The sequence below is a fragment of the Phodopus roborovskii genome, unplaced genomic scaffold (assembly GCF_943737965.1).
Source record: "Phodopus roborovskii unplaced genomic scaffold, PHOROB, whole genome shotgun sequence".
Classification (NCBI taxonomy): Eukaryota; Metazoa; Chordata; class Mammalia; order Rodentia; family Cricetidae; genus Phodopus; species Phodopus roborovskii.
The window spans coordinates 4,913,625-4,973,830 of NW_026125397.1; the positions used below are offsets into that span (position 1 = coordinate 4,913,625).

At 42.8% G+C, this 60,206-nt stretch overlaps 1 protein-coding gene across 1 annotated transcript; it reads left to right on the forward strand.

Moving 5' to 3' along the window:
• The first annotated feature begins 7,787 nt into the window (after positions 1–7,787).
• Slc2a12 (solute carrier family 2 member 12) lies at positions 7,788–57,317 on the forward strand. The gene is made up of 5 exons (XM_051175305.1): positions 7,788–8,095; positions 25,640–26,977; positions 45,044–45,166; positions 49,420–49,552; positions 57,164–57,317. Exons 1-5 carry the CDS (start codon positions 7,981–7,983, stop codon positions 57,315–57,317), a joined length of 1,863 nt encoding a protein of 620 aa, XP_051031262.1. The 5' UTR covers positions 7,788–7,980.
• The last annotated feature ends 2,889 nt before the right edge of the window (positions 57,318–60,206 follow it).

Sequence of the window (60,206 nt, forward strand, 5' to 3'; positions counted from 1 at the left end):
TGCCTTAGGGATTTTAGTTTTTGGTCTTGTCCATTAGTCTCCTTATGTCTGTGTGGGTATGTCTTTTCTTAGTTTAGGAAAGTTATTCTGTATGGTCTTGTTAAAGATTTGGTCTATGGCATTGACTTGGGGTTCTTCTCCTTCATCTATTCCTGTTATTTGAAGGTTTGGTCTTTTCATGTTGTCCTACATTTCCAATATGTTCCTTCCCCCACCCCACCCCTCTCTCTCATGCAGGAGTGTGTGTGTTTGTGTTAATCTTTCACATTCCTTGCTTATTTGGTTGAGGTCCTCTACTGCAGCTTTGAGTCACAGTTGTCCATCCTTTGCTTGATTCATTATGTCTGTAAGGCTTTTCTTTGCGTTTTACAGCTGGGTTATTGAGTTTTTCAATTCCACCTCAATTTCAGCTTGAGTTTTCTTTAATGCTTCTATCTCCTGACTGAATTCCATTTCCAAGTCTTAGATTGCCTTAATCATTTCAACCAGTCTTATAGTTCTGTTTTCTTGGGCATCATTTGGTCACTTATTCCCTTAATTTCACTAAGCCATTTCTTTGTGTCTTTTTTTTAAACTTCTTTAATCCCTTGATTATATATATATTATAATATATATAAATAATATGTTAAATATATATTTATATATATATTTAAATTCAGTGTCCTGGAGTTCAGTTTGGCCAGTGGTTTTCAACCTTTCTAATTCTGTGACCCTTTAATACAGTTCCTCATGTTGTGGTGACTTTCCTTATTTTTGTTGCTACTGTTGCTACTTTATAACTGCAATTTTGCTACTGTTATGAATCACAATGTAAATATCTGTGTTTTCTGATGGTCTTAGGCAGCCCCTGGGTAAGAGACCCACAGTGTGAGAACTACTGATTTAGGCAATTCTCATTGGAAAACATTTTTATAGGATTGGTAAATTTGGGAGGAGAGATACTGGCTTGATCAACCTTTTATGTTGTTTTTTATATCGTTTGCATTGTGAGATGAGATCTGGTCTTGTGGACTTCTTTTGTTAGTTCTGCATCTGTTAGGGACACAGAAGACTGGGGCAGAGTAAAGGATGAATGGGTGGGTTGGGCCTAGTGACTGGAAATGGCTTAGGAGGAATGAAGTCAGGTGGACAGAGGGGCCTGGGCTGGCGTGTAGGTTGTGCATCCTAGTCCAAGCCTGGAGTGTAGGAGTAGATCTGGCTGGTAGACGAGTTGGATGTGGCATGGGAGAGGCCTGTGTATAGGTTGGTTTAAGGGTGGGTATGGGTGGCCTGGTATGGCTGGAGTACTAGATTTGGAACCCAGGCTGGATCTGGTGGGCTAGGGAGAATGCAAGGAGAAAGGAAGTGCAGGGCTGGCTGGGTGGAGCAGTTGGATGTGGTGGCAAAGCTCAGTATTTTTATGTGGGTCCTAGGGTTGGAACTCAGGTCCTCCGGGCTGCAAAGTGTGTGCTTTAGGGCCTATGCTATCTTCTAAGTGCTCACCTTTCTTTTGTTATAGCTGTGTTGGCTGTGACTCTTGTGATAGGTGAAAAATTAATGACGAAGAAAAAGTGAGTGAACAGAGTGAGAAGCCTTCCTTCCATCCCGTGCTTAGGACACAGGCTTTCCACACAGGTCCTTTCAAAGCGAAGACACCACAGGGTCTAGGACGAGTCTGGGCCAAGATTAAGATATCCACAAGCTTAAAGTTTATTGAGGTAATTAATTGGTCTTCTTTTCATTTTATTTTTTATTCGTGTATTTTAAATTTAATTTAATTTAGAGACAAGGCTTCTCATGTAGCCCTGGTTGTCATGAAACTTATTGTATAGACTAGGCTGGCCTTAAACTCAGAGATCTGCCAGCCTCTGCTGCCTGAGTGCTAAAATTCAAAATGTGTACCCCCCTCTCTCCCCACGCCAATGAGTTGATTTTAAGAAATTAACCTTGTCGGGGTGATGGTGATGCATGCCTTTAATCCCAACACTCAGGCCGTGGCAGGTGGATCTCTGTGAGTTTGAGGCCACCCTGGTCTACAGGACTAGTTCCAGGGATGTCAGAGCTGTTACACAGAGAAACCTGGTCTAGAAAAAAACAAAACCAACAAAAAATAAGAACTTAACCTTGAAATGTCTTATTTCATTAAGCTTTCTGGCCCTAAATTTACTCCAGCTGTTCAGATTATTTAAATTTGGAAAATACTGTTTTTTCTGTTCAGTACCCTCTTCCTTACCTGGCAAACAAGAGAGGTGTAATGAGAAAGGCCAAGACTTTCCAGCCGATAAACATTGCCAATTGTTACATGTGACTTAACAAATGTTCCTGACATTACTCTAAAATAGGAAGATTAACCTAAGGAAAAGGTAATTGGATAATACTCTCTATCCAAGCAATGTGAGAATTAATTTGAAAAAAAAAAGCTAACAAAAATGAAAGTTGTGTTCATTTTATGTAGCTAAGTACTACAGACAGAGACCAAACTAATAGAGAAGATGCTGGTATAATTTAAAAGGGTATTATAATATGAACAGCCTCATTAGTAGCCTAAATGTACCCTCATGCACATTACAAAACAACTGACTCTTCATCAAGATATTTTTGCTGCTTTGTTTAAAAAAAAAAATGCTTTATAAGTACATTTGCTGTCTTCAGTGGGCTATAGAAGCCCTTAGCATACATGACTTTTCTTCAGATCTACACTCATTATATATTCAATAATATAGCAACATTAAGTAAACTGTGTGTGTATGTGTATGTACGTGTATATGTATATGTATGTGTGTATATGTGTGTATGTATATATGTATGTGTGTGTGCATGTGTGTGTATGTGTGTGTATATGTATGTGTGTATGTATATATATGTGTATATGTGTATATGTACGTGTGTGTGCATGTGCATTTGTGTGTATTGCTGAGAGTCTCATTTCAGTCCTCTATGAATGATAAACAAGCATCTACCATCTACCACTAGGCTGTATTTCTATCTTACAATTTTTAAGACAGATTTTTAAATAATTTACTTACTTTTATTTTATGTGCATTGGCGTTTTATCTCCATGTATATCTGCATGAGGGTACTGATCCCCTAGAACTGGAGTTATAGACAGTTTTTTTGAGCTGCCATGTGGTTGCTGGAAATTGAACCCAGGTTTTCTGGAAGAGCAGCCAGTGAGCCATCTCTCCAGTTCCTTAAAACATTATTTTTTACACATGATTTGCCAGTCTAACCTATTTTATTTTAACTTAATTTTCAAAGTTTCCTAGTAGTCTTGAACAATATACATGTATATTTTTGAAGGTTTGTGTGAAAATATTGAGTATGTAATTTTCTACTGATTTTCCTACTTAAAGTGACAATGCCAACATTTTCTTATTGCTTCATTGTCTTATATTTGGTGACTAATATATATCAGTAAATACAGTGATCATATGATGAATTTATCTATGCTCACTATGTAATTTAAGAAACTTTAAACAATGTGTTATGAGTCATAATACTCCAAGCACATGAAAGAAACAGGAAATATTTAGCACCAAGGTGTGGTGGAAGATGCCTATAATTCAAGCACTTAGAAGGCATAGGTAGCAGGATCATCAAAGAACACAATCATTCTGGAAAGTTCCATCACATCTCTTCTGAAGAAATTTCCCACCCTAACTTCTAGACATAACCAATATTCTTGTTTTCCTCATAAAGTATCTTCACCTGTTGTGCATATAGTATTTCAGTCCAGCCAGCTATTCAAGAAGACCGCATTTCAAAACAAACAAACAAACAAAAAACAAGCAAGGAATCTTCTAGAAAGCAAAATTATACAGAAAGCATAAGCAATATCCTTCCAAACCATTATGCTGGGGTAGGTATTAATTGGCATATGACTAAACAAGAACTGAATGTGTATCTGGACATTTTATTTTTCTAAGGATTGTATTTCTCCATATGTGTTTATAGTGTAAAGAGCCCTTTTATGTTGACACCTCCAGAGATGTCCACACAAATACAATGATACACTACAGAGAAACAGCAGGGTATAAAGGCAAGTGTGTGGGTTTGGAATCAAACAGACGTGGACTGCTGTGCCTTGAGATGTTATGTTCTACAAGAAAACTTGTTCTCATAACAGCTCTATTTATTATAGAAAAGATTTGAGAACAGCCAGGTGTCCATAGAAGGAAGTGAATAAATTGGCGTATTCACTCATGTTACATACAGAGAATGAACTGATAGCACACCAGCAGACACGGGTGAATCTCAAATTAAGCACTGTGGACGGTGCTTTGCACCAGAGTCCATACTCTTCCCTTGTGTACATACTCAGAACACGTGAAGTGATTTACTTGGCAAACAAAGAAAGCAAACGAACACCCAGAGGTCGGGGTGGGAATTTGCTCAGAAGTGACACAGGGAACTTTCTAGGATGCTGGTCATGGTCTGTGATATAACCAGGGACTGAACTGTGTGTGCTCTACCAAATGTGGACAATGGCATTCTTAGGCTTTGTGCTCAACATTGTATGTAAAACTTTTGCTGAAAGAAGAAATCTCGAGAGTGTAGACCTGTCATTGATGATACTGCATGGAAGGCATTTACCCTCACTTTAACTGTAACAAAAAGTAATTTATTACAATAGATAGAGGGATTGGTAGATAGATAGGTGGGCAAACAGTGAAATACTATTATAAAATGAAGGATTTCCTGGGTGATTTGAGATTTTCATAATCAGACATTGGAAAATATCTCTTGATCTTGGGCACGTTTGATACTTATTCTGAGTTTTATTTCAGCGCAATGGAGGCAGTAAGATTTCACAAATTAAGGCATCTAGTGTATCATGTTGTCATTTTGTAAGCTACAGTGTTTGAAGATTTAGCAGCATTGCCTGTGAACAGTGATCTGCAATGGAATGTAGCAAAATTATTGGTGATATGAGCAATGGAATGCCTGTCTTCTGGTGGCTGATTATATATTCTCAGAGTCGAAGAATAGCTTTTAACAAGGGCATTAATGACTCAGACTCTTTTGGGGCATCCTGCAGTGGTATTTGCCCTAAAGAGAAAGTAGGGAGTCTGGACAAAGTGTCACAAGCAACACAGGTTTCGAAGTTTCAAAAGAACTTTAGTCACTTAGCCCACTAATAGTTCTAATTAAGATCACTCATTTATGTCACAGATATTTGTTGAGCATGTACAGCATGGCAGATATTCTCCCGGGAGCTAGAAACATGGAGACAGATGAAGGTACAGAACTCTATTGCTTCCTGCCCTCTTGAAGTCCACATTGTAGTAATCATAAGTATTGGGTTTATAGCTGTAGGGGCAGAAGAAGTATGTCATAGCTGCTACAACCATAACAAAAGACTAGGTAACAACCCAAGTAGCCATGGCACATTCTCCTAGAGGAACCTCCAGAAATGAAGCTCTTACAACCCATGGGAAGCCGTTCTCATTCTTGGAATGCAAGGTGGAAATGTGAATGGACCACAGGGTACAACTAGAATGGGAACTCAGCATAACCTGTGTGTTCAGATTCTTGGCCTTCCTGTGTGGCACTCCTGAGAATGCAGTGCAACCCTGCTTCAAGGGGGAACGGAAACGGCGACACAGGCCTTATTGGCTGCTTTGAAGAAGGGCTCTAGCGGCTGTGACTAACCTTAGGTAACCAGAATCCTGATCTCTATCAGTTGCTTTGGGGGGAAAAGGAGGAGTGACAAGGCAGAAGGGCAGAGTAAGGTCAGAGAAACTGCTTCTGAGGGTTGGACACACACAGCCTGCCCTGGTGCTGCACTGTGGAGCCAGCTTTGATGTAAGAGAACAAAGCGAGCGCAGGCCAGGGCTTGAGATAGCCAGTGGCCTTCGCAAGGCCACCAACAGCAAGGCAAGAAAGAGTCAGGTGCCAGGAGGCCATGTGGCCAGTCACGGCGGCGTTTCCTTATTCTTCCTGACTTTCCGTTTATGACCTCGGCATCCCTGAATAGTGCAGTTACAAAGAGCAGAGCAAGGATGGCTGAGCCACTTATGATCATATTATGGCATTCTAGAACTGGCTTTGTCTCGTGCCTACCCAAAGACCACCACAACAAACAATCCAAGACTTCCTGTTAATATAGGCCTGGGTGGGGTGGGGTACGAGGGTTATATCATAAAGCAAAGCATTTCTACAAGTCACCCAAGGCAAGAACATTTGTCCCGTCTCACACTAAGTTCATTACGGGTTCTGGGCAAGAGAATTTGACGAGATGATAAATATGTGTGCATCGTAGATAAATGCTGCCAACCTTGTAACATACTTGGGAAAAATGAGAGCCGTTTCTTCACTATTGGGGCTCTTTGGTGTTGATACAGTAATCGGGGAGGGATTTGAGCTTCTACTCTCTTAGTGAGGCATGAGCTGTATATACAGGGATTGGCTTGTTCTTCCCAGTATGACCAGTAGGCGTAGACTCAATACTAGTTGAGTTATGCAGCTTTGTTTCCATTTGCTCCTGTCTTTCCTAAGGAATAATACAGAAATTACTAGTCATGAGAAAGGATGTGTGCAATGATAACTTGGTTATGACCTAAAGTGTGGGAAATAAACAGAAGCAGGTCATTGTCTGGCCAAGTACAGACCTGCTTTCCCTTGCAGAGGAAAGGCTAAGATGAAAATCTGTGTTTCAGGGCATCTCTTAAGGCCAAGAAGACAGAGTGTTGGACAAGGCTGGGATATTAGGATGCAGGAGAATGAGTCTTCAGAAGACAAGCTCCACTCCTGATAGTGTTGAAGGAAATGAGAACACTGGGTATGTGGGTTGTTGTTCTCAGGCTCCGAACCCAGGGCCTTGTGTGTGGTAGGCCAGTGCTCTACCACTGAGCCACACCCTACTTGAAAGAGCTTAGCCAAGTACCTTGACTTTCATTGTCTCTAACAAACTTTCTTTGGGTAAAGAAACACTCGGGTTCATGCACCTAGCATAATCTCTGTCTTATAAGTACTTCATACATTTTGGTTTTCACTCCAGATGATTTCTAAGGTGATGGGTTTTCAATGGCTGCGATGTGCTAGTACAGAACCGAAGGTAAAATATCCTGTCTGTTTATATAAGTCCACACTCACAAACCAGTAAAACACCCCTCCCACTGGTGCCTGACTGTTTCGTGTTACAACAGCTCAAGTTGTCTCTGACAGAATACGGGGTGAGCCAGAATCCTCCTGCCAGCAAAGCCAGCGAGCAACCTGACAGGAGAGCCACTGTTTGCGCCTCTCTTCAGGTCGGCTGTGCGTTTTTAAAATGTACTACTTTGCTATGAACGCGGGCTAGAAAGTGTCTAACTCCATGCATTTGGAGTCGGGAGCAGGCCTTCATTCCGTCCCACAGGCCTAGAGCGAAAGCTATGCCAGGCATTTACCTAGACTCAAACCCCGTTGAAACAAACATGTTTTACTCTTTGTTTAAACTGGTGAGCATCGTGGCTTTTAGGGTAAAAAGCTTGCTGAAAAGAAAAGAAAAATTAATACACTTTTCCTTCTGGCAAGTCTTTACATAAGGTCTTCCTCTGCGAGATTAACTGATACCATCTGTGGGTATTTGTCCCCCACTCTCGGCTTGCAGACTCGCATTTAAATCTTCATGCTCCTTTTTCTGGGCTTTCTTTTCAAATTGCGGGAACACAAGAGCTAGTCCTAGCTGGTGGCCAAACACTGCCTCTGAGTCCCAAGTCTTTTAACCTCTTGCTTCCAACTCGGATCTGAAGGCAAAACAATCCTGGAGACACGGCCCTCCCCCTGCTCGTGATAGGCTGCTGGGAATAGCAACAGCCTGTGTCACCGAAAAGGGCAAAGCCTTCGGAAATAGAAACAAAGTTGGTTACAAATCACACTGGCTTTGCCCGAAGGTTTCCCCCCCCCAACCCCTCCCACTCTTCTTTAGCATGCTGCCCATGGGGACAGTGACCACTGCTGTCAGAGCGGGAGGTCCGGGTGGTTCGGTGGCGAGGGAGAACCTGTAACTTCTGCGTGGCCATGGTACCTGTTGAAAACACAGAGGGCCCCAATCTGCTGAACCAGAAGGGGAGAGAGGCGGAGACCGATGGCAGCTGTGGAGCCAGCGGCGGCCGGCATCCTGCCTGCGCGGGAGGTAAAGTGAGACGTGGGGCTGGCTCGGGTGACCGCCAGAGGGGAGAGCCGTCCCAGGCAGCCCCCCGGGACTGTGCGTGTGTGGGAGTGCGAGTGCGCGCGCAACACGGGAGCGCGCTGGGTGCTTGGAGAAAGGAACACAGGGTCTGGTGCGACGCGGAGTGAGTTGTACATGTGAGGACTGAAGTCTTCTTGGGACTTTATGTGTTAAAACGTGAGTTACAATCCCGCCACTGCTGCCGTGGGCTCCATCAGTTGGCTTTACATAATGCAACGCATACGTTCTTCTTTCTTGGGAAGGCGGATCAGAGCCTCTTTTGCGAGCTCACACTTTGTCATTTATTGTCACAAACGGACAGTTTGGAACAAGTGGATGTTGTGAGCATCGCTTTTAAAAACCAGCCTTCTAAGCAGACCTCATACAATCATTGGTTATGTGAACAACACAACTTTCTTTAAATGCCTCCTTTTCTTGTCTCTGCATTCCTAGAGACTTGTCTTTCATTGAATACTTTTTCGCCCCCAAAGAGAATGTCAATAGGTTTTATTGCATTATCTGTGCTAGCCTAGATATTTGTCTGTGCTCCCACAATTATAATTCCCAAACACACATACTAGATTTTTTGCTTGCTTGCTTGCTTGCTTCCTGGTGTCTCTTTTTATTCATCCAGTCGTATAAGATACCAAATACGAATGCCCTCTCCTTCCTACGGTTAATATTCCACGTGCTTCAATCATACACTCCATTCCCAAGCTGCCTGGTAGAGTGTCACAAACAGTCACCAATGTCCAGGAACACAGAAGTCATTCATTGCCTTTCATCTGGGAATGGGCCTACACAAGGATGTCTAAGGGGTAGGTTTGCCTCATTTGGGCACGGAATTCACCAAGCCACGCGTGGAAGTCAAGTGATCCCATCTCAGGATCAGAGAAGCTGTCTTCTTTCCTGTCTTGCTCTGGGGCTTAGTCTATTCATCCTTTCCCATGTTGAGTCAAGAATGGATACCTGGGGCCATCTTCGAATGTGGCCTCACTCTTTTCCCAAGGTCTTGTTAGCTGACTTGAAGCTCTGTGAGCAGGCAAAGGGAATCAGATTGGCGGTTAGACAGGTCTTATCTACAAATTCCTGAGAAATGAGCTGCAGGAGACAGCAGAGCTCTGAGCTGGTGCCGACAAGCAAAGGGTCAATTAAATGGAGTCACAGTGTCCTAAAGGAGAGGAAAAGTAACTGGCCAGCCTGGCTTTTGCAACAACCATTAGAAATTGACTGAGTTTTACCACCCATCTGTAATGTCAGTAGGAGGCAGGTGGATCCAGGCCAACCTGGATTACATAGTGAGGCCCTGTCTTCCAAAGCACACACACACACACACACACACACACACACACACACACACACACACACACCTCTAAGGTGGCTTTGGAAGCATAGTGTACCTTTATATCATACATTGTAAACATTCACACTTATCTCCATGGAAGGTAGTGTATAGACACACATCTTGAACATATATACAGATTTCAATGTAAAGAGCTACTGCTCATACCATTGTAAAGAAATAATGAATACCTCAGACACTCTATCAAATTTGATTCCAAATGAACCTTTATTATGTAGAAGGAAAAAAACCCTTAAGTTTTCTCTATCATCTCAGATGAATACAGCTTTGGGTTTTGTTAGATATAGTTTCCATTTAGATGAATATCAACCTTTTAGATTTCCCTAAATTGTCTTAAGTATCTCCTGACACCTGAGAGCAACCTTACACACATATGAATAAATATATTATAGAGCTTTACTGTATGGCTTCAAGAAATCATCTAATATTTTCTTATCTAACTTTGGGATTATATTTTAGTTCATTTTAATCAAGAGGTTGATGTTTATTGAAACATTTGCCAAGCATTCGTTTTGGTGCTTTTGTATTTGATACTTACATAATTTCTTTTACCCAGGAAATTCAGAGTATTTCAAATATGCTTGGTGATTATCAGCATATTTCTGTATTCAAAGCTTTTCTATATTTCTAGGTGGAAAAAAAAAACAAGAGAAAAGGGGAATAAATTATATAATCCAAGTTAAGGTGATTAAACCATGTGAGGTACTGAAATAGCAGGCAGTGAACAAGAACAAAAAGACAGATCACTCTCTGCTCCTCCCACCTGGACCCCCAGCGCTCCTGCACATGGAAAGCATTCTGGCAGGGCTTCCTTGGTCAACCCTTTAATTAAAAAGGTTGCTTGGGGGGAGGGGGTCTCTGGAGAGATGGCTCAGAGGTTAAGACCTCAGGCTGCCTTTCCAGAGGTCCTGAGTTCAATTCCCTCAAATGCATGGTGGCTCACCACCATCTATAATAAGAACTGGTGCCTTCTTCTGCCGTGCAGGCAGAACATTATATGTAATAAAAGGGTGTGTTGTCTTGATGAATGGAAGCTAATGAACTTCATTGTTTTTCCAAGAAGCTATGATTCAAAGTGAATACACGGTCAGTAAAATTTACAGTGTTCATGGACACATTCTGATCGACCTTCTTCAATTTCAAATCCTGGTACCTAGATCTGCTGACAGATGTAAGTGAAGGGAAACAGTCCAGTCAGAGCATCGCTCACAGGGTGGAAGAGGGAAGTTGCCAGAGGCTGGTATGGGACTAATTGAGGAGATTCCCTGGCTAGGAGCTTTGATGTCTGCTCCTTCACACATAGCTCCCATGCTTTCCTTATTTTGACATCCAAAGTCCTGGCCAGAGAGAGTTCTCGAAGTCTCCTTTGCCTCATCATCACTGCTTCCATCTCTCTTCTGCCTAACATGGTCAGAAATCAAGAGCAGTATTGTGTTGTATCAGTTCAGGTTCTAAGCACTGAAGCAAATACTCTGGAACTGACAAACTCAGAACAAGACTCACAGACCCTCTGGAAGTCTTCTGTTCATCCCTCTGACAGTATCAGAGCCTGGGGCATCAAAATACCTCCACTAATCAGAACACCCGAAGGAGCTGACTTTAAAGCTGTGAGTGCTGAGATAGGTAATTTGTGAGGGTAAATAAGACTGTCCTGAGTGCTCCCTCAGGCTTAGACTAATCTGGAACATCTGAGTGCAGCTCCTCTGGCTTTCTTGGGCTGCCCACCTGGGAGTCTTTATGGAGGAAAGTTGTGGGGAGCAAACTCATTTTCAGGGAGGAGAAAGTCGGGACAATAGTTGGGCCTGATGATAGAGATTTGAATTATGAGAAGATAGATTGGAACAATAAGTCTGATACCTTGGGCAAAAATAATGAGTGCCCATGAGCTCACGTGTGCGCGCACACACACACACACACACACACACACACACACACACACACACACACGTGAATTAATATTTTTTTAAATGACAAAACTACTGAATTACTTTAAACCACATATTTAACAAAAGTAAAATGCTTGCAATTTGTGGGCATGCATAAAGAAGTGACAGGATTTGGAGGTATGATTGTAAAGAACTTGAGGCCTTCTCTATGATGATAGACCAATTTGAAAGGTAAACACCTCCCTTTGGGTCCAGCCAGCACCTCTTTAACACTGGACATTTTTAACCTCACTTGGAAATCACCCCGGAATTCTAACTTGGGACTTTAATTAGATGTGAAGCCTGAGAAAATGGTTCCTGGGGACCTCCTAGGAAGGAGATGCTGGGATTTGTTCCACCACAAAGGCACACGTAGAAAGAATAGTGCTCTTGTCCCTTTCTAAGAACACACTGTCACCCAGAGAGAATGCAGAGAGGTTGTCCCTTTGCCACAGACCCTGGACCAACTACAGCAACAGGAGCAGCAAAAGGAGGCTCAGGCTGTGACAGGGAGTTGGCAGACATGGCCATAGCTAGTGCTAAAACAACTAGCCAAGCCTGGGGGCTCACCTGTGCGGGCCGAGATTTCACCGATGTGCACCTGCATTCTGGAACTGGTTTTTATAAGCAGGGTCCCTTCTGATAGGCCAGTGGCCCATCCCAGGTGTTAAATATTTTCAACATTGCCCTGCTCTCTGCCAGATTTACCACAGTAGCTGAAGCAGCAGGTTCCAGGAACGTGCTTGGGGGTACCGGATAGAGCTCTCAGGTAAGCCTGGGATGACATTTCTTATGAACGTTCCAGGGGACACTTCTTAGTGTTCTTGCCCTTTTCCCTAGCTGATAGAAGAAGCTCTCAAAATATCATAGAGCAACCTGAGCAAATAATGTGATATACATAATTTCAAAGGAAGCCACTGATCTTAAAATGCAGCTCTAGGTTGGGGAGATTTTAGTTTTCTGTTAAAAAAAAAAGTAGCCTGGGAAAGATGACTCATAAGGGAGCATTTGCTCACTAAGAGGAACCCAAACACTTTTTAGCCTCCTCATTAAAAAGATCACCAGGATATGATGGCACATGTCTTTAAGCCCAGCACTCAGGAGGCAGAGGCAGGACGATCTCTGTAAGTTCAAGGCCAGCCTAATCCACAGAGCAAGTTCCAGGACAGGCTCCAAAGCAACACAGAGAGCCCCTATCTCAAAAAACCAAAAGAAAAAAAAAAAAAAGAAAGAAAAAGAAAAGAAAAGAAACCAAACAAAAAAAAACTTTTGAGAGCCCCACACAGCCCCACCATCTATGAGCAACAAGCTTCCACAGCTGGGTTGAAGCAGCTGTTTACCCAGAGTGTCTGAGAAAGAACCTGGTTTTATAAGAGCCTGAAGGTGAGCTCACCATGTCAGTTTTTCCTTGTGAGCAGTCTTTGGCAGGGGAGTGCTTTACTAAATGACTTTAAAAGCACCAAGTTTCGGGGGTGAGAAAGGGGAGAGCTGCATAGCTCCTTCAACCTTCCCCAAGGACTCTGCAAAATACCAAATGAGGACAATTTCTCATCTCATAGTTCCTCAAAAAATATCCAATTTCTGTTCCAGTCACAGACACTGAATGCTCTCAAAATACTTCTCAGCTGAAATGGAATCAAATGACCAGCGTCGTAAATCATAAACTTCTGTGAGCTATTTCTATGTCATTCTGGTTTTCCTTTGTACATCACAGCACATTATTTGTACATTTGCTAAATGGCCATGTCTCGGTGACATACTAATTATTTATGTGCTTTGTACAAAGGCATTAAGACTGAACTAACTTATCATACCATTCTAATGCATTTTGTGCAATCCTAGTAGAATGTTAGGGAGAAAAGCGCAGTCATTTTATTGCACTTATAGGAATTTCTTTCTCTTAATAAACACATGCAATTTCACTTCACACCCAGTGGTGATCCTCTTGGAAGTAGTTTTCTCTTGAGAGGCTGGTGAGTCAGCTATTCACATTGCTCCAGGCCTTAGGCAATGTCCACAGAACTTCATATACAATGTTTCCACATTTTTGTGGACCTTGGCATTGGCAGCTATGGGGTGAGCTGATCTGGAAACCTGCTTGAAATAGCATCTTAAGCTTCAGATGTGTAAGACCTCTTAAGAATAAAAGGGAAAAAGTTGTAATTAGGATCAATTTGCACAGCAAGAGAGCATTCCCACGCTAATAAAATATGTCATTTCCAATGTAAACTGTAGAAACTCACAAGGCAAAAAAAAAAAAAAAAAAAAATCATAGAAAAATGGTTTTTGTGATGCATCTCCATTACCCAGGGTTGTGCTTTTTAAAAACAAGGGAATTCACAAATATGTGAAAAGGCATGGTTATTGTGCTGGACATAAATAAGGCATAAGACATCATTTTATTTCCTGTGATATCATAGAAGAAACCGTTTCAAGCCTTTACCTTTTTTTTTTTTTGGACAGTAAATATGGTTTATTTGAATGAAGACCTAGGTGATGTCCACACTTTGTGATTGGATTTGGTGTCAACTGTCTCTTGTGTGATCCTCTCTGTCTGTCTCTGTATCTCTCTCTCTCTCCACCTCCTCCCCTTTCCTCCCTCCCTCCCTCTCTTTCTGTCTTGCTCCTAGATCTCTCTTGCTCTTGTTGGTTGTTGAATAAATCACATGGTTTGGTCCTGTCGTTTCCTATAGTGCAGGTTTGGCTGTGTGCATCTTGGTGAGTTGGTACAGCATATTCACTTCACCCCTGTATTTACTATAAATTACTAGTCCACTCTTTAGCCTCCATCCAGCAGGTATAAATTCCTCACGGTAGGAAAGACACATCACAGGCCCTGGTTACCAGGCTCAGGGGGCCATAAATGCACTCTCTCAATTTCCCATCTGAGGCCTGAAAGAGTTCTTTGTCTTTTGATAGGTGTGGAGTCAACACTTTGTAATTTGTTTTTTCTTTCTTTTATTTTTTTTTGAGATCAGCTTCAGCTCCTGTCTAGTACTCATGGTTCCATTTTACATCCATTCAGGTTGAAAAGATTTCTGTGGAATGAGTATCATGGGCCAAGTCCTTCAATGACAATGTCTCTTCTAATTAGATTTTTAAAATTTATTCATTTTTATTTTATTGGTGTTTTGTCTGCATATATGTCTGTGTGAGGGTGTTGGATCCTGGAGTTACAGACGGTTATGAGCTGCTGTGTGGGTGCTGGGGATTGAACCCAGGCCTTTTGAGAGAGCAGTTAGTGCTCTTAACGGCTAAGCCATCTCTTCAGCTCCCACAATATCCCTTCTAATCTCATAATGACCACTGGAGTAAGATTAACCCCAGTTCCCATAGAGTCAGAAACCAAGCAGTGAACAGCTGACGCTTGACATGTACTTGCTGCCATCTAACAGCCATTCTCCCAGCACTACGGACTGAGTAACATTATTTAATCCCATGACCGAGGTCACAGAGGAACAAAGTGTAAGTCTTGGCTGATCTTGTCAAAGTCTAGCCACTAATTAATAAGGCAGTCTGAGTCCAGCCTGTGCCTTCACTTCTGGGCCCCAGCTACCTGACAGGGAGAGGCAATGTGCCCTGATGCCCATGTCACAGGAAGAGTAGGTGGCATCACAGAGACTCCATAGAATCCCAAATCTTGACCAATCATAAACAACCAGCTCTCTCTCAAGTTCCTGACCTACCCAATCCAGACCTTCAGGTTAAACTCATTTCAGGAATTACTGCATTCTATTTTAGTGAATCTCCATAGTTTCATGTTAATATTTTTTCCCTATGAAATTATAAGTTCTTGGGCTGAGGAAATGAGGATCTGAACTAAATTCCTGGCATCAACATGAAAACACCAGGTACTGTGCATGTACTTGTAATCCCAGCACTAGGAGGTGGAGGTTCCCTGGGATTTGCTAGCCAGCAAGTCTAGCCCAATTGTGGCATCCAGGCCAATGAGATCTGACCTCTAAGGGAATTCCTGAGAATGACAACTGGGGTCATCTTCTGACCTCTACATGCATCTCCCATACCCACCACGTCTCCCCTCCCCCCACAAGCCTGCTCACACAAAGAGGCATAAAAGATGTTATAAATTCATAAAATATATTCTTCTAGCTGTCAGAGCTCGGAGCTGACTGACAGTGCCTGTACAATTCTGTATCATTCATAATTGGTAGGAGTTGTGCCTCTCTATTACAGCATGAATATCAGAGATGCTGTATGTATAGCACAAGGGTCATCAGCAGTGGTATCCTAGGAAACTCAGGGCTCTGGAGTCACCAAGGCCCATGGAGCTGACATAGAGATAAGCTTCATCTACCATCTGAGCCCAAGAGAGGGCTACCCATGGTATACGGTGCACAAGATAAATAAAAAAGGGCTTGTTGGAGTCAACAAAAGAGGATTTGCATGCAGAAATGTAGTGAGCAGTTACTGTATGAGACCCACTGTATGATGTTTCAAGTTAAGAATCTAAGCAGCACAGTACCTCTGCCTACAGGTGTTTACCAGCTCATCTGAGAGATACGAATCTAAGTGACTAGAGACATGCACTGCCTAGATCATACTGCTCATCTATAGACTGCATGACAGTGGTCCTAGGAGGTTGTAGTATACCTTCCAGGATGTCTTTTGGTGTTAGACATACAGATGCTCTTGTGATATATTTGTCTATAGTACTTGGTTCTGTGATGTGCTATGACTATATATTTTCTATGTTTGTTTTCAATGTTCTTAAATATTTAAATAAGAGGGATTATATGTTTGTTGGCTGCTTTATAGCTGTCACGTGGGTCTAAAAGTTATTGTTAAATAATTGTTTAAAAACCCACCAGATCGAAGGCCCTGGTCCAGAGCTCCAAGTCAGAAGCAATAAAGAATGGGGGTCATGTCCCACAAAGCAAGGTAAAGAACAGTGACAGAAGACACAGGCTATGCCGCCCCCCCCCCCACACACACACATCCCTGTAGACATTCTTTTAGGTGTAGCTGAGAGCTGAGGCCAATAGGTTTGTAGAACATTCTAGCTAGAGAAAACAAGTCAGATAGAAAACTGGAGAAAAGCGGATGCCACACTCAGGGAATGCAAGGATTTCTGTGTGATGGGAGCTGTGGGTCTGGAGCAGGGAAAGGAGACAACAGAGGAATCTTGGAGCTGCACACAGGGACGGCAGGGGAACTTGGTGTGCAGCAAGAAAGGAGAAACTCCCAGGAAGCAGCCTGCATCAGTTTGGAAAAGCCCACCAGAGTGACTTCAGCTTCTCCTCCTCTCAGAGGTCACCATGGTTTCAGTATGAAAGTAAAGCTAGGCCCACCCCCCTGCTGGTAAATCCTCCAGGTTCCCTGCCTTTGCTCCTGCCCTCAGGCAGGAAGTCCCTGCAGGACACTTGTGGCTTTTCTGAGTCTTCCTGCCCTGTGGATTGACACCAAATTCTAGCCCCTTTTTCCATTGCCCCTATGCCCATGTCTCCCAATTTTAGCCCTTCTTTACTGACGCCTCCCTGCTTCCCTCTCCTAATTTTTCCTTATCATATGAAGTATCTTGGTCTTTTCTCCTTTTGTCTCTCTGGTCCACCTTCTGTCCACTGGCAGACTTCCCAGTGAGCAGCCCTCTCAATGCCTATGTGACCACCTGGCCCTAAATTTAAAAGAGCTCTCTCTAAAATTACCCCCATTATGGGATTTACAATATTATTTATGCTCTTCCCACCTCGTGGCCCCATTTAAGGGTTTACAAAGCACAAAGGTGTGGTGGTGCACTGTCATAGTCCCAGCCACACGCCGGAGTTCAAGAGTTCAAGGCCAGTCCCAGCTACCTAAGATCCCCTTCTCAAACAAAACAAAACAACAAAAACAACAACAACAACAGAAACAACAAAACAAAAACAAGCAAGTTGACAACAACAAAGCCCACAGAGGGAGATTTTTTAACCACTTTTAAATAGAAAACAACTTCAAATCTTCAGTGATTTCTTTGGTTTTATATTTATTGACTAGGAAATGCAGTGCCAGAGGGCTATTCCTATGTCTGTGAGTTAAACAAATGTCCCTACATTTGAAATTTTGTAAAAGAAAAGTATGTTACTATTAAAACAAAACAAAACAAAACACCGTTAAGTAGCCACTCATGGAAATTCTTTATAAGACGGTATGCACTTTCAAACATCTATGTCTTACCACAGCTCCCACAAGCTAAGAGACATCAGAGGTGGTAATCAGATGGCTGTGGGGTGTTTGTTTGTTTGTTTTAATTCCTCTTAACCATCTGTTGAAAACCTATGTAGACATAGGAACCATGAAAATGGCAGTAGCATTAAAAACCAGAAATAGTTGTGATGCAACCCTGAGGGAAATGAAGGTGCTACACTAATGTCTGAGACCAGGAAGTGACGTGTGAGACACCGTGAGGACCCACGGTGTGTCTCCATTTGGTAGATGTGGGAGGGTCAAAGCCGAGCCGCTTCGTAGGAGCTGACTTGAGGGCCGAGTGTTGTCCTCCACAGCCCAGCTCTTCCGACACTCTTCTGCATTTGTGATTTTCAGGACTTCCACAAGTCCCGCCAGGGCTGGAAAGAGCATCCATGCTTTAAGATAGGCAGAGAGGGGAAGGGGAAGGGAGGAAAGGGGAAGGAAAGGCAGAGGAAAGCAGAGGAAGTCACTAGAGGCACCACACCCGACAGGGACATCTTCATTGAATATGTATGGAATTGAAATAAAGTCCTTGATGTGTTAAAGCCCCAGGTTTTCAGGTCTTGGGGTTCATGAAGTAAAAAGCATCATAATTGGCTTGTGAATTAAAAAAAAAAAAATCTGGTAAATGGCCAGTACATTCCAAATACAACAGAGAAGATTTTTTTTTCCCACTTTTACCAGAAACATAAATTTTAGAAAGCTACTTTTGTTTTCAAAGTAGTTTTTATGACAATGGTTTATTAAATGGCTGTCGTTTAACTATAACTGCATACCCCAGGCAGGCTTGCTTACTTCATTTATTTAGCTTATGTTTTTAGAGGCTGGAAGTCCAAGGCTGCGGATCTCCCTTAGGCTGGCCAGTTGTGGGGAGACAAAAAAAAAAAAAAAAAAAAAAAAAATCAGCATTCCCTGTCAGTCATTGTCTCCTCAGTGTTCCCTGTCATTGTCTCAGTATTCCCTGCCACTGGCAAGGTTCCTTGTCACTAAAGGACAGTCCACTGGAATAACCACCTCCTGAATTACCGAACTGGCATCAAGCCTCCAACATATGGACATTCGGGGACTGACAACATTCAAACCATGGCAATACCTGATGTGGATGAGTGGGCGGAGGAGAAGGCAGAGCTGGTGAGGTCTGAGATGAGAGGCAGCCATCATCAGGCAGGTAGAGAGCAGTGTGACGTGGTGGATGACCGGAAGAAACTATCAAAGGGATAAGTAAAAGAGATAGGTACGAGATGTGGAAGAGAATAAGAACTGTGTAATTAACATGTAAGTACTGTGACAGAAATATCATAGGAGAACTGTTTTCTGAGCAAAAGGACTCAACAACTACCTGGAAATTTAAAAAAAGAAAACAAACAACAAAAGAAAGCAAACATCTAGGTTTAGCCTGATGAAAGCTGTGGCAGGAAGAAAAGGGAAGGGAAGGAGAGAAGAGGGACGGAGGAAGGAGAAAGAAAGGAAGTTATACTTGCAGCCATTAGAAAGGGATAGTAAGTACCACAGAAAGGCCAGATGTAGGCAAGGAATACTCCTCAATCAGTGCCTCTCTCGCCAGTAGAACAGGGAGAATATTTGTTTGAGGGAACTATGCCAGTGAGTGTACCACTAGGTCAAACCTAGGATTGGAAGAATGAAATGTAGGCAAGCCATGTTTCCATCCTCCTCCTGGAAAGGTCAAGCAAGGGTAGCTGTCGAGAGAGGCCAGCTTTCCACTGATCTGGGTTTTGCTGTGTGCTAAAGGGACAATTAGAGGTCCAGGTAAGGAGAAGGCCTGTAGGAGTTAGACAAAAGCTAGTGTCCAATATTTGCCACCACATATATCACAGGACCAAAAAGCAGCATCACGAGGCTTGGGAACTCTATACTACAGCTCTCCATGGATGTGGCCTTAAAAAAAAATTGTGTTTACTCAGCTTCTGGAAGTTATGTGCCACAGTCTTCTGGCTAAGCCAGACTCTCTCCATCATGAGCCAGTTTAGAGACCAAATGCCCATGCTATGTACCCTCTTGCTGTCCGTGTTTCTACATGACTACCTGTCATTGGGTACTATAGGCTCCAGTAACACAGTTAATGTTCGTCAAAGAAGGGAAGTCTGGGAGGTTCTGAAAAAATGGAGCTTTGTGGGCTATACCCTCTAAGATGAGTAAGGTTTCCTGGAACACAGAAGATGAAGGATTCTGGTGGGTTGTGGGAGATGGTGTACTGTGAAGAGCTGCACAAGTCTGGGAAAGAATGTAGACGTTTCTGGAAGTGGTAAATGATGTATATATAGCTGGGGCAGTGAATTTGGTGCTTGGAGAGTGATGTAGAATTTGAAAGCCTGGGCCCCGAAAGGGAGCTGCTAGCATGGAGTGTGAAGGGGCCTGCAGTCACACAGAACAGGCTCATACTCAAGGCCGGTATTGCCGAAGTACAGATACACACACGTCTTTATAGTCCCCACAGTGGTGTGGTACTAACAAGCCAATAAGTGTTCTGAGGATGGTTTGGAAATGCTGGCAGTATGCTATGCAATAGTAAGCATGCATATAATCAAAAAGTCCTGCGTATTAGCAGTGTATGGTACGTCTATGTGAAGGAGAGGATCGAGGAAGAGCATTCTGCAGTGTCTCCACTCACAGTACCAATTATCTTTCCAGGTGCAGGAGATTAAAAGAGACTAGAGAAATGGGGTGAACGGAGCTTGGCCTTCAAGGTAACTTCCAGCCTAAATGTGAGGACGAGGGACCAGGGCCTTTCAGGAGACAGACCCTCTTAAGGTCCTTGCACAGAGGGGTTGGACAAGCCAGCAGAATGCAGCTAAGCAGGGTAATGACAGCACTAAAGAGGGTCTTCCCAGGGGAGGTGGCACTTGAGGTGGCAGTTGAAAGATGAGATGTGATCAAAGGCACCTAGGGCGGAGGAGCAAAAATAGTGAGCACAATGGTAGAGCTGCTTGAGGGGCAACTGCAAGTTTTCCTTGAACAATACACGGAGGAGGGGTCCTTAAATCTGAGAAGCTTTCACAGTTGGTCAAGCTGTATAATTACCTGGCTGCTTGCCAAGGAAACCTGTGCGGGCGTGCTTTTCAGCCCACTGTGGGATTTAGCGAGGCGGCAAAGTATCTATTGTGTGCCCATTGTGTGAATACGCCAGGATTGGCGTCTGGGGAAGCAAGGGGAGAAGAAAGCAGGCAGAAACTCAAATATTGTGGAAAATGGGGCATCTCGCGTTGAGTGTGGGCTACAGTCGTGGTTTCGTGTGACTCACCGTGAGCAGAGACAGTGCCGCTATTGTTGTGGCAGCCAGCACTGCTGTCCCCTGCCCAGTGCCTCCTGTCAACCCGGCTCTGTGTGACCCCCGTGGGTCTTAAAGCTCCTTTGCATATAGTCTCTCAATTGTGATCACATCCTCCTAGCACCCTGCTAAGAATCCTCACTGCATCAAAAGCACCAAGCTTTTTCTTTCCCGATGCAGGTGTGGGCCTTGCAAGGTAGCCAGAAGGCACCTGGACAAGCACGACACAGCAGTCTGTGGGTTCCCAAAACTCCGCCACGAGTTCTCCACCCTTCCCTTATCTCAGCTTAGGAAGCTGAGACTCCCCTGTGGCACTTTTATGGAGAAGAGCAATGAGGAGAAAGGGAAGCGGGAAGCAGGGCCAGGAGAAAATGCTTTGGGATGCTGGAAGCAAGCTTTCAACATGACGTCAGGGAATCGTTTTTGTTGCTGAGGTTTTATTTTATATCAGTTTTGGTGTTCTTCCCCGTTCTAGCCCTGGGAACTCCTCCTCAAACCATCCAGCTGCCTGCAAACACTTTCATTTGTATTTTGACAAACACAAACTGTGTCACCTGCCATCACTACAGACGGCATCTGATTTCGGTCCGTTCATGGCCAGATTTCTTAGAAAAGTTACGTCTACTTCCTGGCATCTATAGGACAACATTTTGTTCCTATCATCATCATTAACCAAAAGTAGACCCAAGAAAAGGCCACTCTGTGTCTCTCTTCATGACTTTTATATATGAGAAAGCAGTTCCAGGAAATGTTCTTTGCTGGAAGTCTTGAGGCACGAGTGGTCATCTTGAAAGCATTCTACACTGACCTAGAATTCAAAACCCCATGGGACAGCCCAAGGGTTGAACTGGAATAGTTGTCATAAGTCCTAGCAGTAAGGTGAGGCTAATAGTTTGGGATGTGCTCCTCAAAGAACACAAGGGGCACAATTCATATTTTAAGCAACTAAGTCCCTAATTCTTACCACTGTTGGTAAGCTGTCTCTGAGGTCATAGAATATCCTACTGCAAGGTTTTATCCTTTTAATGGCAAATGAGCCAGAGATAGATAAAATAGAAAGATAGATACCGAGAGAATAATATGCTGTGATGTACACAGGTTAAAGTAAAATGTTTCAACCATTCATAGAGAAATGCTGTCATTCTTCTCTGAACAATTATACTCTGTTCCAGGTCTCAAGGACATTCACAAACCGGGATGGCTTCCAGACCCTTCACACATATTCCCATTTGTCAGTGTTCTGTGCCCTGGCTAGGAAAGAGGCAAATCTTCTAAGTTCAGAAAGCTACAGCAGGAGCCAGGCCCCTCTTTTGGAAGGAGTAGTTCTTCCCAGACCAAGCCACACAAAGCTACCACCCTGTCCACCCCTGAAGATCTCTGCAAGGCAGAACAATAGAGCAGAAGAGGGGGGGACTTGAGGCCACCACAAGTCCCCTGTGTAGGAAAACAGTCTTTCCCGTCTACCAAGAGGAAAAGAGAGGCAAGGTGGCAGAGACAGCCTGTTCCCTAAGCTGTTTCAGCTGTCAGTTTCACTACATCCTCAACTTGTCCCTGGGTACCTTTGTAACACAGTCTACCTCCAAGGTTCATTCTCGAGAGTTACCAGTCGCATCAAATCTGAACATTAAAGGCCAGTTACCAATTGACAAACACATGCATGCACAAGTCCATAGAGCAAGCATAGCTCAAGTGAGTAATGTTCAAAAGGAAGTACAGGTAATACAATGTGCTTAGGCTGGCAAGATAGCTCCACAGGTAAAAGCACTTGCCACACAAGCCTGGGCGTGTGCACGCGCACGCGCACACACACGCGCGCACACACACACACACACACACACACACACACACACACAGTACCTATCCAGTTATGAGGATTTCACTTAATTCTCTTTGCAGTAGAGGAGTTTGCTGGTGGGAATGTTTAAACCATCTGGGGGAAGGGTGTGTGTGCAAACCGAAGGCAAGGGTGGATCTGTAGGAGACTAAGTATATACGAAAACAAAACAAACATAATAAATTAGAGAAGTGTCTCCAGGTGGTTAAACTTCTTGAAGGCCAAGACCATATTTGTTTTATTTCATGTACTCTCTCTGTACGCATATTTGTATGTATTTTGGCACTGAGAAATGTGCCTGCTGTGTAATGGGGCTTCAGAGTTATTTTCTTGCTAAGTGAATTGCTGACTCAGTTTTAATCTAATGGTTTAATCTTTACAAGTCAGCCTTATTTATTTTACTATTCTCTCAAATACCTTATTCATGGTTTTGTTTATTTATTTATGGACATAACCTTTGGTAGCCCAGGAAGACCTTGAATTCTCTCTGTAGTCAAGGATGCTCTTATCACCTTGCCTACACCTCCAGAGTGCTAAGGTTATAGGCATGTGCACCAAGATTGGTTTTTATTTATGGAGTTCTGGGAAGTGAACTATCCACTGTGAGCATGCTAGGCAAGCATGCTACCAACTGGCTTACACCACCAGCCTCAATTTACTTATTTTAATTGTCCCCTTCACATACGCCACTAAATACCCGGGCTGTCTGTGATGTGATGTGACCAGATCAGCTTAATTTGACTTATTTACATCAGGAAAGCGGAATAGCTTTTTTTTGTTTGTTTACTTATTTTTGTTTTTGTTTTGTTTTGTTTGTTTGAGATAGGGTCCCTCTATGGAGCCCTAACTAAGTAGGCCAGGTTGGCCTTGAACTCACAGAAATCTGCCTGCCTTAGCCTCCCCAGTGCTGGGATTAAAGGCATGCAACACCATGCCCAGGTGGAATAACTTTCTTAAATGGCACCCGGCTCACTTCTAAAACCAGGCAGGGTTAAATGGCCTTACCCTATCAGCCTAAGATAGCTGTGCCCATGCACTTTGCCAGCCTGTCCTGCCCAGTTTTATCAGTTTTCCATATTTGCTCCTAGCCCTTGTATTGGAGGTCTCAAGGGCCCAGTCTAGCCCTGCTTCTTTTCCTGCACTCTGTCTTCCTAAACTCTCACTTATTCCCGAGGGTTTAAACACCACAGTTGCTAATCTGTCTCAGGTGCCTCAGATCTACTGATACTCAGTTTCCCTCTTGGACATTTGTATCTTACAGGGGAAATGAAAAAAAAAAAAAAAAAAAAAAAAAAAAAAACGTTTTAGTAAGTCCAAAGTGAAGCTTCTGATGTTCATGACTCTTGTTGCTACACACAAACAGTTCTGTTCCTGGCCTTTCCTAGAAGGGTATGTGGCACCAGGCAGTCTATATAAATATGCATATGTACATTGAGTATTGTAGAAGTACCCACTTGAACTGTTTAACCAAAGCAACATTTGAGGTACCAACCCGCTTGCTTAGTCAACCTCCAGTTTATGAGAAGTTACAGCCGTGGGCGCTTATTTGGCTTGACAGGAAGTCTTGTATTTGTTTACTTGTCTCCAGTTCTATCTGAGCATTCAAACCTGAGCTAACATCATCTCTTGTCTATGATGTCCTTGGGACCAGTGGCCAGTCTTGGTCCTTGGAGACCTAGTCTCCCTACGGAAGCATTAGCACCTCCCAAAACAAGAAAGATGTGATACGCATGCTTTTTTACTTACTCAGTGGGTGTGTAGCCATTATCCTTGGAACAACAATGAAAGGTGTCCCCCATGAATTCTACCCTACACACAGGGCTCCTCTGTAACTATCTAAACTCTCTGCCTTTCCCTACTGGCAGGCCACACACACTGTATATTGTCCCTCTTACTGTACCTGAGACATGACAAGAGCTTCCCTGTCCTGTCTTAGAAACGGCTGTCACTATATACAAGCCCTGCTACCCATTCTTGTTTGTTCTCTTTTGGTCTTGTCAACATTGCAAAGGTGTGTGTGTGTGTGTGTGTGTGTGTGTGTGTGTGTGTGTGTGTGTGCGCGCGCGCGCACATGTATGCATGCATATATCTGTATATCCATTACTGAAAAGCAATAACTGTTCACTTTCCCCCCCTTTCCCTTATGTTTTACATTAAAAAGAATTCCAATTTCGCTTTGATCCCCTCTGTTACATTCCTCCTTTCTTCTTCCTCTCGTGAGTAGCAGGCATTGTAGGCTGCTTGCCCTGCATCCATTTGTACCTTCCTATTTCTAACACAACCTTGACTTCATTCAAGCATCCATATACCTCCCACTCTCACCCCTGTTTTTTGTTTAAAGACTCCTATGGGCACTGGCCAAGGCCAAGTACAGTCTGACGGTGTCACTGAGGGATGAAGAGACTCAGGGGCTGGTTTCTGTGTGGCTCCACACAGCCACAAACCTACACCTCCTTCTAGAGGCCCCTTCCCTCCTGTCTGCCCTGAAAGGTTTGTCTTTAGAGAACTGGGTTGGGCTTCGACAACCAGGCTATCAGGACATCTAATCCAATGCCGAAGGCCCACACTAGCTGGTAACCTTTTTGTTTAGTCTTTATCATCCGCCAGCTGCTTATCTTGCTCTTGAGTAAAAACATCACCAACATCCTGGCCAGCAGGGAGCCAGATTTCATAAACACCTCTGTGACTCCCCTCCTAAACAACAAAGAAAAAATAATTTTTCCTTCTGTTGTTAATTATCATTTTTTGGACTAGTGTATTATTTTACCATAGTGTATTACTTTACCATGGTTGTGTGTATACATGCCTAAAGTCAACATTTTGAAAGTCTTACCCAAAGGTAAGTCTCCATTCGGATATGGCATGTTTGGAATAACCTCTCTGAGCTGACATCATAGTTTCCCTTTTCTGCTTGCAGGTTGCAGCATGTTTACCTTCCTGACGTCTGTCACTGCAGCCGTCAGCGGCCTCCTGGTGGGCTATGAACTTGGACTCATCTCTGGAGCCCTCCTTCAGATCAGGGCCCTATTAGCCCTGACCTGCCACGAGCAGGAAATGGTTGTGAGCTCCCTCCTCATTGGGGCTTTCCTGGCCTCTCTTACGGGAGGTGTGCTGATAGACAGGTACGGAAGAAGGCTCACCATCATGCTGTCATCCTGCCTCCTAGGACTCGGAAGCTTGGTCTTGATAATGAGTTTATCCTACACAGTTCTCATCATGGGACGCATCGCTGTAGGGGTTTCCATTTCCTTGTCCTCCATTGCCACTTGTGTGTACATTGCAGAGATTGCTCCCCAGCACAGAAGAGGCCTTCTTGTGTCACTGAATGAGCTGATGATTGTCATCGGTATCCTTTTTGCCTATATTTCAAATTATGCATTTGCCAATGTCTCCAATGGTTGGAAGTATATGTTTGGTTTTGTGATTCCCTTGGGGCTTCTGCAAGCAATTGCAATGTACTTTCTTCCTCCCAGTCCCCGGTTCCTGGTGATGAAAGGACAGGAGGAGGCTGCTGGCAAAGTTCTCAGGAAGTTAAGAGTGATCTCAGACACGGAAGAGCTCACTTTGATCAAATCTTCCTTGAAAGACGAGTATCAGTATAGTTTCTGGGACCTGTTTCGCTCCAAGGACAATATGAGGACGCGAATCATGATAGGCCTGACGCTGGTATTTTTTGTACAAACCACTGGCCAGCCAAACATACTATTCTATGCATCAACTGTCTTGAAGTCTGTTGGCTTCCAAAGCAACGAGGCAGCTAGTCTCGCCTCCACTGGGGTTGGAGTGGTCAAGGTGGTTAGCACCATCCCAGCAACCCTCCTTGTGGACCAGGTTGGTAGCAAAACCTTCCTCTGCATTGGCTCCTCTGTGATGGCTGCCTCACTGTTGACGATGGGCATTGTGAATCTCAACATCAACATGAATTTCACCAATATCTGCAGAAGCCATAGTCCTCTTAACCAGTCCCTGGAGGAACCTGTGTTCTATGCAATAGGGAACCTGTCAACTAGCAACAGCAGTCTCAGGGAACATGTTAAAGGAGTCACTCCCCACAGCAGGGGCTCGTTTGTACCCATGGGAAACGGCATGGAGCAGAAAGGGGAGTTGACCATCACATCTTTACCAAATGCTGGACTGAGCCAAACCGAACACCAGATAATCACAGACCCTGCAGTTGTCCCAGCTGCTTACAAATGGCTGTCCTTGGCCAGCTTGCTGGTTTATGTTGCTGCTTTTTCAATTGGTCTAGGACCCAGTAAGTAATTTCTTTTCTTCTTTGGAGACTGCCCTGAAACTTTCTTTGTAGACCAGGCTGGCCTTGAACTGACAAAGATCCGCCCACCTCTGAAAAGGGATTCATTGCTCAAAGGTATTACACTGTTTTATGAGTGCAACTTTATTGAGGTTGCATTGCATTCATGAATCTCTTTATGGGTGAAAGGAAAAACAATTAAGTGTCTGAATTTTCTGAAAGACACAATGATTGGTGCATTCCAGGGTAATTAATAAGAAGCAAATCATTAGATGGGAGGAAGAAGTTCTAATTTCTTTGAGTAGATTTTAATGACTAGAGCAATTTCCTGGGGAATTTCATGCTCTTTCACTAAATGGAAGAACGAAAGTGTGGTTTGTCCCATGCAAGAAACACAAAGCAAGTGGCTAACTTACAGGGGCCTAACGTTCTTTTGTTTTCTAGATTTGGATTGTTCAAACTCAGAGACAGACTTGCTAAGATGGTTCATTTCTGTTCTGTAGTCTTTTGCCTCACAAAAAGTCTCAACCTTTTTGTAGGGGGTTGTGAAGGATCTTTTGTACGTCACTTGGGGGAAATGCTTTGAAGCAGGGTAGTGTTCCTCAAACAGTCCCATCTTGGATTCTCTCATCCTCCAACTCCCACCTCTCTCTTTGCCTTCCTCTCTTTTTCCTCCCTCTTTCCACCCTCTAAAATTCCGCCAGTTAGTAGCATTAATTTTGAAACTATAAGGATCAAGGTGATAAATCTTCTCTAATAAAGGGAACTCTTGACAGTGCCAGACCAAGAGGCACACAGAGGCTTCCCGTTGAAGAAGGGATTCTGTGGAGAAATATTGGTCTCTGGCACCATGTGGAGAAATTTCTAGAAAGAAGGCATGCTCTAGCCATCCAGTGCTAACTCAGTATCTATGTATTCAGATGGTATCTATTAGGGGACTTGATTTTTACTGACCAGGAGCCATGCTGTCATGGACAGATCAGACCTTGTTCTCATCTTCCAAGAGACTAGTTGACTAACCTATGGTACATTCCCGGTGTTGACCCTCTTATCATCAGTTTGCAGAGGTGGCCCACTTGATCTCAGTTCATCAACGCTCTTGAACATGCTTCTATAGCCTCTCCTGCCTTAACCCTACCACCTTATTATTCAAGTTTTATACCTTCTTCTAAAATGCCAGTTTCTAGATAATGATTTTCTTTCAAATTATAGACAGGTAGGAAGGAGGGGATCTGGAGGGCCCTGCACCGAGCCCAGTCAGCTGTGACAACTCAGGACTAAGAAGCTGTAACTAGGCTGGGTAGCACCATAGATAGGTAGATTTCCCATATATGCTGTGAAGGGGCTGATAGAGTAAATAGTACTATGCCCTAGCCTCTGATTAGTCTGTCTCATTCTTGATCCTGATCATTAAGACATAATAAGCTTGTTTTCAGACAGTTGTTCACCCATGGTATACTTCTGGGACTGCTTTGGGTCTTTAAACTAATGACAGCTGGTAAACCATCATTTGTACATTTTTATTTGAAGAAAGGATTCATAGTCTACAGAAGAATAAGGTATGGGTGTTATCATATACTAAAGAACAGCCTGACCTTGTTTGTAATACTGTTCTATATAAGCAAGTACAGTAAGAGTTGTTCATCTGATAAACATTTACATGGTGATCAATCTACTGGCTTTCTTTGCCAAAAATCTTTTGTTCTCTATGTTCATTGTGGAACTAAAAATGTTTCTTTTATGTAGTTACTTTTTTTTTCATTTAATTCTGTGAAATATCAAGGTTTACCTTAGAATCTGGGGGCGGGGGGGGGGGCCTAAAATAGATATGCCCTTGTGGTTTTAACTTGGAGACCCTCTTCAGTTGAAAGAGTTGCTATTGTGGTTACAAAATAATCGTAAGAGAGCCATTGATCTTGAACTTCTGGAATCAACCTAAGTAGGGAGTGGAGGAAGTCCTGAGTGAATGTGTATTTTGACATGAGTAAGGCCTGTCCAGGGCTCAGATACCAATGGCCCATGGTAAATTGGCAAAGCCATTCCCCATATGGGCCAGGCAAAGCTTTCCTCTGGAAGTCTGGGTATGCGTGCATGTTTATGAACTGTGTGTGCCATGCCTAGCAACTGCAGCTTCCTCCTCCCAGCTGTTTACAGCCTGAGAATGCTCACCTGCAGAGACCCCTGCAGAGACGAGCTATCTTGCACCATAGTGTACATAGTAAACACCCCAGGTTCCAGGTCGCCAGTGGTTAGAGAATCCCTGCCCATCTCTGGTCCCAGATTCATTGGGCATGTGACTCTGTGTGTCTTTTCTTCATTTCCCTGCTGCCCCTAGGCAAAGATCAGGGACCCAAGCCACTCAGGACATGGACAAGCCTATTTCCCATCACAGTCTGTTAATACCATGCCACCCCTCAGTAGATTTTGGGACATTTTGAATGCAGCCCATTGTCTACTCCAGCATGCCGCTTGCCATCTCATTGCATTAGAATCAGTTGAATATTCTTTTTGCCTCATGGTGTCTGAGTTTTCCGTCTATGATCTTGTGTCCCTTTGGCCTTTGAGCCAATGGTGAGGCAGTGGCTGACAGGGCAGACAGCATACAACCTTCGTTGACACAAAGAGAAAAAAGGGAGGAAGCAAGGATCCTAAGATCTCCTTCAAGGGCACACACTAAGGCTTAATGGCTTTCCTTCCAATAGGCCCTGCCTCCTAAGAGGGTCTACTTCCTCATAGTGCCATAGGCTAGAAGCAAGCTCTTATCATATGCATTTAGGGTACTCTCCAAACTCAGACACAGAAGTCAGTTATTTTTAGCCCAGTCCTCTCCTTGAAGAGACATTAGAAATAAGAGCAAATAAAAATAGTATATCATCCTTTCATTGGGCCGGTAATGCAGCCACTGTAACACCATCCACCCCTGCCCCCAAGGGACATAATCTCTCTCTTCTGAATTTCTGCTATAGGTAGGTAAATGTGTGCTTTTTCTAAGGCAATTTATGCCAGAAAAAAGGAGAATAATGATTTTTCTTTTAAAAATGTCTTTGATACACATTTACTTTGATAACTGAACTTAAGAAAACATTGAAGTGCATCAGTTAGAATTCAAGTTCAGCTGATTAAAAAAAAAAAAAGACCAAAACAACAAAAGATTAAAGAAGCTAGACCTTTCTTTCTTCCTTTCTTTCTTTCTTTCTTTCTTTCTTTCTTTCTTTCTTTCCTTCCTTCCTTCCTTCCTTCCTTTTTTCTCTTTCTTTAGATCTTTCTTTCTTTCCCTATCTATCTATCTATCTATCTATCTATCTATCTATCTATCTATCTCTTCTTAACTCTGGAGCTGTGTAGTTCTAGGTGCTGTGGCTATGCCCCGGGTCAGGCTCTGGGAGCCTACAGCTTCCCCAAATCTTACATTAGGTTATGTATTAATATTGATCTTATATTAGGTTATGCTTTAATATTGGCTCTTCCTTTGTCATGTGACTGTTTAAATACCGAGATGCATTTAACAGTGTCACTATCCTTTACTAGTAAGTAGTGATCCCTTCAGAATAATCAAAGCATACACAGTACAGCCAATTAAGGGAATGTCAGGCAGAGAAGGGCCTGGGTTATCCATGGCCATGTAAGTAATTGCAGTAGCGTGTCATCACTCTGAGTGATAAACAGATGGGGATTTTTTTTATTACACCCTACCACTGTGTGTTTGTGTTTGTGTGTGTGTGTGTGTGTGTGTGTGTGTGTAATGTGTGTGCATGTATTCACATGTGCTCTTTCATTCTTGTGTGTGAGGCTGGTCCAGCATGCATGCAGAGGTTAGAGGACAGCCTTAGATGGCAGCCTCACCTTCTATTTTGCTTGAAACAGAATCTCTTGGTTATTTTTGTGGTTGCATATTGCAAGATATCTGATCCATGAGCATCTGGGAATTGTCTTCTTGCTCCACCTTGCATCTTATCATATGAACACTGGGATTGTAGATGCCTTATCCACTGAGCATCTCCCCAGCCTGTAATGAATGTCTTATGGGGATCAGACGTCACACAACTGGGAGAAGCTGAAGAAGCAAAGGTTAGGGAGAGGAAAAGGAAAAGCCTTGGCAATCAGGGCCCCAGACAGAAGCTGCTAGAGACATCTTTGGAAGCCTGTGGCCTCTGTATTTAATCATGGCCTGGAATATCGAGAAGTGTAAGTTAGATTGGCAGAAGCAAACTCACCTGAACCTGCCCTAACAGAATAGGAATGTGTGGGAGAGAACTGCAGCCTGCTCCCATGTCTTCCCACATCAGCTCTGAGGACACTGGCCAGAGAAATGGTGTTTCTCCAGTGCTTGGCCTTGACCTTGGAGAAATTCTAAAAGCAGATCTGGCCAAATGTTCTGATTCCTACTACCTGTAAGGGGATCCAGTGGTCAAGCTACAGTGATATTGAGGGCCTTACACTAACCAGCAAGCCTGGCTTGGGGTCTTTGGACTTCTAAACTCATACAGATTCGTCTTTCTGAAAACTATCATTCAGGACTGCATGGGAAGGGGATTCTGGGAAATGTAGTCCCATCTTGGCTAAAGTGCTGCAGCAGGGAGCCACCATAATATATAATCCATGGAGTAAAAGAGAATAGATGTGATATGGAAAAATGTATTTCAAAAGGTCAAGGATCTCGAATTTAACCTTTTGGTTTGAGAGACATTTTAAGAAATAATCAAAGCATTTAGTTATCAATATGTATGACTAGCTTTCATTCTATCCATTTCTATAAACGAAGGTGAGGTCATTTCATTAATACATTGTGGCTTTGATTCCTTTGGCTAGAAAACTAAAAGATGTTCTTGGCTAGCGCACTGTAAACGCTTTTGTGTTGTTTTCTCAGATACTAATGATCTCCCTGAGGTCAGTGGTTCTCGCTTATCTCCAGATCTCTGGTCACTCATGGCTTCCTGGTCCTTGTGAGACTTTTTCTACTTCAACATTACACTATCAGCTGAGCAGGGAAAGGCCATGGCTGAATTCTTCTTCCTCTTACACCATGGTCCGCCTTCACTTCCCCATTTTCCCACGGGGCTGCCACATCTATGGCCACTCAGGGTTGATTTTGGAGATTTTTCTTACTCCAGTCAGTGACCAAACACTTGGGCTTTCCCTCAACAATGGAGCCTGTATTTATTGTTTCTTTTCTATTTCTGCCACCCTACTCTAGCCCTGTGTTCTTATTACTAAATTACTGCGAGTCTCCCAGTAATTCCAGGCCTTGCTCACACCCGTCCATCTTCCTTGCACGTCAACTTTATATTGTATTAGAGAAATCAACTGCTTTCCAAGATGAAAAGAAGATGGTAAATTATTTTTCTTTCCTTCTTTCTTTTTCCTCTCCAAAGAAAGGAAATAATCTGTGGAAGATTTTGGGTCCCACAGGTTAAGGCCCATGGGCTCAGATTCCTTGGGCTCATTCTAACTTTCTGCCATGATCTAACCCATCCCGGAAAGGGAAACTCAGTTTCTCGGGGCCTTCCATCATCTCCCTGAATTACATCCATGCATCTGTGTTGCTAGTTACATGGAGACTATAGCATTGTGCTGGAGCCATCATTCACATAGAGGTACATTGAAGCTCCTTGTAGCATGCACAGTAAGTGAGATGCAGGCATTGCATGATGTGGTGATGTTTCAGCCATTGGGGCGTCTTTATTTCTGATGCCCCCATCTCTAGTCAATGAACACATGTAGTCTTCGCCCTCTACCCAATCCCAATCTCTCCTACCTTTGAAGCTTCATGAAAAGCTCCTCTTCAAATCCACTCAAATTGTTAAAAGGCCTCTGTTTGTATGCACTGTTAATGTATGCCTCCTGTAGAGTTACTCAGTTCCAGAATACGAAGAGTTGGTGTTAAAAGGTAGAAACCCTGGGCTCTAATCCCAGACCTTTAATTTACTGATGTACAAGCCATTTTTCTAGTCTTGGTTGCTTCTAGTCTATGAGTTGGACATAGTCATGTGATATCTGCTAGGAAGAATAGGTGCATGCCAGGAGAGCCAGTGTGTTCTGCGTGCTCAGAGTAAATGACAGTGCAGCCTGTAACTCAGTCCTTGAGTGACAATGTGTATTGCTTCCAGACATCCCTTTTTGTTTATTAATTGGAGAACAGTTAGTATATCATATGTTCCTGGAAAAAGAAAACCACATTGTGTGTGTGTGTGTGTGTGTGTGTGTGCGTGGGTGCGTGTGCGTGTGTGCGTGTGTGTGCGCGCGTGTGTATGTGTGCGTGTGTGTGAGTGTGCGTGTGTGTGTTTCTTTCTGTCCTTTATATGTGAACACCTTATAATTCTGTTTATAAATCGTGCCAGGCCACATTTGGATTGTGAAAGGAGATGGGAAAAGACGTTTAAGCTAAGATGTAGTCCAGGAAGGAGCTCAGAGTCAGCTCAAGTGGGTGGTTGAAGGACCCAATAACTTAGGAATGCTGCCTGGCCAAAGCAAGTCCTCTTGCTGCCAGACACCATCACAAGGTTTTCTGTAGAACAATGCGTCACTTGGGCATGACTTTCAAAAATCTGTCTGGTTTTTTGCCTATAAGAAAAGAAGCTGGGAGATAGTTGTGCTCAGAAGCAGTTGGTGGGAGGCAGCTAGGGCGTGTTGTTAGTTAAGTCCCAAACAGCTGCACACAGAGTTCTGTAAGTCATCCTGGAGTTTCTTGGACACCTTTCTTTTTGCCACCACATGGAGGAGTTAGTTTTGTTGAGAACTTCTAGGCCCAAAGTAGTGCTAGTGGGTGGGGAAGATGAGGATGGAGGCGCTTAGGGTGTGAGAAAGGGATTAACTTTTTCATCCATCCCATAGTGCCTAACTCAGAATGGTAGCTCCAAGGACTGGCTTGGGTGTCACATGGGAGAGGCCATTATCTGAATCAACCTTCTTGACATAAGCAATAACATCCCACTGTGGCCTGGGGATAGAGATTTTCCTAGTGTCTTCAGAAGGATCTGAAGAATTGTCCTGCTGGGTAGCAGAGGCAGGCGAATCTCTGTAAGTTCGAGTCCAGCCTGGTCTACAGAGCTAGTTCTAGGGCAGTCTCCAAAGTTACACAGAGAAACCCTGTCTCAAAAAAACCAAAAAAAAAAAATTATCCTTTGGCTGGGCAGTGGTACATGCCTTTAATCCCAGCACTCAGAGGCAGGTGAATCTCTGAGTTTGAAGCCAGTCTTGTCTACAGAGTGAGTTCCAGAACATCCAGGGCTACACAGAGAAACCCTGTCTAGAAAAACCAAAATAAAAATAAATTTAAAATTGCCCTTTGTTTATTTTGCAAAGAGCTAGCTACTCATGTCTATATCTGTGCTATGATTTCCTTTTCTTTCCTAAAGAAATCATGCCATAGGAAATTCCATTTCAATACTCAAAATTGTATTGTAGAGCTTTGGCATAAACTGCAAGAACAAGTTAGGGCTTTAAAAATATTATTAGAAGTAAGCTTTTCATACCAGCTTTTGAATGCATTATAAAACGTATTAACCTGGTGTGATTATTGCTCAAGTATGGAATTTAGAGAGTTTATTACTTGTAAAACAAACAAACCCTTTGTATAAGTAGAGGTATAAGGGAGAAAGTACTTGCTGTTCTAAAGCAACATTGAAAGGAAGATTAAACTATCCTTATTAAATCCAAAGTATGAGTTGGCTTAGAGCAACATTCTTTAATTATATTAGATCATAGCGTGGCTTTCCTTCTGCCAAGAAAGTGCTTCTATTCTTAGGTTAAACTGGATGCCCCAAGTCGTTTCACTCTCTGGCCCTCTAGTTTTCCAACTTTGAAATAACAGGGTTGCCTTAGGGTCTAGAATTTAGGAGGAAGGGACCTAAATGTGGCACCAAGTAATGCTATGCATTTCCTTCTATGCACTTAAAATAGCATTCTAAGAAGGAGTCCACTGGCTTTGCCCATCTGCTGAAGGGTTCATAGGATGTAAGAGAAAAGAGCTGTGTGTAACCAGTAGTAAGACTCTTGCGTGAAATTAAACCAGAGCATAAACCCCACTGGCAATACTCCTGTCATTTCTGAAACAGTTAATTATGCATGCCTTGTCCATCACTTCAGCATAGCTTCAAAAGTCTTAACCTGACTCTCCAGTGCATGTTCAAGGTGGTCTTGACCATTATTTTAGCTCCTTTTCGTGACTGAGAATTTTTTAGCATAGAATCACAGATTCTTGATATTATGAGAACATCCACTTATGCCCCACAAGTAAAGATGAGCCAAAACTCAGAGCCCACTGTCATTATGCCATGGTTCATTTGAGGTGATATTTGTGTAGAGACTCAGTCCTCCGTTCAGCACTGGTACCCTGTAACTTAGAAACAAATCCAGGTGGCTGTTTTTTATTTTCTTTTAAGGACCATATTTGTACGTCTGTATTTACTATCACTGCATATGATAATACAGCCAGCATACAATGGAATGTATGTAACCATAATTCATTTTTTCAGTCCACACCTTCATAGTGCTACAAGTCATTCTATGTCACTAAATCCCATCCCCATGGTTGGTCCCTAATCCTATATGTGTTTGGCTTGACTATAATTGTGTCTTCTATACGTTTGGACCATCTTCCGTCATACTTTCCTTTCCCCCTGCTTTCTATTAGTGAACTCAGCTGTCGAGGTTTGCGATACATGCCACCCTTCCTTCGCTCCAGAGTGCCATCATCTCTGAGGAGGCATGTGTGTGGCTATTCTTTACACAGGCTGTCTAATCCAAAACTTCGTATGTCCACAGATTAATTAATTCTCTCTTCTCTTGTCCCTAACTATCTTTTCACCAGGAATAGATGTGAGAAAATTTTCTCTGGATCATATATTAAGTTATGTAATGAGGCTGTGGCTATCACCCTTCAGCTAAACTGTCTTTGCTTCACACATTCAAGTGGTACATCACAAGGAAAGCTGAATGACAGGTGACACTATGGCATCTCCTTGTACATTGTCTACCAACTCTGGAGCCCACTATGGGCAGGAATGAGCATAATGAAGAGGCCAAGAAGAGAAGGCAGGGGGAGGAAGTATTGGAAATTCATTCATTCATTCATCCAGTAGGAAAATGTGGCTCAGCATGACTTACATGCCTTGGGCCAGGTGCTGGACATTTGGGTGTGGATGGGAGAGACCACACCCTGCCTTTGAGGAGCTAGTAGTGAAGGAACAAGTGATAAGGATAGCAATGAACACTTGTATCATATAGTTTCAGAGCAGAGCAGTGCCAGTTTAGCAGAGAATACAAGGAGAGGTATCCTTGGAGGAAGGTTGCTTCAGGTAGGAAAGTACAGAGGGTGTTTCTCAGACTGTGCTACTGGGGCAGGTTGGGTATATAGAGAGTAGTTTGACTATCTGGAAGAGGAGAGTTCTAAGTAGGGGTAAATGATGGCAGGTCAAGTACACACAAAGATGGACATGAGCATGAAAGATTAGGCGAATGACCAAAAAAAAAAAAAAGGGGGCATTGAATCTGTATGACACAGTGCTAGAATTTGGATGGGGCTTTTTGCCTGAGACCTCCTGTCTCAGTCAAGCTCCATTGTGCAGGAGTTTGGGCAAATAAACTTAGCTCTGAAATTTTCAGTTTGCTAACGTGGACAGTAGGCTGGAGTATTCACCTCACTGTGTAGTCACAGTAATCTGTGCGATGTGCCCTTCACTTAGTCTCTGGTGTGCAGGGAGGACTCGGGGGCAATGGTGTCAGCCTTCTGATTATGGTCTAGACGTGAGAAGTTCAGATTCTGCCAGCACCTATGTCAGCAAGCACACTGCTTAAGCCACCCAAGGACACACAGGAAGTGCTCCAGGGCTCATCTATGATGTCACCACCAGCCTCACTGTCCTTTGTATTTCAGTTGGATTGACACTATACAGAACTGGACCTGGAGCTTTGGGAAGTGTGGTCCAGTCGTGGATCACCTGTAGTCAAGGTTTCCTAGGAATCCCACCCAGGTTTTACAGAAAATCATGCCATGCTGGTGAGAGTAAAAGGTGTAGATTCAGCCAAGAAAAAGCTGATGTTCACTTTTCTGAGTCTGTGCAATTAATCCAGACTCTGTTTGTGGCTATGGATGAGTCCTGGTTGGGGGGGGGGGCTAATGCACCCAGGTTTCCTGTGGTAATCAGAGAGGACAGTATGTGCATTGGGCCAAAAATTCTACTTCAGTAAAAGTGCTCAAATGAAGGTAAAAGGCCATCTCTAAAAATTGATGCCTGTGGAAGATGAAATTTAGAATTAAGGCCATTTTTTTAAGGGTGTTAGAAAAAAAAAAAATGCTGGTTTCTAAGTTTTTCCATTTTGCTCTCCAAGCAGGAGAGCAAATTTAACTTATTTACCTTTATTTTGGTTTTCATTTCTTTAAATTATACTTCTTTATGTGTGTGTGCATATATCTGTCTGTGGATAAGGGGTGATGGTATATGTGTGCCATTGTATATATTCAGAGGTCAGAAGACAACTTTTGGGGGTCCTAGGGATTGAACTCTGGTCATCAGGCTTGGTGGCAAGCACCTTTATTCCCTGAGCCGTCCTTACTTTCATTTTCATGACTCTTGTAACTAGAAGAAGCAATATGTCTCTATACATCTAAGACCCTCCATTCATTAATTTATTTTTTTTTTGAGACTGGCTCTTACTATGTAACTTAGGCTAACCTCAAATACATATCTTCCTCTCCCAGCCATCCTGAATACTGAGACTAAAAGTATGAGCCACTATGCCCAGCTAAAGTAATTATCTTAAAACTTGATTCTAAAAAGCAAACAAACACAATTTGAGGGAAAGTCCTTTGTAATTTTTTTTCCAAGAAAATCATGTGACAGTCTAAAGCTGGGATTTAGATTCCTTTTTCCATTTTTTTTTTTTTTTTTTTTTTTTGCTTACCTGATTAGTATTAGAGCTTATAGACATATTTTAGTGATTTATCTGAGCCTTAAAAATTGCATTCAATTCCTCTGGTGAGAATGGTCAAGTACAGTTAATAACTGTAATGAAAGACCTTAGGAGAGAGATCATACCCTAGCCACAAGTAATTAAGGTGTCAGTAACTGGAAAGGAGCTGTGGTTTTACCTACTTGCAAGCTAACAGATTTGCTTGGATGTTCAAAAAGATGTAAGACTCCTTGGACAGAACATAAGGCCACTTGATAATACAGACAATAAGCCAACCTGTTTTCTTCCCCAGAGGCAGTACATTTATTTACTTAACAATGACCAAAGCTGTTCCTTTCTTCACAGGGAGAATATCTAGCTGTGTAATCAGCAGCTTTAGGGGGTCTGTAGCAAAGATCTGTCAGAGCCCTTGCTCACAGGCATGAAGGAATGCCAGAAACACACAGAAAATGGTCTCCCCAGCTCCCCTACATGAAAACTCAGATGCCCTCTTCTGTTTCTCAGAATGTCTGAGAACTTCAAGATATCCCTGCCTAGCCTGTTGTTTCATCTTCAGAGCTGAACCAGCCCTTTGGAGGATGGTATGAGTGGGGAGCAGAGAGTCATCTGCCATAACATTTAAATTTAGACATTATAGCCAGATAAACAGGCTCTTTAAAAACCGCTGCTCATGTGATGCTTACCCAGCTACAGTTTATGACAATTCCAGGCATGTGAACAGCAGGTTCTAATTTGGAAGTTTACTTGGCTGCTTCATGCCAAGCCCATGCTGAGTTCAAGACAAAGGTGGACATTCCAGAAGTACATCATGTGTTTCATAAGAGATCTTGATCAGCCCTGCATTTCCTCCCAGGCCCCAGGCCCCTACTGTTCAGAACCATCAGACTCAGATGCTTTTCAAGTGTTCATCTTCCTGCTACACTAGGTTTGTTGGATAAGAATAGGGCACAGTAGAGAAATTTGTTTTAAACGAATTTTAACATCAAATGTAGGTAATGTAGTGATATCCACATAGCAGATGCATATCTCCCTTTAATATCTTTAATTTTTTTTCCTTTCAGATATGACCCAGACTTGCACAATGGTCACTATTTTCTCCACAGTCAGTTAGGTTCATTTGACTGACTGAAGTGAGTTATTAGACTGTTTGGTGTTAGTTGTCAAAGTGTATCAGAAGCATTACACCTGCTTAGTTCTACACTAGCTTTGTGTGTGTGTGGGGGGGCGGTTCACAGTGGAAGAGCTTCAAGAAATCTGGGTATCTGCCTAATGAAACCCTCCTCTGTCTTTAGAGTTAGGAGATACAGCTGTGATACTAATGGAACCAAAGCATTCTCCATGGCATTTCTGCCGAGGAGCAGAACTAAGCACCCAGAGAAATGGCACCATCCATTCTGTGACCATTAGCAACTGCTCACATAAGACATGTGCTTAACTTCCAGACAGTACTCCCATTATAATCCTCTGTCTTGGAACACTATAAATCCTGAGTATCAAAGACATTAAAGAAACAGATTGAGGTTTTAACATTATCTTAATAAGCACAGACATTCATTTGTTACTTAACTGTTTACCAGAACACATTAAGAATCGTTCCAAGGAGCATTTGGAGTGATAAAAACCACAGTAGTTTCCTAATTGTAGCAACGATAATGAAAGCAGTACAGTACAGAATAGAACATCTACACACAACAACACTTCAAATGCCATGTCGCTCAAGCTCAAACTAGTATAGAGAATTCCTTGCCAGCTGTTGCTTTGTTTTTGTTTGTTTGGTTGGTTTTTGTACTTTGAGTGCTGCTTCTGCCTTTTTAGGGCATATGTATTGTATTCTATGAGGGTCCTCCAATATACTTCAAAGGAAGTCAGTTTCCAAAGCTTCAACTTTAAAACAACAACAACACATTTCTTAAAACCTTTCCCTTCTAAGCCAGTAATGGTGGCACATGTCTGTAATCCCAACACTAGGAAATTGGAGGCAGAAGGATCAGGAGTTCAGGGTCATCTGTGACTACATACTACACAAGACTCTATCCCAAGGGGGGGGATACAATAGGGGCAGGAATGGCTCAGTGGGTAGGAATGTTTGCTCTGCTGACACACAAACTTGAGTTTGGATCCCCAGCATCTATGTAAAGAGCTGAGTGTGACTGCACCCGTACCTGCGCCTTCTGGGTGAGCAGAGACAGATCCTGAGAACTGACTGGCCAGCAACCCTAGATGTACAGTGAGAGATGCTGTATCAAGGCAATCTAGTGCAGAAGGAGAGAGGAATACAGCCCAGCCCCCGCCTCTAATTGCATACACATGGGTGTGTACACACACTAACATACATGCTCCCCATGTGCACACCACACACATTTTTAATTTTTTAATTGCCCCTTCCTATCTCTTCAGTCATCTTTCTATCTCTTATTTAAAAGAAAGCCCATTTATTATTCCATTATCATCATTATTATTATATACATGGCAAATAAAAATCAAAGAACACTAATAAAAAGAGGCACTTGAAAATGTTATGTAGGTGTTGAGAAATGACTCAAATGATTAGATAATAGTCCTTTCATTTCCAGTGATTAGCTTTTTCAACAAAACATAAGAATGACCTAATCAAATCACCAGCTGACAGATCATCACAAATAACTTTTGTTGTTAATTCAAAGAACTGAGTGACATTTGTTAGTACTGAATTTTTTCAATTCACCACCTAGTTTGTTGTTGAGAACAGTAAATTTCATCTATTTCAAAAGTGGAAAAATAATGCATTAATCTACAAATAAGTGGCATTCACCCACAGAAACATGATAAAACTCTCCCATCCATCACTTGAAGGCACCTGCAGTAAATTTTCACTTTTGTGTTCAGTAATTTCTAAGCATTTTGAGATGCTACCATCACCCTGTTCCCTTCTGTACTAATTACGGTGTTAAGACATTCAGGAAAAAACCTTAAACTATCTTAGATTATGTAGAACTAAACTATAATTCAGTGTAAGTTCCTGACTTTTCCCACCGAAGTGTTCAGGCTGACTTTGCAGACAGTGGCTGAAAGACTACGCTCAAGTGAAAAAGGGGACTTCAAACTGGGAATCACTGGGCTCCACTTGGAAGCATCTAGAAGAGCGATTACTGAACATGATAGACACTCTGCTAGTGTGTAAACTTATGATTAAAATGTTTATGTGAATTATAAGTAACTAGAATACTTAGTTCTTCAAATCTCAAATTACATTTTAGGTTCCACAAGTGAGAAGGTTGAAGTCCCAGTGACATGGTTTTTTTCTATTCTTTTTGGTGCCAGGTGAAAAGGGGTTCATGTTTTAGCTGGGCATGGTGGAGCACACCTTTAATTCCAGCACTTGGGAGGCAGAGGTAGGTGGCTCTCTGACAGTTTGAGACTAGTGTGGTCTACATAGTAAGGAGTTACATGGTGAGGACCTGTCTAAAAAGAAGGGGGTTCATTTTAACTTAATTTTGTTTTCAATTAAGAGTCAGTCAGTTTAGTTCAATTTCCCCTAACATACTTGCCTGAAAAATCCCCCTGGCTGATTTGGACTAGGAGCCCTTAATTGGGAAACACTGACTCTTTATTTCATTGCCTCACTGGGTTATAATCTAAGCAGTTCAAGATAATGTTCATGAAAATTCAAAGTATTTTACAAAAGGCCATGAGTGGCACAACTCAGGGACACTGAGGGAGGGGGGGACTACAAAACCAACAGAGATAGAAAGCTGCAGTTCCTGGTGGCCTGTGTTGGTCTGTTGTTAAAAGATGTAAGTCTCAGGATGTAAGCATCTGGGGGGAAGGGATAGCTCAGTTCATTCACATTTTTTAAGCTTATTTTTTATTTTCTGTGCATTGGTGTTTAGCCATGGGTGTTGGGTCCCCTGGAGCTGGAGTGACAGACAGTTGTAAGGTGCCATGTGCGTGCTAGGAATTGAACCCAGGTCCTCTGGATGGGTAGTCAGTGTTCTTAACCACTGAACCATCTCTCCAGCACTCCCATTCACATTGGGAGCCCCTCTTTGCAGGAGAGCTAGATGTGGCCTGCGCTGATTGTAGAGGCAATAAAACCACAGGATTTGGATTCACTTCTGCCGGGCCTGGCTCTCTTGGAAAATCCAACTGTTGAACCCTCTGCCTCTCAAGTGTGGAACTCCTTCTCAAGTTGTTAGATGTTCTCTGGCAGGAGTTTTGAGACCTCAGTGAGTTTCAGACTCCGGGTTCACATGCCAGGTGGTTCAGGAAAAACTCATGCCAAGTGGAAAGTGTGCTCAGAGAGCTGCAGGATTTAAATCTGAAAGTGTAGGGGGTTAAGTGTCAGGTTCTGTAGGAAAAACTGGGGTAGTGGCCAGAATAAGTAAGAGGCAGGAATTACTCAGAGTGACTTACATGGGACATTTCATTATCCCTCTTAATCCAAGGCTGTGTCCTCACAGAGTGACATCAACATATTTGTTCTTCCTGGTCTTCTTGCGACACTCCTGTGTAGCCATAAACAGTAGACTTCGTCTGGATCTGGCATGTTCCTATGGGGCTCTGGTGATCTGGTACCACATGATACAAGAGTTCCATAGCTGTGAATGGTTACTGACTCAAGTCCCCCATAAGCTCAGATTTCCACAGTCATTACAGCTTAGAGCTGACATTGGGGCATTGCAGACTGTGGCATTTATAGGCGCACAAATTTGCTGCAGTGGTGCTGTCAGACAGAGGTAGAATAATAGAGTCCAGGTGACATGTTTTAAGCATGCTGAGTGGTGGCAGCAATGCACACAGTCCTGTTGTATGTGCTATGAACACTCTGTGGAGTAAACAGGACAGTGCATCTTCCGCTGGCCCATTATTGGGGTGGGGAAGAAAGGATCCCTCAAAGAGAATCCCCCATTTCTTCTTTGTGGCAGTAGATTGATTTTCTTCGGAAAGAAAATGGGCCATCTCGTTGAGGCTAAAAAGAATACCACCCTTGTTATTACAAGGTTCCCCATATTGGATCCCCATGTGATGGTTCATGCCTGTGCTCTTTCCCTATATACAAAGGCTGAACTCTTCTGTTCTTTCTGCCCTGGGCATTCATAGCATCCTTCTAGAAAACACCAAGACACACAAGATTCCTGCTCTGTCTTGCTCCTCAGTCTGGCACAGGAAGCCATTCTTGCCACACATTCAGTTTTATTTTGCTCTCCTGGGAACTGAAAGCTTGTGACTTTACAGTTCCATCATCACTATTAAAATAATATCCTCATTACTTTGATATGCTCTATGTTGGGATGGTTAAGCATTCATTTGACAATTGCTATAATGTCCAATTTTGTCAATATCATCCAAGATATTGTTTTTTTAGTTCTCCTCATTAGGTCAAAAGCTCCAGCAATGATGCATTTAATTTTGGAAATTTCAGGTGCAGGGTTTGACTGACAAGTTCCCACCAGAGCATAAACTGAGGGAGTCTATTTTTCAATCTTCAGTTCATTACTTGTATTGAATAAGTTGCCCCGGGACTCAGTTCAGCTCCTTTACTGTTTTATCTAGGGTAGACTTTTTGAGTGGTCTTTATTTTTTTTGAGACAAGACCCTGGCCTTTCAGACGCAGCACATTCAACCTATAACCAATGTTTTGTCCTACCATCTCCACCCCATTTGTTTTTCTGAAATAGAGGCTCATGTATTCTAGGATGGCCTTGAACTCATTTGTAGCTGAGGATCACCTTGAACTTCTGATTTCACCTGCCTCCACCTGGAATTTCAGACATGTCTCCATGCTTAATTTATGTGGTGGTGGGGGTCAAACCCCCACCATGAGTGTTAGGCTAGTATTCTACCAACTGTGCCATATCCTGTCCCCATCCTGTGTTGGTGGCTTTAACAGCCAAGTCAGCTCATTCCCATCTGAGGCCAATGTGATTCTGAGGAACTCAGCAACACCAGCCATTGAATAAGGCCTCATGATGAGGAGTGGAGTTGGAAGTGGCTTGGACAGATATAGAGATAGGGCTGAAAGTTGAATCATGAAGATCTGAGCCAATGCCGCTATGAAAAAATGAAAGGGTATATCTTCCACCATCTTCTCTTTCTGCCTACTAAAACCCAAGGCCTCCTGGTTCCCTCCACTCCACTGATGACCATGCTCAGTACCCATGCTAAGCAGTAGTATGGAAGGCAGATTATTTAGCACTTTTAAATCCTTCTCTCTGTCCATTCAGACCCTCTTATTATCACATTTCATTAATCAACACATATTTATTGAGCCATTATCCAGAAACCATATTGATTTAAAGAGGTCAGAGTTCAGTGCTACCTCTGTCACTTAGGAGCTTTGTGGCCTTGCCAAGTCATTACCTCTTCGAAGGCACAATCTCTTTCTCTATGAATGAACAGCAGTAGTCAGACAGGGTTGACAATGGCCAATGAGAAAACATAGAGCTATCTGTCAAGTCAGCCCACAGTACCCATCCCTATTTGAGCACACCAAATTTGGGAGCAGAAGACAAGTTAATTTTCTGTCTTCTGCCCTTCCTAATCTAATCAAGCAGAGCCTATAATGTTCTCTGTCACTCAGATAATAAAAAAAGTCCTCTGATTAATTTTGATAGCAGGAAGAGTCTCCTTCCAAAAATGTAGATGTCTAGTCTGGTATTACAATCAAATCTTGGAGCAATATTTAATTTAGGACTTCTCTCTGCCCAGCTTCCCTTAGGTCATGGCGCCCAGTTGGAAAAGGGAGAGATATGTGACCTTTCACCTTTCTAGCTCTATTTCCTACTCACTCATTGGCTAGACTTCAGAATTCTTCAGGGTGACAGGACAGTGTAGGAAAGTTCACCATTCTGGATCCACTGAAGTTGGGAATTTGGATCTGAGGCTCCTGTGTCAGATAGATATCCAAAGCTTGTTTGCGCTCGCCACAGGCATTTTTCAGTGCTATATTGTGTTGTCTCCTCCTATTTATGATAGCCATTGTCAAGCTCATCCAGTGTTTATCCTGAAGTCTTTCTCCCTTGGTCAGGAGGGGATTTGTCATGGTCAGGACTGTCCTGCTGAAGTGAGAGATAGCCTTGACCTTCAACCACAAATCCAGGCCCAACTTGCACAGAAACCAGTAAAGGGGTGTCGAAGAGTCTGTTAATGTTTGTCTTGTCATTCTTCCCTTTCTTCTAGTGCCCTGGCTGTTGCTCAGTGAGATCTTTCCTGGTGGAATCCGAGGCCGAGCCATGGCCCTGACCTCTAGCATGAACTGGGGCATTAATCTTCTCATCTCTTTGACATTTCTGACGGTAACTGGTAAGAGATCTTGTCCATTTATGTCTTCATAATCTTCATAAAAGTGTTTATTGTGGAAATTTAAAAATATACCCAAAAGGAAAGAGAGAGAGAGGTTAATCCCAAACCAGCTATGTCCATCACCCCACTTAAAACAGTTTCCAATCCCCTTCCCTTTCCAATCCTACATGTTCCCCTTATCAGATTATTTTGAATCATGTCATGTATATTCATTTTGTTCATTGAATTTCAGCATGGATCTCTGAAAGTTAAGATGGCAATATAATTATCACCCTTAAAATATTAATTATATTCCTTAGTATCACTCTGTTCACATTCTACCAATTACCTTGTAGTTATTTTTTTATTCTTTGAGTTATCTCCAAATGTGTAATTTACAATTGAGTGGTATGTGTCATCATTAGGCTGCATCTCAATTCTTTCTACTGGACTTTTACCCCCTCAGAGCCTTAGGGGAAAGACTGACTGGTTTCTTATACAGATGTTTGGAGCCCAAGAATCTTGAGAGTTTTTCAGGTCACATGTCCTCTTGTCCTTTGTGTTTCCTGGAAGTTCTTATGTAGATCTACATGGAAGCTTAAAGGGGGTGAGGCTCTAGTCCGTGAGCACACTCCTAGGCAAGTAACTATAAGATGTCCTATCAACCTCCCCATCTGGATGCCTCACCCCCGTCTCCGGCCATGTTGAACTCCAATGATGCTTGTCTCCCAGACCCAAGGTTTCCATTCTTTCTTTCATTCATTCTTTTGCTCTTTGTAGTTTCTTGTAAACCAGGACTGCTTCTCTAAAGAGATTTCTTTTCAATGACACTTAGCTAGCCACTCTGAATGTGGATCTTATATAAGGCAAGATGAGTACTTGAAACTTTTATTTTTAGTTCTCAAAATAATGAGGTAGTTCAGCACCCTCCAGAACTGACCACTGAGTATTTTTTTTTAAATTAATCACACACACACACACACCCTAAAAAAATACTCTAAACTGTAAAGTTTCATTTCATCATTAATTTCATATATGTATATTTAACCTTTAGAAAGGGATGCTTTTGGGCTGGAGAGATGGATCAGCTGCTAAAGGCTAAGCACCCAACCAAGAATATAAGAAATGGGTGCTTACTCAAAAATAAGCTATACACATATAAGTACATGTATAGACTAGTACATTATACTTTAAATTGTTTTGGAAGTTGCTAATTAAATGCAATTTGGGTTATATGTAAAATTTTCAAATGCTTGCGTCCTAGATTTTAATCACCCAAGCTTGAAGAAGACAAAGAAACTAGTTATTAGTGACAATCCTACATCTTCTACCCTGATTGTACACAGAAACATGTACACTTCACCACACACACATCTGTTATTTAGTTTAAAAAATACGGACTAAAAATGATGACAAATGGCCTGGGTCTCTGCAGCAGGGCTAGCTGACACACTGGATGAGCTAAGGAAGAGGTAGACCTTGAATGAGCTTTCAGCACGCATCCTGCGAAAAGAGATTCTTTTTCTTTTCAGTGGCTGTTGTCTTTGAGAACTGACTATTACTGTGTAGTATGGGCTGACCTTGAACTCATGGCAATCATCTTTCATCAGCCTCCTCCCTCAGCTAGGATTATAGGCATGAGCTATGCACAACCAGACCAAATTAGTTTTTGAAGCCTGGAATGAGCTAAAGTCTTTAGTTGACCTCTGCTTGGGATGCCTAAAGACCTCTAAGTATTTTCAGAGATCGAATTCTTAAGCATGGAATAGAATGAAGATATGAGGCTTTTTTTTTTTTTTTAATGGCAACAAGCCTTTGGATTCCAACATTTTAGGGAAATGTCATCTGTATCAATATAAACATACTGTTCCCGGTAAGCAAACAACATTGTACAGTGGACAATGTATTTAGTTCTGAGTATACTATTTTGAAAAACTGGTTGAAAACTTCAGGACATAGTAGGCTGTGGCAACAATTCCTATAAACCCAACCCCAGAGTGCTGAGGTAGGATGATGAAGGATGAGTTTAAGACCATCCTGAAAATATAGAAAGACCCTATTTCAAATGACACACAAAAGAGGATGGTCTAGACAGTAAGAGCCTAGTACCTATGCTCTGTGAAGTGTGGCTGGGAGAGTTCTGGGTTTTTGATCTGTATCCAAGGACTCTCAAAGGAAGGGTGAATTTATAAACAAATACTTGGAATGTATATCACAAAGATCAGGTTGGAAGGGCTAACTTACTATATGCTATCCACAAGACCCCTCTGCAAGGGGTCTAAGTAAGGGAGATGGTTGTAGCAGTGAGGCCTTTGTTGAAGTCACGATTCTTCTGTTACTGCAAGTGTTCAAACAGAATCAGGAACAAGTTTAATGAGATAACCGTTTGGGTCTGAATAATTCCAACTAATTAGACAAGGATTAGAGTAAGCAATCCACCTGGCAAAACCCTGCACTAGCAGCAAGAAAATCACTGAGACAGGATTGATTAAATCTTGCCAGAAACAACTGCCTTGGAGCTCAAAAATGGTTCAACAGTTTGGAGTGCTTGCTGTGCAATTATGATGAAGGTTTTCATTCCAGCACTTACACTGAGCTGGGGCAGGATCAGAAGGAGCACCAGGGCTTGCTGGCTTCCATCCTAGCTGAGAAAACATGAAACTTGGGCTCTGGGAGAGACTCTGCCTCAAAGGAATATGCAGAGAGCAATATAGGATGAGACCCGATGCTTTCAGACCTCCATGTTCACACATAGGCTTACACATGCACACACACGTTTTAAAAAAGAAATGCCTTTGCCTTCCTTCTTCCTGTTCCTCCCCAGCTCAGTCTAGCTCACCCACAGGTGGTTACTATGCTCAGATCCTTCCACACTGAGTTACAAAAGTGGCTTCAGTGTCTAACCACTCAAGTCCGTTTTTCCCCTAACCAGCTGTGATTTGTGGCGGCGGCTGTTAAGGGCTATTTGCAAATCCTGTCTGCAATTGGTCTGGGCATGTGTGTAAAAAGAGCTAGGTAGTTCTCTGCAGTTCCCTGTCATCCCGAACTTTTGTTGCTGGTCCAGGAGCCAGCACAATGTAAATGGACAAACTTACATGCACTGAATGGGGTCCTGTCTAGTGGAATGTACCTTGCCCTTGGCCAGTGATTAGAAAGGGAGTTTATCTTTGTTTAGAAATGGTCAAGAGAGCTGACAAGTGGGATCTATCAAAACTCGGAGGCTGTGCTTCTTGTTGGCAATACCTTAGCCATCAGACCTCTTTCGTTGGTCCCATTCTCACGTTCTTTCCTGGACCTAGAAGGAAGCTTTACAGATATGTTGCCGGCTATTAAAAATTGGGAAATACTGCCAACATAAAATAATTTATTGAAATCAGAGTAAAAAGGCTGAACTCATTTCCCGAAAAGTCCACCTGCACAAATGTGTCATTTAAAATGGCCAAACTACAACAGTGGTGCTCCCTAGAGGGAGTCAGGAGAAGGAGAAGGTATGAGAACATTAACCTTGGGTCTTTATAGACTTCTGCAATGAAGTTTTATTTTTGCAATGGTGATTTTTAGCTTTAATTGTCAACTTTACTCAACCTAGAAACACCTTGGAAGAGTCTCAGTGTGGGACTGTCTACTTTGGGTTGGTCTGTAGGCATGGCTGTGGAAGATAGACTTGGTTGTCAATTGATATGGGAAGATCTAGCCCAGGGTGGATGACACCATTCCCTGAACTATATATATAAGCATAGGAAGCGGGATGAGTAATAGGAAGGAAGCAAGCAAGGACCCATGCATTTATTCTTGCTTCTCTTGACTGTAGATACTATACTTTTAAGTTGCTGCCTTGACTTCCCCACAGTGATGCATTAGAATGGGGAATTGTAAGCCAAATAGACCCTTTCTTCCTTGAGATGCTTTTAGTCAGGGTATTTTATCCCAGCAACAGAAATAAAGCTAGAACATAAACGAACGTGTCTTTTTTGCATTAATAAAGATACATTACCATGTTGAAAAGGAAAGCTATGTGCACCTGGAAAATGGTTTTGAGTTTAATTTGTGATGGTTAAAAGGCAGCTTTACATTTTACCTAAGAAAGCTGGGGTTGTATTGTAAAACAAAACAAAAAGCACCCTGCCATATTTTGAATTTGTGACTCTTATTTCCATGGAGACTAGCAGCATGTACAAAGATGCGCACAGCTTCCTATGGGATCTGAGATGTTCACAAATGGGATCAATGCAGCACAGCATACATCTCTAATCATTTTCTTTTGTCCTTTATAGATCGCATTGGCTTGTCGTGGGTATGCTTCATATATACAGTCATGAGTCTAGCATCCCTGGTTTTTGTTGTTCTGTTTATACCTGAGACTAAGGGATGCTCTTTGGAAGAAATATCAATGGAGCTAGCAAAAGCGTAAGTATGTCATTGGTGGTTGGTCAAAATGCACTTTGTATATGTAATCAAATAACAACATCTGAAGATATTTTAGGACATTTCTTTTGCTGAAAGGCTACGCGTATAATTCCAGTTCCCCAGCCTTGTCCCAAAAGTGTGAGAAGCATTGCTTATTAGTACACAAGGCTTTTAAAACTTAATCTAGTGATGAACAAGAATTCCAAGCAGGGCATGCTACTATATGCCTGTGGTCCCAGCACATTGGAGGTGGAGGCAGGATGATTGAGTTGAAGGTGACCCTAAGCTACCTAGTAATTTTTAGACCAGCTTTTATGAGACCTCATCTCAAACTTCTTCTATCCCCCAAGAAAGTGCTTCTTCATTCTAGCTCTTAACCCGAGAGGCCACCTTTGTTTGGGATACTAAGTAAGTGCTGGGATATGATGCCCATCTTGAGCGAGGTCTGTAGACAGCTTCAGCCCTTCATCTAAAACAGGCTCAGGGGGTGTTGGAGCTCAAACACTTAAGGCTACACTTAGCAGAAAAACTCTTAGTTGTAAGTACCTATAATTCCTTAAGATGTGGCACATTCAGGTTAATTTTAGTAAAGGTAAGGAGTGTCTTACATGATTAGACATTTAGAATTAAAATCTAGGCATTTAGTGTATTTCACATGGAGAGATGACATAAATAACTGGCAAGTGTGCCATGAACAGCGTCCAGAGGCAGGGCACTGAGTTCTGACTGCTCAAACAGCCAGAGGGACATCATGGCCACAGGAATGAAGGGAAACATGTTCTTCTCAGGATTGAATTACATTGGAAATGGGGCCATGCTTAGTTCTGGCCTTTACTACAAGGGAAAAAACCATGCTACATTCTTGAATAGGTTGTGATTTTTTTCTTTTAAAAAATAATGTCCAAGTACTGGCAAAACAGGTAGGGTAACAGAAATTGTGACAGTTGACACCCTAGCTTCCCTCTGAGGGAAGCTCCAGGCTGATATCTGAGCTGATGGTAGGACTACATGTGCAGATGTTCACAATGGCCCGCCATTTCATCCTGTGTTAGCAGGGGCCGTAGTGAGTAGACTCGTAGAAAATATTCACTTTGTTTGTGAACCTTGACGTGGTTGAAATCTTTAAAATAGTTTACTTTCCTAAGCAAAAGAACTTGTCTCAATTCAAATCCCAAGTTGGCTATCAAGTCAGGGGTTGCGTTTTACTGCAGATGAGGCCATTTGAAGAAAATAAAATAAAAATGCTCAATTTATAATAAAACAAATGCAGTTGTTGGGAAGGCTGCTTTTGTGAGACTGGGAGATGAACCCAGAACAAACGGTAGTCAGGAAGGGTCTTTGTCTTGGTAAAGAATTTGAACTTTATCTTACAGGCAGTAGTGGGCTTTTTGGTATCATCTTATGTATGTGTAGTATGTGAGGAACATGCATGTGTTTGAATGCTTGTGTTCATGAGTACATAGACGGAGGTGGGCATTTGGCATCTTCCTCTATCACTCTGAGCTAATGGCTGTCTCTGAGCTTGATGTTCACTGTTTTGGCTAAGTTGGCTGGCTTGGATCCTCAAAGCTCTACCCGTCAGTGCTAGGGTTGCAAGCATGCTTAGCCATGCCCAAATTCTCCATAAGTACTCAGACTTTGAACTCAAGTCCTCATCCTTGTATAGAAAATGCTCTTAACACACTGAGCCACTCCCCTAGCAAAAGTGCTTCAAATAAAATGAGAAAAAGTGAGTGAGTTTAGGAGGAACATTCTGGCAAAATAGGAAGAACAAAAAGAGGAGTCACTGAAAGACTCGATTGGAGGTGGCAGGTGAAGCTGTAACAACAGAGCCTGTGAAACGGGGCCCGGACAGGAAGGGACAAATAGGGAAAAGAGGAAATGAGACTTGATCTCAGGCTTCCAGAATCTACCCACTATGCATGCAACAGTTTGGGGCAGTAAGGTGTTGGGGAAGAGGGCAGGGTTCAGAGAGGGTCTGGGGGCTTGGGGTCGGCCCCTGAGTTCCAATTGTACAGATCCCCTCTGAGAGGCTTATGAAGCTTGCAAATGAAAGGGAAGGGAGCCCAGCAAGCACAGCAATCCGGGACTGAGGAGAAACCCAAGGACATGGGGTGGGCGGTGGCAGGGTGAGAAACATTTCGGAGAGCCCAAGCAAAAACTCTGGCAGCTGCTTAAGACAATTATTAATCATCAACATTGCAGGAGTGGATATGACTCCATGGCTTGGGCAGGCTTGCATTTCGTTACCTTCCTGGTAAATTCAGTGTGTGTGTATGCATTTAGAAAAACTCAACTGCTAACTCAAGGCACAAAATGTTAACAAAACTTCTTGTGAGCAAAGGTGTAAGACTCTTAGAGGGAGAGCTAAGTGATCTGCTACTTTCATTTAACAACATGGACAAAACTAAAGGTTTACATCAAAAGGTCTAACTTTGAAAGCTTTCCTCATTGACAGCTTTCAAGTAGAGTTGTCAAAGCAAGCCTCAAATCATGACAACCTAAAGGCAGAATCTTTGTGTGTAGTGGGCTTCTAGAATGTTCCTTGAGAGAGTAGGATTTGGGTATTTAAAAGTCTGCAAAACTTATTCAGCATTCTGCGTGGGGGAGAATATTAAGTGATACACTTCTGGTTTACAAACTGTCTGTGAAACCACATTTGGTATTTTTGAGTCATGAGTCACTCAAAACCTTAATCCAGGCACTGTCTGAGACAGTCATGCGTTGACAATTAGGAGGAATCGTCGAAGTTATTGTGACCCCTCAACAGTACTGTGAGCGAAAACAGATGAGGACATTGGGACAGAGAACTAGAGAGATGATGGCATGCCAGCCTGTAATTTCAACTCAGTCATAGCAGCTGCGGTACCCATCAGATGCCAACTGCTCGGGGTTGCCCCGCTCTGAGATCTGAAAGAAAAAAGAATTCTGCTTTTCTTAATTCCCGATTACACAATTCTTTAGAGCTCAAAGCTTTTCTCTGGTTGATGCAGTAGGTTGAGAAACGCTTTTAAAATGAAAATGTCTAAGCAACCCGAATTAGGTAAACGCACAAGAAGTGTTTGAAACACATTGTTAAGCAAGGTTCCCTGGAGAGAAACGCTAGAGACAAAAATTTGCCATATGAGTACAGTATCAAATTAACTAAGGAAATGTAGGGTAATGGGAAGCTGCTATGTGGAGATCTAAGTAAACTTGATCGAGGAAGCCTACTGCTGAGCTCAGGGAGTCTTTAGGAATTTAGAAGTTAATAAAACAAATCAATCAACTTTTGTCACCAGGGAAACCAGCCCCCATGTGTAAATCCCAATAAAGTTTTCCTAAGGACTAAGAAAGGAAACTATTCATAATATCAAATTAATTTTAAATTCGATACTACACGTTGCCTAATATCTCCCTCTCTTCTGTTTGGAGTTGGTCCCCACCCCAGACCCAGTTTTTACAAAGCTGAGAAAACAAATACTCTTCCAAGGATGCTAAGTTCCCTATAAAGTAAACAGTGACTCAGCTGAGTCAGGAAACGTCGCTGCCATCTGTAACTTGAAAGGGTTTTGGTTTGAATATCTGCCCTGCCATTTACTACCCCAACATGTAGTATCAAATGTAAAGTTAATTTGGTATAGGGACGATTGCTATATTCACTTTTTTCACGTGAGATTTTCCTTACTCTTTCCCCCTACCTAGGTGAAAACAAACCAGTTAGTGTTTTATAAATAGTTTGGCTCTGAGGCCCTTTGATTGTTAGCAGTTAATGGGATGTGTCCATCCCTGTGTGCAAATGAGCTGCTTCTAACTACTGAGAGCTTTGTCAGCTGTTAGCAAAGTGCTTGCTGGCCAGGTCTGTGAGCTCCAGGTTCAGCGAGAGGCTCTGTGGAGGGAGTGGGAAGGGATGGCAGTCAACGTTGACCTCTGCCTCCACAGGAGCATACAATACTACTACTACTACTACTACTAATAATAATAATATTGCACACACTAAATCAGTAAATAAGTGCCCACTGAGCATCTATTATGCACCAGCCACTGGTGTAGGTGCTGCAACCAAATTAGCAATGAGAAAAAAGAAACAAAACCACTCCCAGGACAGTGAAAATGTGCTGATTAGGGCCTAAATGGTTGGGGTGGGACCGGCTTCAGCAAGCTGTGCTGAGATAACCCTTAGGCTACAATCTGGGCTAAGACACCAGCCCAGGAAGGTAGGGGTAGGGAGCATGCAGGCAGAGGACTGTTGGTTCAGAGGCTAACTCAGAAACAGGTTTGGCTTGTTTCTGGAAGGGCAGGAGTTCTAGGAGGGTCAGAGTCACTGGGATTGATAAAGCAGGTTGAGCAAGGAGTTGGTTAATTCTAACTGGGTGGGAAAGGACCAAAAGTTTTAGCCTGGACAGTAACATGACATGACTGACATTTTAAGCCGGGTGTGGTGCGGGCATGTACAACCACCTAGCAGCCTGAAGCTGGGAAGGCTCTCAAGCACAGTGCTGGCCATAGATGGCCAGCTGCAAGGCGGATGTCCGAGTCCATTGAAGTCCTCTGTTCTCACTCCCTTCAGGTTGAAGTATCCATCTACACATTGGCTCCAGACCTGTTTCCCTCACTTTATGGCAATGTTCAACCCCATTGTACCCCTTTCTCTTCTTCCTTTTCTAAGACTTCCTGTTTACTCCTTTACTCTCTCTCTCTCTCTCTCTCTCTCTCTCTCTCTATATATATATATATATATATATATATATATATGTATGTATATATATATATAATCTATTGTTGCACTTTTTAATTGGCATAAATAGAAACTCGCTGGGATCTCCTTCCCTACCCCTTTCTTTTTTAAAGACGGTTCTAAGAATCCCTGGCTGGTCTTGAGTGCATTATGCAGCTGAGAATAACCTTGAACACCAGATCTCTTCCCTCTCCCTCCCAAGTGCATGTGTACCACATCCAGTGTATGCAGCGCTGGGGACTGAATTCAGGACTTCCTGGATGCTAGGCAAGCACTGTCAGCTGAGCAACATACTATTTCTCCCATCTTCTAAAAAGGGTATGCTGGTGCCATTTCTCTTCCAAATTTGCCACTTATTTACAGCAAAGCTCTTTATGAACCTTGCTTGTTCCCCCTTCTCGTGAACTGCTCCCAGTGTCCTATGGCAACCACTTCCCTGAAATAGGGCTAATGCAGCGGTCAATTTTCTCAGGGCAGCAACTTTTTCATATCCTTCCCCTAGACAGGCATGTGCTTCATAGAGCCTCACTTCATAGTGCCATCTCCTCCTCTTCTTGCCAACTACTTTAATTCAGACTCTCCATCTACTTTATTTCAGTTCTTAACAAAAGCTGGAACATTCGCTTGACCTATTAGCTCTCTCTCATTACATTTTAGTTCCTTGAGAGCTAGAATTTGTTTAAAATAAAACCCCAACTGCATGGGTGTATATATACCACATATATTCCTGCTGCCTGCAGAGGCTAAAGAGGGCATCAGATCCCCCTGGAGCTGGAGTTATGGACAGTTGTGAACAGCCCTGTACATTCTGGGAAGCATGCCCAGGTTCTCTGCAAGAGCAGCAAATGATCATAATAAGTAAACTCCAAGAGGTAGGCTTTTTTTCACTGTTAGTGCTTGTTCCTCATCACCTAGAACAATCTATCTCCTGGTTTATAATGAAAGCACATTGTTGAATGGATGAACAAATGAACAAAGGAACTGGACATAGGAATGAGGCTTGGCCAGGATACCTGCAAAGTTCTAAGTTTGAGAGAGTGAATCAACGGTGAAATGCAGCCAGCCACCTGGAGGGGCCTAGGTTTCAGGGCGAGGCTAGAATCATGTTGGACATATTAATTTGGAGTAGTTGTCCATTAAGACACTAAACAGAGACACATTGTAAGTAGGCATCTGAATATGAACTTAGGGCTTTAAGTCTTTATAATGTGGGAGGTCATTGGCCTCATGACACCAGGTGAGATCATTCATCAGAAGCAGGAGAATGAGGCCCAATACTGGACCAAACCCTCAATTATGCCAATATTTAGAGATAAGTAATTGCCAGTGGTAATGGGGTTGCGGGGGTGGGGGTTGGTAGTGGTGGCAGCAGCACATGCCATTAGTCCCAGCACTTGGGAGACAGAGGCAAACCTATGTATGTGAATTTGAGGCCAGTCTAGTCTACAGAGCGACTTCGAGGGCAGCCAGGACTGTTCTGAGATCACCAGGGACTGAGAAGGAGCCGGCCAATGGTGAGGATGGAGGAAAGACAAAGGCACAAAGTATCACTGAAGCCAGGTATTCCAGGATAGTATGGTACATACGGGTGGAGACTGCAGGAGTCTCAGTGAAGTAGGGGCTGAGGCTGACTGAATGGTCAGGAAAGAGAACCCAAGTAAAGACACCCTACAGTGTTGTCATGGAGAATAACGCAGTGGCTGGCCTCCTGCTCATCACCACTACAAATCACCCAGGGACCTATCCCTGCCCATTTCCCCCAAGTACCTCCCAAGAACTGTGCTCAAGAGATGGTCAGTCCTTCCCCAGGACTGTGAAGCCCCAGGTGCTTGCCACCCACCTTCGCTTCTCTTACATGGCTTACATTTGTCACTCTTCAACCCATCCATCCCATCCGGTCATTTAGGAAAACCTTTGGTTAAGATTTCTCAGTTTATTTCAGCCCTAGCTGTGAGGAACACATGGAATTTGACCAGTTCCTTTAAGGTTAGGAACGTAACCCTGAGGCTCTCAGCTTTAGGATGATGGCCTGCCACCTGTCACAGTTCCCTAAGGGTGCCGCCGCCTTTCCAGCTTTTTGAGATGATACTTCAACACTACCTCTCACTTTCTGTTGCTGCCATCTGTGAAGATCAAGCTTCCAGGTTCCCCCATGCATGGCTAGAGACTACAGTCTCTCTAAGTACTGTCCCAGTGTATTCTGGGAATCTTGGCAAAGACTCCCAAACTTGAGCTCCAGGTGCTGAACATCTGATCAACAATTCCTGCCTCACCTCTCTATCTCAATTTGTTTTCTCATCAGCACTTTTACATGCTAAGTACATGCCTCTGAACGTGGCCTCTGAAAGCACAAGCCCCTTGGAGGCCACAGTATACAACTCCACCCACACCGCCCACCTTTTCCCATTCCATTCCCTGTGGAAGAAAGGTTCAAAGGCCTTTTTCTGTTAACTGAAAGGATAGAGCAGACTGTATCTTGGTGGGAAACATTGTGCTGTAGAAAAGCGGAGTGGAAGGCAGAACATGGGCACAATGGGGAGCTAGAAAAATGCAAGAAAATGAATCAAGATTTGGGGTGATCACCACTCCTTTTTTGTTGGTAACATTAGAGGACTCTCGGAGTCCTGGCCTATAAAGAGGGGTACTATGGCCACGTTCTGAGAAGACAGCTACTTAACTTTTACTCTCTGCATGAGTTTGACCAAAGGCTGTTGGCACATATCAGAATTCTCAACTCATTAAGGATTCACCATGAAAAAAAAAAAAAGTTTTTCCATAAACTAAAACCATGACAACCCCAGGGTGATTTTTAAAATGATAATGCTGCAGATTTCTTTTAAGTACTATATAAATGAGGAATGACATTTTCATTAGCGCCTCTCTCTCTCTTTCAGGAACTATGTGAAAAACAACATTTGTTTTATGAGTCATCACCAAGAAGAATTAGTGCCAACCCCGCTTCAAAAAAGAAAGCCCCGAGAGCAGCTCCCGGAGTGTAAAAACCTGTGTGGAAGGGGACAGCCACAGCAGCCTTCTCCAGCTAACTAAGGAACGAAAATCTTCACATATGGTGCAATGACAGGGCTTAAGGGGGTTCTGGAGAACGTACATGGATATCCTGACATTAGAAAGTCAGCCTTTACTTCCTCTTCCCCAAATGGACCTTTGCCAAAAGGTAGATGAGGCACCACCGATGCCTTAATATATCAGGCACCACAAAACAAAATCCCGGCAGATTTAATACCTTCTACCTTCTCTTTGGTGCAGCCTTTGAAAGACTAAGTTCTGGTGACAAGGCCAGCCTCTGCCTTAAGCTGTCTGTGTAGGATGCCAGTCCTAGCTTAATACTTAGACACAGAGGCATCATCATTGCCTCTGAAGGCACTCCTCGCTCTGGGCCTTCTGTCTAAACCCTGTGGATGATTCAATTGCACCTACGTTGTGGATTAGGACTATGGTATCCTGGGTAAGGCTCTAGTGACAACTCAAGTCCACCAGTTTCAAAATTACACAGCTAGCACATCACCCATAAAGACATATTAGTTAATCAAAATATTATTTTATAAATTTTGTCAAATTTTTTAAATGCTAAGATAAACCATTTTTTCCATTAAAAAAAAGATTAGAAGAATCAATTTTAAAACCCCAGAGCCATATTTATTTAGAAACAGCTTAGTGAATATTAGAAAAGGAGTCCAACATAAGATTATCATTTATCCAGATCTCTAAGCAGTTAGGTTTAAGTTGTAACGTCAAATCTATACATGTGTCCTGGGAAGGCTTTTGTGGTAACGGGCAGCAACCCACAGCTTTCTGCTATTCTTCACATTCCTCAGGAATCGCTCTACCTCGGGCACCAGCAGGCTGCCTCTTATTGCTCACTTTGAGATGAATGCAGATAGAATAAATGACACAGACATCAGGATAGGTCCCTGTCTCTCCTGTGATGGACAGTGGTGAGCGATACCAGCAATGTGGGCTTTTACCCACAGGATGAATTTCTTTGACCCATTTTTCCAGTTGAATTTTAAGATTTGACAAAACATTTCAACAACAGGATTTGTATATAATAGGAAAACCTGTGATAAAGAAAATTGAATCACTTAATAAACTATGGAAGGTACACACACACACACACACACACACACACACACACACACACACAAACACACAATTACCCTTAAGCTACAAACGGCCTAACTTGGAAAATAATTCAAAGAAATTTTACTTCCCTCCCCCCGCAAGAAGAGCCCAAATCCCTTAACTTGGGATGTTCTCCTTTTCACTAGCAAATGGTCCCAGTCTGATAGGGGTACACGGTCCATCACGTTGCCTTCTAGCAAAGTGCAGTGAGCCTGCGCAGCAGCAGGGAGAGCAGCCCCGCCAGCCTTAGGAGCATGACGGACGGACAAGGCCTGGTTCTGAAATGTATCATCTAAATTAAAGGTGGCAGGAAGAATCTGTGAGGGAGGTTGGTCTTGGTCTGACGTGGTGTATGTCACATCAAGTAACGTGTGCTGTTTTCTGTTTGCTGTGGGGAGAGGGCAAGGCGTGTTCTGCTGAGCAGTAGTTTATCATGTGTCTCTAGAATTACATGCCACTTCTAAAACAAACAAAACTCAAGGCAAGTCATCAACCCAAGCCTTTTCTTTTCAACCCCCCCAGGTATTAGATTAAGATATTTTAAACATTGTTAAATGATTGTTTTAATCACATATGGACACACATATTTGGCTCTCTCGTATTCCTTGTGAATGGGCCAGAAACCAGCACCTTATTATGAATGACTTCAATGTAAGTATCCTAAATGTCCTAATGTTCTCTTATTACCAAGTATGGACTAAACACTTGTTTTCAAAATGAGTTTTTACCCGGTATTAGCCTGACCCCATCCCCAGCACATGAAGCCTTTGGTTTTTAAAAATAAAAAGGGGAAATACTTAAAGTTTGTATGTATATATTCACAGTTTTTATTTATATAAAAATTTTACAGTACTTGTAGAAATCCAGGTGACGTGACTCTGCTTCCCAGCTTTGTTTAGTGGACTGCCCAGGAAGTGGCCAGGTAATGCCTGCACTGTAGGAGCATCCAGACTTGACCACGCCCTCTTCACTCCTCAGATAATTGCCAAGAGCTTCAGATCTGCCTGGCTTTCAAGCCGCTGAACACTGAATATGTTAGGTCATTTGGATGTGCACCTTCCCCCCCAGTCTGCTCACATATAGATTTGTGTGTCAGTGAACACTGCAGAATAGGTCATTGCTAATAAAACACGTGGGAAGACCTCAGAGCTTCAGTCTACCTCCAACTGCATTTTAGTTTTGCCTGGTAGTCAGGATTTTGGCTAATGATCTTAAAGCACATAAAAACAAATATAAAAACAATTAAAAAAAATCAAAGACTTAAGAAAAATCACAATTAACTATGGGAAAAGCAAGTATAAAAATTAGCCTTTGCCTCTATTTTTGAAGGAGTGACAGGCAGGTATGAGACAGCTTTTAGAAGAAAACAAAAGCGAACATAACAGAGTCCTATGCATTGTTCAGTATAGTGCTTAAGCCTTAAGAGGGTATAATGTGTAGAAAATGTACTAAACGTGGAGGCTCTGGTGGTGCAAACTTTTGCAAACATTTCAAACTATATTAATAATTCATGGGAAATAGTTTAGTTTATGCGGAGAATCTAATTTTACTCCGCCTAGCTCATTTGTATGTAAAACCCACCGCTGCTTACTAATACTTATCTGATCTTGCCTTTCCATCCAGAGCCCACACATGGGTGAGGGCTCTATTTCATACAAATATTATAACTTTAAGACAGCGCTCTCACATACTCGTCACCCTTCACCTCCACTTAATAAGACAAAGCAAGGACACAGACCAGCTTGCCGATAGCTCTCTGGTTCAAGTACAACTATGCCGTGGCACAGACACAGC

What these genes read in the sequence shown, in the direction of transcription:
- Slc2a12 (XM_051175305.1), top strand. Translation starts at nt 7,981, where the DNA reads ATGGTACCTGTTGAAAACACAGAGGGCCCCAATCTGCTGAACCAGAAG. An exon ending in GCATCCTGCCTGCGCGGGAG is followed by an intron (nt 8,096 to 25,639) that starts GTAAAGTGAGAC and finishes TTCTGCTTGCAG; the next exon opens with GTTGCAGCATGTTTACCTTC. An exon ending in TTCAATTGGTCTAGGACCCA is followed by an intron (nt 26,978 to 45,043) that starts GTAAGTAATTTC and finishes CCTTTCTTCTAG; the next exon opens with TGCCCTGGCTGTTGCTCAGT.